Raw genomic sequence first — 71,553 nt, 5'->3', positions numbered from 1 at the left:
TGGATGCGTATGGCCAAAGGTCTTTTTAGTAAATTGATGTCAGTTTTCTGTCCCCCATCAGTAAATAAGAAGGTCTATTTCTCCACAAAAGTGGCCACTTTGAGTTATTTCATTTACGAAGAAACAGAAGTTTGCTTCTTCGATAAGTAGGAAATGATCATTTATAAAGCTTTGATTATTGATGAAGCTGACCCTTTTTTCTAAAGGTTGGTCTTTTGCACTTCCTTTAATATAAACTATGTGTTCCTGTCCTTTGCTGATTTATCATTTTGTTTTTCTTGTCAAACTATATGAACTCGTAGAGGATAATAATAGCCTTGTGTCTCTCACATTTTGTTGCAAATATTTCTCCCAGCTTGATGTTTGCCTTTTAATTAGACTCTGTTATTCTCCAAAGTAAAGGCATTTAACAATTTATATAGTCAAATCTCTAGTCCTTTCATGAGGTTTTTTTTTATTGTTGTTTTTAGTCTAGATATTAGGTATATCCATTTATATTTTCTTCTAGAAATTTGTGTGGTTTTCTTTTATTGTTTTTTACATGTAACTCTTTAAACCATATGGAGTTTATTTGGAAATAATGTGTAATGAGTTTATAAATTAATTACTTGCTCAAATCTCTAATATGTCTCAGCTCTATTTGCTGAATAAAATTCTTCATTTCTCAATGATTTGTGGTGTCTTGAGTCTTACATATAAAGAAAAAAACATTTTTCTTAAAAATGACCTTATTTGTGTCATTTAATTGTTCATCAAGTACATATTTAATATCTCTTCCAGGATTAAAATTATAAATATAAAGACACTTCTGTTTATTATTAGATCATTGGAGGTAATTGACATACTTTGCTTCAGTGTTGATTTTTATATATGTGTCTTACATTAATCTATTTTACTGAAACTTAATTTTATTCATCCCCTTTCCAAGAATTTTATCTCTCACTGCTATATCATGTCTTATGACATTGGAAGAAAACTGCAAATGGTTGTTACATAATAAAACTATATAGTGGAGAAACCAAGATGGCGGCATAGGTTAAACACCTAACCTGCAGCCGGGCACAACAATTTCAAAAATACAACTGGAGGTCAGAACGGACATCGTCCAGAACCACAGGAAAGTTGGTGGACTGAAATGCCCACAGCTGGGGGGAAGGAGAAGGCCACGGGGACAGTCGGGGAAGCCGTAAAAGCCTGAGGTATGGAGAAACGGGCGGAGACACGAGCACACGCGCCTGCGGGGAGGATGGAACCGGAGAGGAGGGGGCGGCTGATGACCTGGCCGGAGTTCACTGGCAGGAAGGAGATAAAGGCTCCGGAGTGCGCTGAGCGCCGGCTCCGATTGCACTGAACCCCATTCCGGGCGAAACCCTGGGAAACTCACTCACTTTCGCAACTCCGCCGCCCCCGCAGGCAGCCCGGCCCGGGATGCTGGGGACGCCGCCGCAGCGGCGGCGCCCGGAGCCCGGCGGCCTCCCAGCACCCGTCCCCGCCGCGCAGCCCCCGCGCGCCTGGTCCCGCGGGCAGCGCGCCCCACACACCGGACGGAGGCCCGGGCGCCCTCTCCGTGCACCTCCCGGCGGCGCTAGACTTCAGTAGAGTTGACTGAATTCAAGGGATTAAAAAGTATAAATTGGGGGGACGCCGCGGCGGCGACGTCCGGAACACGGTGATGGCGGTGCCTGGAGCTCGGCGGCCGCCCAGCGCCCGTCCCAGCCGCGCAGCCCTCGCGCGCCTGGTTCCGCGGGACGCGCGCAACGCGCACCGGACGGAGGCCCGGGCGCCCTTTCCGTGCACCTCCCGGCGGCGCTAGACTTCAGTAGAGTTGACTGAATTCAAGGGATTAAAAAGTATAAATTGGGGGGACGCCGCGGCGGCGACGTCCGGAGCACGGTGATGGCGGTGCCTGGAGCTCGGCGGCCGCCCAGCGCCCGTCCCAGCCGCGCAGCCCTCGCGCACCTGGTTCCGCGGGACGCGCGCACCGCGCACCGGACGGAGGCCCGGGCGCCCTTTCCGTGCACCTCCCGGCGGCGCTAGACTTCAGTAGAGTTGACTGAAATGAAGGGATTAAGAAGTACAAATTGAGAAGTTTGAAAAAGATGGCGGCGGAGGTTAAAGGCTGTTCTGTTGCCTCGCACCCAGCGAAATCGGAGGGGATGAGGTGTGGAGGTGCGTGGGTCTGGCTGGTGGCGGGGGAAAGGGGCTTTTGTTCCAAACCTAAGGGAGATTAGCTCTCCATCACCCTGAAACCCATCTTCTGGCGAACCCCGGGAGACCCAGATGCCTGCGGGGAGAGGCGGGACTCTTGCAGAGGTGCGCCCAGCAATCAGTGTTTGCTGCGCTGGAGTGCGGAACGAGGGGACTTAGATACATGGAAGGCAGAAGGACCAGACTCACAGCCATCAAGGCTCGCCGCACCATGGCCTGTTGGCGCCCTGAGACCCCGCCCCGCCCTAGGACCCGCCCCGCATGTTTTGAAGACCTGCCCCGCAAGTCTTGCAGGCACACCTGCGCCCCAAGCAACGGCTTATGCATGTGGGTGGCCTGCCCTCTGGCAGCGGACCAGATGATCTGCTGTTCTAGTCGGACTGCTCCAGGGCCACTCAGACAGGAGGAAGAAACTACAGTTTTTGCTGTAATCCTTGCTGAGTGCCTAAGGCAGTAGCTGATCTACACCCCATTGGAGACCCAGAAACGAGGGCATCTAGTGGTCTGTGGGAGATGACACCAGATTTCAACCACGTGCATAAGGGACACATTCAACGGGAATATTCAGTGAGCGCCAAAGCTTTGCTGCACCAAGACCCGGCCCATAAACGTGTCTCCTACACAGCAACTCTTCCTTTATAGACAAAGAGAGCCCCCCCAATGACAACAACAACAATCAAGACTTAACTATACAAAGGAGGACCAAGATGGAGGCATAGGGCGGAAGCCTGATTGTTGCCTACCACAACAACTTTGAGACTACGACAAGAGAGCAGAGCAGACACCATCCAAGACCACCATAGGGCTGGCTGAGTAGATGCTCTACAACTAGAATAAAAGAGGGATATGTGGGATGATGCTGATGCCGGCGACCCAAAGACCACACTTTAAGAACTACAGCTCAGGCGACACAAAAGAACTATGGCTCAGGCGATACAACAGCGGCCTGGAACGTGCTCGGCGCTGTTCCCCCGGCGGTCTCCGGCTGAGGGGACGGCTCCACTGGCAGCCAAGCACGGACAGACGAGCCCGTATGAGACATGGGGTGGGAGACTCCGCGCTTGCTGACCTCTGAGTCCGTCAAGAATCTCAACGCCCCGGAAGCGGCCAGGTGCGCATGCTCGGCGACTGGCCACCGATGCAGACCCAAGGGCCGACGCAGCGACGCCAGTCTGGCCCACCGCCATGCACCGGGTGCACCGGAGCTTCACCGAGCCGCCGCCCGACGAGTTCTGCAGCAGCCATACTGGAGCTCTGGAAGGATGGCCAGGGGAATTGCTGAGGGGGGATTGACCGGCAGGAATTGGGATCGGGAAGACGGGGGCCCCGCTGAGACCCGGGTGCGGGCGGGGTTGCGCGCCTCTGGACTCGGGTGTGGTCACACGCCTCTGGGTATAAGTGAGGCCTCACGTCCCTGGGTCTAGGTGAGGCCACATGCCCCTGGGTCCAGGTGAGGCCGGACTCCGGGTCCGGGTGAGGCCAAGCGCCCCTGGGTCTGGGAGAGCCCACACACCCCTGGGTCCAGGCGAGACCATGTGTCCCTGGATCCGGGTGAGGCTGCGTGCACATAGGCCCGGGTGAGCCCAAGTGGCCCTGGGTCTGGGAGAGGCCAAGCGTCCCTGGGTCCGGGTGAGACCATGTGTCCCTGGATCCGGGTGATGCCTTGTGCACCTAGGCCCGGGTGAGCCCAAGTGGCCCTGGGTCTGGGAGAGGCCAAGCGTCCCTGGGTCCGGGTGAGACCATGCGTCCCTGGATCCGGATGAGGCCTCGTGCACCTAGGCCCGGGTGAGCCCAAGTGGCCCTGGGTCTGGGAGAGGCCAAGCGTCCCTGGGTCCGGGTGAGACCATGTGTCCCAGGATCTGGGCGAGGCCTCGTGCACCTAGGCCCGGGTGAGCCCAAGTGGCCCTGGGTCTGGGAGAGGCCAAGTGTCCCTGGGTCCGGGCGAGACCATGTGTCCCTGGATCCGGGTGAGGCCTCGTGCACCTAGGCCGGGGTGAGCCCAAGTGGCCCTGGGTCTGGGAGAGGCCAAGCATCCCTGGGTCTGGGTGAGACCATGTGTCCCAGGATCCGGGTGAGCCCTCGTGCACCTAGGCCCGGGTGAGCCCAAGTGGCCCTGGGTCTGGGAGAGGCCAAGCATCCCTGGGTCCGGGTGAGACCATGTGTCCCTGGATCCGGGTGAGGCATCGTGCACCTAGGCCCGGGTGAGCCCAAGTGGCCCTGGGTCGGGGAGAGGCCAAGCGTCCCTGGGTCCGGGTGAGACCATGTGTCCCTGGATCCGGGTGAGGCCTCGTGCACCTAGGCCCGGGTGAGCCCAAGTGGCCCTGGGTCTGGGAGAGGCCAAGCATCCCTGGGTCCGGGTGAGACCATGTGTCCCAGGATCCGGGTGAGCCCTCGTGCACCTAGGCCCGGGTGAGCCCAAGTGGCCCTGGGTCTGGGAGAGGCCAAGCATCCCTGGGTCCGGGTGAGACCATGTGTCCCTGGATCCGGGTGAGGCATCGTGCACCTAGGCCCGGGTGAGCCCAAGTGGCCCTGGGTCGGGGAGAGGCCAAGCGTCCCTGGGTCCGGGTGAGACCATGTGTCCCTGGATCCGGGTGAGGCCTCGTTCACCTAGGCCCGGGTGAGCCCAAGTGGCCCTGGGTCTGGGAGAGGCCAAGCATCCCTGGGTCCGGGTGAGACCATGTGTCCCAGGATCCGGGTGAGGCCTCGTGCACCTAGGCCCGGGTGAGCCCAAGTGGCCCTGGGTCTGGGAGTGGCCAAACGTTCCTGGGTCTGGGTGAGACTATGTGTCCCTGGATCCGGGTGAGGCCTCGTGCACCTAGGCCCGGGTGAGCCCAAGTGGCCCTGGGTCTGGGAGAGGCCAAGCGTCCCTGGGTCCGGGTGAGACCATGTGTCCCTGGATCCGGGTGAGGCCTCGCGCACCTAGGCCCGGGTGAGCCCAAGTGGCCCTGGGTCTGGGAGAGGCCAAGCCTCCCTGGGTCCGGGTGAGACCATGCGTCCCTGGATCTGGGTGAGGCCTCGTGCACCTAGGCCCGGGTGAGCCCAAGTGGCCCTGGGTCTGGGAGTGGCCAAACGTTCCTGGGTCTGGGTGAGACCATGTGTCCCTGGATCCGGGTGAGGCCTCGTGCACCTAGGCCCGGGTGAGCCCAAGTGGCCCTGGGTCTGGGAGAGGCCAAGCGTCCCTGGGTCCGGGTGAGACCATGTGTCCCTGGATCCGGGTGAGGCCTCGTGCACCTAGGCCCGGGTGAGCCCAAGTGGCCCTGGGTCTGGGAGAGGCCAAGCGTCCCTGGGTCCGGGTGAGACCATGTGTCCCTGGATCCGGGTGAGGCCTCGTGCACCTAGGCCCGGGTGAGCCCAAGTGGCCCTGGGTCTGGGAGAGGCCAAGCGTCCCTGGGTCCGGGTGAGACCATGCGTCCCTGGATCTGGGTGAGGCCTCGTGCACCTAGGCCCGGGTGAGCCCACGTGGCCCTGGGTCTGGGAGTGGCCAAACGTTCCTGGGTCCGGGTTAGACCATGTGTCCCTGGATCCGGGTGAGGCCTCGTGCACCTAGGCCCGGGTGAGCCCAAGTGGCCCTGGGTCTGGGAGAGGCCAAGCGTCCCTGGGTCCAGGTGAGACCATGTGTCCCTGGATCCGGGTGAGGCCTCGTGCACCTAGGCCCGGGTGAGCCCAAGTGGCCCTGGGTCTGGGAGAGGCCAAGCATCCCTGGGTCCGGGAGAGACCATGCGTCCCTGGATCCGGGTGAGGCCTCGTGCCCCTAGGCCCGGGTGAGCCCAAGTGGCCCTGGGTCTGGGAGTGGCCAAACGTTCCTGGGTCTGGGTGAGACCATGTGTCCCTGGATCCGGGTGAGGCCTCGTGCACCTAGGCCCGGGTGAGCCCAAGTGGCCCTGGGTCTGGGAGAGGCCAAGCGTCCCTGGGTCCGGGTGAGACCATGTGTCCCTGGATCCGGGTGAGGCCTCGTGCACCTAGGCCCGGGTGAGCCCAAGTGGCCCTGGGTCTGGGAGTGGCCAAGCGTCCCTGGGTCCGGGTGAGACCATGCGTCCCTGGATCTGGGTGAGGCCTCGTGCACCTAGGCCCGGGTGAGCCCAAGTGGCCCTGGGTCTGGGAGTGGCCAAACGTTCCTGGGTCCGGGTGAGACCATGTGTCCCTGGATCCGGGTGAGGCCTCGTGCACCTAGGCCCGGGTGAGCCCAAGTGGCCCTGGGTCTGGGAGAGGCCAAGCGTCCCTGGGTCCAGGTGAGACCATGTGTCCCTGGATCCGGGTGAGGCCTCGTGCACCTAGGCCCGGGTGAGCCCAAGTGGCCCTGGGTCTGGGAGAGGCCAAGCATCCCTGGGTCCGGGAGAGACCATGCGTCCCTGGATCCGGGTGAGGCCTCGTGCCCCTAGGCCCGGGTGAGCCCAAGTGGCCCTGGGTCTGGGAGTGGCCAAACGTACCTGGGTCTGGGTGAGACCATGTGTCCCTGGATCCGGGTGAGGCCTCGTGCACCTAGGCCCGGGTGAGCCCAAGTGGCCCTGGGTCTGGGAGAGGCCAAGCGTCCCTGGGTCCGGGTGAGACCATGTGTCCCTGGATCCGGGTGAGGCCTCGTGCACCTAGGCCTGGGTGAGCCCAAGTGGCCCTGGGTCTGGGAGAGGCCAAGCGTCCCTGGGTCCGGGTGAGACCATGCGTCCCTGGATCTGGGTGAGGCCTCGTGCACCTAGGCCCGGGTGAGCCCAAGTGGCCCTGGGTCTGGGAGTGGCCAAACGTTCCTGGGTCTGGGTGAGACCATGTGTCCCTGGATCCGGGTGAGGCCTCGTGCACCTAGGCCCGGGTGAGCCCAAGTGGCCCTGGGTCTGGGAGAGGCCAAGCGTCCCTGGGTCCGGGTGAGACCATGTGTCCCTGGATCCGGGTGAGGCCTCGTGCACCTAGGCCCGGGTGAGCCCAAGTGGCCCTGGGTCTGGGAGAGGCCAAGCGTCCCTGGGTCCGGGTGAGACCATGTGTCCCAGGATCCGGGTGAGGCCTCGTGCACCTAGGCCCGGGTGAGCCCAAGTGGCCCTGGGTCTGGGAGAGGCCAAGCGTCCCTGGGTCCGGGTGAGACCATGCGTCCTTGGATCCGGATGAGGCCTCGTGCACCTAGGCCCGGGTGAGCCCAAGTGGCCCTGGGTCTGGGAGTGGCCAAACGTTCCTGGGTCTGGGTGAGACCAGGTGTCCCTGGATCCGAGTGAGGCCTCGTGAACCCAGGCCCGGGTGAGGCCACGTGCCCCTGGGTCTGGGAGAGGCCAAGCGTCCCTGGGTCCAGGTGAGACCATGCGTCCCTGGATCCGGATGAGGCCTCGTGCACCTAGGCCCGGGTGAGCCCAAGTGGCCCTGGGTCTGGGAGAGGCCAAGCGTCCCTGGGTCCGGGAGAGACCATGTGTCCCTGGATCCAGGTGAGGCCTTGTGCAACTAAGCCCGGGTGAGGCCACGTGCCCCTGGGTCTGGGAGAGGCCAAGCGTCCTTGGGTACGGGTGAAGCCAGATCCTGGGTCCGGGTGAGGCCGTGCGCCCCTGGATCCATCCGGGTGAGGCTGGGTCCCAGGCCCGGGTGAGACCACGCGCCCCTTGGGTATGGGTGAGGCCACGTGCCCCTTAGTCCAGGTGACGCCGTGCCCCTGGGATCGGCCGAGACCAAACCAGAGGGAGTCAGACCTCCATTACCACCATTTGTCCACCATCCAGAGCTGAGGGGTCAGTGCTGACATGTACACATAAGGAACTACTGGACATCGAAATTGGGTCTCAAAAGAACTGTTGGTCCAGGGGGAAGCTCGCTACAGATTGATTCATTTGCCTGTCAGCATAAATATTATTGCTCGTCTCACATTCAGTTCTTATTAGTATATATCTAGTGACATTTGATCTCGTTCATCTAGAGGAAATGAGGAACAACATAGACTGAGGAACAAGAACAGAACCAGAAGCAAGGAGGCATCGATCGGACTATCGGGCCTCAGAGGGAGGATAGGGGAGGGTAGGGGGAGGGTGGGGGGAAGGGGAGAGTTCAACCAAAGGACCTGTATGCATGCATATAAGCCTATCCAACGGTTAAGTTCAACAGGGGATTGGGGCATGCGTGGGGAGAGGGGTGGGATGGGAATGGGGGGATGAGGACAAATATGTGACACCTTAATCAATAAAGAAATTAAAAAAAAATAAATAAATAAAAATAAAAATAAAAAGGAAAAAAAAAAAAAAAAAAAAAAAACTATATAGTAAAAGTAATAGCTGATGTTCTTATTTTATCTCTACTTTTAATAAGAATCCCTCTAATGTTATGCCATTAAGAATAGCCATGGCTTTTGATATAAGATAAAAAGCATTTTTGTGTTAAAAAAAAAAAGTAAACACCTCTTCTTATTTTCTAAGAGGTTTTTTTTAAAAGAAAAATCAGGAATAATTAATTAATTTTATTAAATGTATTTGCATTATTTATAAGTTTCCCGTTGTGAAGTACAAGTACATCTGCTTAGTAGAATTGCATGAAGTGGAATGAGGGTGAAAACACACACGCCCCACCACATTACATTATACTCTTGGCCCGGGGCACGGATTCGTGCACATTGAAAGGAAAGTAATTAGAAGGTGGCTGGGGAGGGGGGGGGGGCGGGACTGGGCAAGACGGGATGGACACGCCCTGGGGCCAGCCTCCCTCGGGCCCTCTCTGACCCGCAGCACCTGGGGCGGCATCATGGTTTGAAGGGCATCTGTGGAGTGATCAGGGTCCCTCCAGCAAATGGGGTCCCTTGGTTTCGCTTGCAGGGATCGGACTGAAACCGGCTCTTCCACATCCTTCGAAGGGTCCTAGAGTGCGAGAGGGCACTCTGCAAAGTTGTTGTCAGACAGAGTGTGGACCGCAAACGTAAGTGTGAAGTAAACTAGATTTGGGGCCGACAGTGCCCCAGCAACAACATAACCCACAGCCAAAGGTGGAATCACGCTCCCTCCTCTCTGGTTCCGGGATGCATCACCCGAGAACCACAGCTGCCAAGTCACCGTAGCTCGGCAGCTCCTGCGTTGAGCGTCTGCCCCCGGTGGTCAGTGTGTGTCATACCTACCAGCTGGTCAGATGGTCGGATATTCACTTAGGCTTTTATATAATGGTATATAGATGGTGCTTTTGTAATCAGCAGTTCTGAAATTGAACTATGTGTTAGTCTTGATTGCACATGCCTATTAATTTTTAAAAATCTGAGGGCATTGTAAAACACAACAAATTAAAATGTTTAAAAATAGACATTCTTATCTTTTTCCCTTACCCCAATAAATCAGCTTGCACATACCCTACTTTGGAGACCAGTCAACTAGACGGTGATTGGGTACATTCTACCCTGGAACATCTGTATACTCATTTCCATCATTCATGAAGGACCATAATAATGCATTTGAATTTGAATATGCACAATTTAAATTGCCCTCTGAAGCTTAAAGAATAATTTTTAACCTAGTGGGATAACGCTCAATAATGGGAAAAGTACACACACACACACACACATACGCACACATACACACACACACACACACACATATACACACACATACAAATGATGAGGGAAAAGCAAGTTATTCAACTTTGCCTGACCTTGGGCAAGTTATGTAGCCTCTTTGGGATACAGTTTCTTCATTTCTAAAATGACAGGGTTGTGCTAGATGACCTCCGAGCCCTTTCATGAACCGACATTTTGTAACAGTGATGACCCTGGGGGGGTTTCGGGTTAGGTGAGAAGCATATTTGCACGTCAGTCAGCAGGACAGCTCTGTCATTAGGAAATCAAGCAGAATGCAGCTCCAGGGCTGAGGCCCAGCAGCGCAGCGTGCACTACAATCAATCCTGGCCGTCCCCAGGGGCCGCGCTGGCACCAGTCAGAGCAATGGGACATGAAGGATTTGGAAATCTTTAGGCGGGATCAGAGAAAGAACACATAAGGATTAAAGCTTTGGAAAAATGGGTCCTCTGAGACGACGTTAAAGACGTGCAACTCCTCAGGCTAGAGAAGGACATATTAAGATGGATCTAGCCTCGGGTCCCTGGCGTTTGAGCAACTGTTTGTAGAGATTGCGGCAGTCTCAGATGAAGGTCTCTTTGTTGCAAAGAACAGAGACCTGCTCAAGCCAGCTCACAGAATCCACAGCCAGAACCGTACGCGTAACGAGGGTTCATGGGAACGAACAAGCTGTGAGGAGCTCAAACATCTCTCTAGCGGCCTTGTGTTCTGCATGTTCTCCTGCTCTCTCAACCTCTGCTCTCCACTTCCTACTCCTACTTCCACTTCACCGTAAGGTCAGCTTGCAGACGGACATCATGGTCCCCACTCTATAGCTACATTTTAAACTACATTATCCATTGCCAATTGGCCTAGCCCAGTGGTCGGCAAACTCATTAGTCAACAGAGCCAAATATCAACGGTACAACGATTGAAATTTCTTTGAGAGCCAAATTTTTTAAACTTAAACTTCTTCTAATGCCGCTTCTTCAAAATAGACTCGCCCAGGCCGTGGTATTTTGTGGAAGAGCCACACTCAAGGGGCCAAAGAGCCGCATGTGGCTCGCGAGCCACAGTTTGCCAACCACGGGCCTAGCCTGTCCATTTTCAATCCTAGGATCCCCTGGCAGGATTTATTTACCCTACTTCATCTTTTAGAGCTAGGCCACCCCAATCATTGGTCATCATTGGTGGGTCAACCCGGGGTCAGGTGCCCACCCCTGGTCATTGGAGGAGAGGACATGGGGCATGTGCTCTGGAGCATGGCTATTTCGGGCTCTGGTTCATGAGTCCATTGTAAGAGGGCTTCTCAGGACACCCTGGGAAATAATGTGAGGCATGCTGACAGAGGGCTGCCTGGAGGCGGTGGCCTGGCCTGCAGGGCCTCTGAGAGTCACCTCTTGGCCTGTGGACCTAGGAGAATATAAAGTCACATCCCCTGCTGGAGCCTAATTTTGCTGCCAATAATGTCTGGTCTTTGCTGATGGGAGCTCAGCCATTTGAGGACGTTACAAAGCACCAAATGTGATTAACCACAGACAGAATTTCACTGCTTCACCAGAAGATGCCCAAAACAAACCGAGGACCTCAGCCCTCCTAGGATGGCTTGGCCTGATGATCCAGTTTCTACCGGCTTCCCTGAACCAACGCACAACCCAAAACCTTTGAGTCCCTGTCCTCTGGCTCTTTGATGCTACATGTGGCTCTTCTGCGTAGCATCCTGCCCAGGAAGCCTCATCGTCTCCCAGGACACAGAAGAGGAGACATCAATGAACAAGTGGGTGGATCGTTATTCACGATCTTTTTCCGATGCTGGGTTTAATCACATGACCAGCCTCACCTACAGGCAAGCGAAAAACCCAGTTACCTTAAATGCAAGGGCCTAGAGAACATAGATTTCAAATTATAGTGAGGTTTCATCTACCCAAAACACAGCTTCCCAGACACCTCACTTTCTAAAATCAGACCAGAACCTGGAGATGAGCCAAGTGACGTCCAAGCAGCCAAAATTATCTGTGGAGGCTCATGTTGGTTTATTTAAAGTAGCATATAACTCAAAGCAGCTGTCCCAGAGGGCTAGATGAACTATTGCCCTCTAAGGAAGGCTGGAGGAGTCCTGCAGGGATAGGAGAGGGTAAGTTCCTCACTCACCATCTATCTACTTCTGGTTTGCACAGAATGGTAACCAGTTTGTCTATCTGGTTTCTCAACTCAGAACAGACTTAAAAGAAAAGCTGGGCCATGAGGTTACTACAGGTGAAGTGATATGCTCTCTGATAATAAATAAATAAATAAATAAAGTAGACCTAGAAACCCCCAAATGCATAGTGACATGAAGTGACTTGGACTAGAGACCATGGCCACGCATATCTCAACAGTTTGGGCACTTCTGCAATAATACACTGAGTTCATAAAAAATGACCCTGAGCAGAACAAAAATGCCAAATTAAGATGGATCCGATCTTAAAGCCTGGGAAGTATTTGACTCCCTTTTAGAAAGGCTTCCATCCCAAATAACTAAAGTTTTGCCCTGGCCGGTGTGGCTCAGTGGGTAGAGTGCCGGCCCTTTCGCCGAAAGGTCACAGGTTCGATTCCCAGTCAAAGGCACATACCTGGATCGCAGGTTCAATCCCAGGCCTCGGTCTGGGCGCCTGTGGGAAGCAACCAATCAATGTGTCTCTCTCACATCAATGTTTCTGTCTCTCTCTTCCTCTCTCCCTCCTTTCCACTCTCTCTGAAAAGCAATGGGAAAAAAAAAATCCTTGGGTGAGGATTAACCAAAAAAACAAACAAAATAATTAAAACTTTTAATGTGATTTTTCAAAGGGCAAGTCTTTGGCTGGAAAGCTCCACTATCCAGAGTGACGGGTCTCTTTCTGGATAAATGCCGTTGTACTATAGCTCCCTTTGAACTCTCTAGACTTTTCCCTAAAGGAAAATAGGGCACGTAGTCCAGCCAGGGAAGTGCTGTTGCTTTGACGTATATGCCTTGTGGAATAAACCAATAGGGGCTTACGGAGGTTTTACTGTATTTGGTTTGCAGGCTTCACTTGGCACCATCCCTTTAAAAGGCTGCCTGCCTTTGAACTAATCCTCTATTTATAATCCAGCTGGAGAAAGGCCTCAGCAATGTATACAAATTCCTAGGATTTGCAGAGTGCTGCTCACGGAGCCCTGAGCCCCCCCATGCAGAGCCCCTGGCTCCGCCCGCACTTCTCCGGCGAGCACCCTGCATCATGGTCCTGGTGCTGTGGCACCCGGGCCGCCGGCCATGACCAGGAATGCACCCACCTTCTTGGTGGGGAGCACAGGGCCCGTCTGGGGCCGGGGGCATGAGCCGCATTCGGCTGAGTAAACACCATCGCTCACTCTTGACAGCCTGCTCTGTGCAGACGCCCTCTCCGAAGGTCCAAAGACGGAGGCTTCGCACCGCTCTCCCGTATCAGGCCATTCTTTTCTTATAAGTCATTCCCTCCCCGAAGCGACGCCAACTTCACATTTTCCCTTTCCCCCCTCGCACAAATTATTGCAAGTCATGGCAGTCTAAATATAGCCCCAGTCTGCTTTCCAGATGCCGAGGCCCCGACATTTTCCTGATGCCGTTCCAGCTGCCTCTCTGCTCTCGCTTTCCCTTCTTCTTTCTCACCTTTTTTTCCCTTTCCCCGATGCTCCTGCTCTCCGCCTCTCCGGCTCCTCTTGTCTTTCCTGCTTTCCCAGGCCCTGGGAAAGTTCTAGAAGCCAGCCCTGACGCTAGGACAGCCCTCTCCCTAGCTCTCCAACAGCGCTGGTTGGGAAGTGGGGAAATCATCTCAGGAAGAGGCACGGGGCACAGAGTCGGCTCAGACCCTCAGCCGTAGGCTCCCACGTGTCCTTGCCATTCCTTCCCCTGTTTGCTCCGGCCAGAAAGCATTGCTCCTCCACCCGCCTCGGCAGTCCTGGGCTCCACAGGGTATATGTAGCTGGTCACTCGTCCATGTAGCAATCTCCTGTGTTCCTGAAAATCGCGGCTAGGACACACCGCAGCCGTCACGTCCTTGAGGTTCAGGGATATCAGTTCTCTGCCTTTCTTCACCAGGCCCAGGTGTCCGGAGCTTTGAGCATTCTTATGGCCAACATCTCCACGTTGGCCATACCCTGAGTCCACGGCCCTAAAAGGGTTTGACTCCTGCTGTGTGCGTGTATTGAAGGAATTCACTAGATACTTCTCAAGCGCAGGCCCCTGTCTAATTGAAAAAGTGCCACAGTGATATGTGCTCATGCCTAACTCGAGACCCCCCTCCAGTGATGCAATGTCAGTCCTCTTCTGCACTGACAGCAAGTTTTGGTTCACTACGCGTCTGATGCCATCCTTTGCAATAGGCTTGCTCACCATCACAGCGTTCTTAAGTTCTACCTGGGCGGTGTCAAAGTGACCCGTGCTACAGGTAGAGCGTATATAAAACTATTAGCCTATTCACTTATTCACCAAAAAAAAAACAAAAAGAAACTGTTATTGGATACCTCCTGAGGCCAAGCGCTAAAAATATGAGAGTTCACCCCAAAAGGCCCACATTCCAGTGCGGAGTGTCTCAGCCGTGGCACTGTTGACACTGGGGGCTGGGTGATTTGCTGCGGGCTGTCTTGGGCATTATAGGATGTCTAGCAGCATCCCGGGCCTCTGCCCTCTAGATGCAGGAGACCCTTCCCCGAAGCTGTGACAACCAAATTTGTCTCCAGACATGGCCCAATGTCCCCTGGGAGGAAAATCTCCCGGGGTTGAGAACCACTGGTCTGGTGGGCGGGACAGTATGTGAGTGATGTTTACAATTCAAGGAAGCCCTACAATAGAGACATGAAGGGGTGGGGGGGCGGGTTATGGAGTTCGAGGGCATTTGAGCTGTGTTCTGAAGGATGGACACAGGGTTTCTGGGTGGAGACAACGTTAGAGGGAGGGTAGTTTACTTTAGGCAGAGGGGACTGTGCAAAGGCATGGGGGCAACATAGAACAGTCCGATGTGCCTGGGATGGCAGGGAGCAACAATAGGTGATGAGGACAGACTGGGGCTGGCCCCAGGTTATAAAGGGCCTGTGTCACTAAGATGCTTGCACTCTATCCTGGGGATAAGAAATCAAGTTTTTAAGCAGGGAGCATGATGAACAGATGCTTTTTGGCATGACAGGATGGTGAGCGGGAACAGCTATGGTGGCCGTTCAGGAGATGTGTGAGCTTAAATTAAGGCGGTGGTGCTTGGGAAGGGGGCGGGGGGAGGGGCAGGGTTTGAGAGTTCTTTCTGAGACGGGACACGCGGGACTCAGCTTAGTGGGTGGGGGACGAAGAGAGAGAGAATGCAGTTGGAGATGACCCCGGTGCTCCGGAGTGGACGGGATCCTGCATCAGTCCTGGGGTTTCTCTGTCTGGAAATCACTCGGGAATTTGGGCTGTGTCCACCTCACATGGGAAGATGAGATTTTGGGGTTATGTTTACATTGGGGAGTGTTTTTGTTAATCTTTCCTTGCCTGCCTTTAGACCAGGTTCATGGGAGGCATCTGATGGAAAGAATAAAAGAAAGGAAGAAAGAATGGAAGGAAGGAAGGAAGGAAGGAAGGAAGGAAGGAAGGAAGGAAGGAAGGAAGGAAGGAAGGAAAGGGAAGGGAGGGAGGGAGGGAGGGAGGGAAGAATGGAAGGAAGGGAGGGAGGGAGGACCCAACCATTAGGAATTGGGTTAAGGAACTGAGCTTTCATTTTGTCCCCACCAGTGACTGGCACTCAGGTGGCTCTGAGCCTCAGTTTGTCCATTTGTGGTCGGAGGAGACCGCCCCCGCCTGGCCAGGATGTGGTGAGTGTGAATAGGGCGGCTTCTGTGGGTGGTTCGGACCCCCGTGGGTACTTGGCACCGAACACCTGCAGTTGGCCTGGACTGTGAGTGGCTGTAACCAGGCCTGATGGAAAGGCCCCCTGACTCCACCGCGGCCTTGAGCGGCTGCCAGCTCATAGCCGTGCTGCTCTGAGACTCGCCTGCAAATTCTTTTTTCCAGGGTGTCTGGTGTCTGCACATAGTCTTCCCAAAACCTTCTCGAGTTCCAAGAAGCCCCTTTGGCTGCGCATCCAACTGTCCTTCCTGGTCCCCAGCTCAGTATGAAACTTTGAGACAAGCCCACTCCTTTTGGTTTCATGCAAACCCTCCCTCCCAGCTCCCCTCCTGCCTTTCCAGTTAAGTTGGAGGGAAAGGAACGAGTAGGAGGAGTAGGAGGCGGGGGGGGGGGGGGGAGGGGCGGGGGAGGTGTAGAGGCGACTTAGAGAGCAGCTAGCCAGGCTGGCCTGTCACGGTGGCCGATGGTCGATGGTCGATGGCCGATGGCCTTGGGCTTGCGATGGAGCACGTGTCCCCAGTGTTTCCTCCGAGTGGGCAAGGGGGGGTGGATGGCGCCAGGAGGCAATGGTGGGTGTGAGTATGTGGGCGTGTGGGCGTGGATGAGAGTGTGTGTGTGTGTGTGTGTGTGTGTGTGTGTGTGTGTGAGCTCACCACCCGCACTCCCAGGAGCCCCATTGCTGATGGTGATCTCTCTCAACGCAGGAACAAGGCTGCATTGTTAGGCTGCCTATCTCCTGGTTTCTGATTCACCCCAGGCCACTGCAGCCTGAGCAGGTTCGCAGCTGCTCAGGGATATACTTTCCAGCACATTTAGGACTTGGAACAGCCCCAGGTTTCAGGAACACATGGTGAGGGGGGGAAGGAGGGGCTCAAATAGACGGAGAAGGGGGGAGCGAGCTACTTCTTTCTTACTTCAAGACGAATCTCCATTTTCATCATCTGATAGCAGGAACAGCATCTGAGGACGGCGGATGAATTGCAAACCTGTGCAGGTCGGGGGAGAGGGCAGGGGACTGGGGGGAGATGGGCAGATTTATTTCATCCTGGCTGAGGTCTTCTTGTGCAGCCCGTCCCCTCTGACACGCAGCTCCCGCTCCAGTTACACAGTCTCCTCCCAGCCCGGGGCCTGCTGGGGAGCCCTCCCCGGAAGTCCACCCCTGCAGGGAGCCTCGGCTTCCAACAGCCAGGGCCAAGGGGCCAGAGAGGAGGTGGAGCCCGTCCCTAAGACCCGGGAGCAGCAAGCGTTCCCGTGGGCCTGGTTTCACACATTGGTCGTGTCTCGTCTCTCTGTCCCGGTGCCTGAGAAGGAGGGGATAGAGCTGGCACCTCCCCAGGCTCCGGCAGACAGAAGCCAGGCGACACTGCTGTCCATGCACTCACCCACTTGCAAGCCCAGCTGTTCGTCCTCCATCTAACACTGTTGAGGGCCTTCTTAGTGCCAGGCGTGGTCCAGGCACTGGCTTTTAGCAAGGAACAGAGCAAGGCCCCTGCCTTCGGAAGCCCCGGTCAGCAGAGAGCCCACTTTACAGCACAGAGTGGAAGGGGTTCAGGCAGGATAACCCAGGTCTGAGCTCCTCCGTTCCTCTGAGAATCCCGGTGACCTGCTCATCTGGCTTCAGCAGCACCCTCCTCTGGGACTTCGCTTGGTCTCCGGGGCAAATACCCCCATGTGTCTTGGCCATCTCAATCCACTGAGGAGGAGGAGCATGGGGGCCTCGTCTACCTCTGAGGACGGCTGTGAGACCCAGTAACCCTGTGCACACGATCCCTTGGCAACGTCTAGGACCTGTGTCTGATCCTAATCATTTTCCTCTCCCCCTTTCCCAACAGGATGACTGAGGATGACGGTCCATCACTCATGAGCCGGTAGAAGAACAGGCAGGCTGATGCGTGACGTTGGGGCTGCTGCCTCCTCCCGCCTGACCTCCCCGGGCGGTGCTCACAGGGCTGGCCTCTGTGTGGGGCTCTGAGCAGCTCCCAGACTCCCAGACAGAGCCCCTTTCTCCTGTGCTCAAGTGCAAGCTCGCTCACAGGTTCCTATTCAGTGAGCTGGGTGCAGGCAGGCAGAGTGACCTTGGGCCTGCCTCAGTGGGTGAGGGAGTTAGACCCCAGGCCCCCTGGCCCTGAAGGGACCAGCTGGGCCCTAATTCTGCACAGACACCGCAAAGAAGGTGCAGTGGCAGGGAGACAGGTGAATTCCTGGAGCACCTGGCCCTCTGCTCTGCGTCCTCCATTCATTCCCAGAGGAGGGGAACCATCCCACCCTTTCCTTGGGGCCAGAGTGCAGGGGAGAAGGTACAGGTGAGTGGAGGGCAGGTGAGTGTGTAACTGAATACAGTGGTTTAAACAGCGCGGCTGATCGCATAGTCAGCACAGTCCAGGCACGGCGCCGTCTCACAGAGCCTTCTGCGAAGGTGGGAAGTTCCGCATCTTCGCTGTCCACGCAACAGCCGCTCCGCACAGGTGGCCACTGAGACTGAGAGGCAGCTAGTGTGACTGAGGAACTGAGCCCTTTGTTTAACTTAATTAATTAAGTCACCTGTGGATGCCGCCTGTGGCTAGTGGTGTCCTTATTGGACAGTGCTGGTCTAGGAGGGCGGAGACCCTGAGGCTTTGATGCTGCTCAGACCCAGGTTCATGTCCTGACTATAACTCACACTCACCACAGTGTGGATAGTCTGTGTTGCTCGAAGCCTCAGACCTGAGCTGGGTGGGGGCCAAGCACCGGAGCAGAGGTGAGCAGGTAGCTGCCCCGGCCAGGTGCAGCCCCTTCCCCGCTCCCAACAGGGGTGTGACTAGGGCTTCAGGCCTCCGAGTTTAGGAGGAGGAGACAGATCCAGCCTTTGCCTTCCTAGGCCTGCATTTCTCCACCGACGGAGGCCTATGCACCTCTCCGTGGTGCGTAGGAGATTTCACAGGGCAGGTCTGGGTGCCTGGGGACAGGCCAGCAGGCGTGGGCCTTCTGACCAACGTCGCTGGGTTCTGTGGTGAGACCCCTGGACCCAGGCTGGATGGCGCCGTGGCTGAGAGGACGTCTCCTGCCCTGGTCTTCAGCTGCCAGCTGCTTTCCTCCTAATTTGTGCCCATGTGCCCACTTTTCTTCTTCCTAGACCCGAGTCAAAACTTATCTGTCCCATGTCCCATCCTGGCAAGAGTCTGCTCATGATTTTCCTACGTGACAACTGCCTCGCCAAGGTCCCAGATACTGACGTCCCCCAGAGATCTGCCCCTGCCCTTTCCAAGAAGCCCCTGGCCCCTGCCGGACACCGTGAGAAGGAATGTCAGGACTGTGGGGGATGGAGGGAGGTTCTGGGCCAGGCAGGCAGGTGCGATGGGGGGACAAGCCCTCTCTGAGGGCAGCCACATCCTCTGAGCCAGTCTCCTGGGAAGCCGGGTGCTACCAGAGCGTGTCGGCAGGGGCTGCCAGCCGAGAATCCGGGGCCCAGGACACTCAGCCCCCGCTGTCCTCATAGTGCCTGGCACCAGGGGTTCATCTAGGTGACGATGGCCAGGCAGAAGAGCGGGCAAGTGCCAGGGAGCCAACAGACACCAAGTCAAAAGACCCCCTTCGTGTGCCAAGGATGGCAAAACCTGCTTCCCCGTCCCCTTCCTCTCAGGGGCACTAAGTGTGTTTGTTCAGCGCCGCTTCGCCATCCTAATCCCTCTACAAAGAGGAGGGCAAAGAGAGCCCAGCTCCACCTGCAGAGGCAAAGGTGGAGGTTTAGAAAGTCACCTAGAGACTCAGCATTGCTTTCTCCCTCCTTCATCCTGTCAGCTCATCAGCACCCTCATCGTACCATTTGTTAGGTATTTATTACATGCTAGGATTTGTTGTAGCATTCCATCTTCACTATAACTCTGTGACGTAAGAAATCATACCCATTCCACAGATGGAGAAACTGAGGATAAGAGTAGGGAATGAGGTGGCAGAGAAGATGTGAAGCCCAGGCTGTCGCTGTCTGCAAAAGTGCACAACCATCAGGAGAGAAGAGCAATGGAGTGGAGAGCTGGAGGGGTGGTCTCTCCTCCATCACTTGCCTCAGAGGCCGGAACAAAGAGTCTGCTGCAGGCGCAGGCAGAGGTGGCCGTGCTGCCTGGGGTGAGGGCGGAGAGCGGGAGCCCGCAGGAAAAACACTGCGCAGAACCCGGGGCAGAAGCATGCCGATCTCCTTTCCCTCCACCCTCCGTGCAGCCTTTTCCTCCGGGCCAGCCTGTTCCACTGGAAAAACAATCTCCCCTGCCTGGGGACTTGGGGCCGGCTGGGCCACCTTCTGGTCTGTCTTCATTCAGATCCCATTTCTCTCCACTCTGGGAGGTGGGGGAGGGAGTCACCCTGGAGGAGGAGAGGGTGAGGCTGAAGTCTTCATCTGTCCCCCTTTCAAGCCAAGCAAAGAAAAATAGCTCTTTGCCAAGATCTTTCATCTCAGTCATTTACTCTCGCAGATGTTTTCTGCAATATAAACAAGAAGCAAAGAATGTTGGGGAGGAGAGGAGGGCAGGAGGCGGGCAGGAGGAGAGGGAAGAGTGAATCGCCAGCTTTGAAATCTGGGCCTGCGGAGGGCAAGAAGCAGGGCCTCGGCAGGGTCCCTGCTGCCCTGCGAGCGTGGGCAACCGCAGGTCACTGCCCTGGGCCAAGCCGAGGGTCACTTCCCAGGGTGTCTTTGAAAGGAGGTTCTAGAGAAGCCGCCCAGCCTTTGAGTGGGTGGTCTCCCCCAACAGCCTCCCTCTGCCTGGGACTGACACATGGGGAGCAGCTGCTGAGGCCCTCGGGGCTCAACCTGGAGCCGCGCCTGCTGGGCCACACACCTGCCCACCTAGTGCTCCCCGCAAGCTGGCCGGGGTCCTGGGCCAGCAGAGCCGTCAGCAAGGCCGATGGGAGCTGTGGGCACCCACAGTGGGAATTAGGATTTGTGGCGAAGGGAGAACGAATCTTGGGCTGGGCTGGGCTGGGCTGGGTTAGAGGAACACATCCCACAGTGGGTCGGGGAAGGAACCCAGGAAGTTGGGTGTCTCTCTAAGTTCTGAATGTCATAGGATTTTTATTGATGTCCGTAGTTCTTGAACTGAACTCTTAAACTTAACTCAATGCCTATTGGGCTGGCAGCCCCACGAAATGAAGCGAGGTGGGGACTGTCATGACCTGAAGAAGGCAGACCCATCTGAAGGGGGCAGCCACAACTCCCTTCAACTGAATGATGAAGAAAACCCAGGCGTTCGGAGTTTTGTATAAAATTTAAAAGTATTTTCGATAATTTAAAACAAGAGACATTGTCAGGCCCGCGAGGCCTGCCTCTGGGCAAGTTTTAACGGGTGTGAGGCATTTGCAGAATGTCGGATGAGTGAACGAACGAATGCTAAGATGCTGTTTACTCCTCCTGCTCTCAACTAAGGGATTTGTGAGAGGAAGGCTGGGAAAGAATCAGACAGCAAGCTTTTATGGGGGACCCACTGTCTCCCTCTCCCCCAAATGAAGCTAAACAATATGATGGATTCAGAAAATCAAAAGACCTGGTCCCAGCCCTGGAGGGCTGCACTGTGGTTGGGGAGACAGAGGGACGCAGGGAATGAGATTCACCCTCGACAGTGCTTGGTGGTGAGACAAGGGATGTTCAGAGGATGGAGAGACATCAGGCCATGCTTCCCAGAGGAGGCGGCGTTTATCCGGCTGGTCATGAATCCTGGAAGTGGAAGGCTTCCCACCCCACCCAGGACATTGAGAACTCCGCGGGGTCTGGACCCAGGACCACAGAAACCAGGGGCGTGAGAAGGGCTTCCTGCTAAGAAGGCGTGGCTACCAGTGGCCTCTCTCCCTTTGCCCTCCATGTTCCCACTCCAAGGCAGACCTCACCATGCCTTGTTAGTTTCCTTTAACTTTACTCAGACCTGTAAGTAATCCTCTCTCTAAATTCTTCTCAATTACCCTATTACATCTCTCTTGCCGTGATGCTGACCGATGCACCCATATTTTGAATCATGTTGCCGTAGACCAGTGGTCGGCAAACTCATTAGTCAACAGAGCCAAATATCAACAGTACGACGATTGAAATTTCTTTTGAGAGCCAAATTTTTTAAACGTAAACTTCTAACGCCACTTCTTCAAAATAGACTCGCCCAGGCCGTGGTATTTTGTGGAAGAGCCACACTCAAGGGGCCAAAGAGCCGAACGTGGCCCGCGAGCCGCGGTTTGCCGACCACTGCCTTAGGGGACGTAGGCATTGGTGAGAATAGCATAATGGTTAAGTACACAGAATTTGTGGGCTAACCGACCAGAGTTGAATTCTGTCTCTATCATTTTCAAGTTTTGTGGCCTCGCATTTATCATCAAACAAATTATAAGCACTCAGTAGATGAGAGTATTCCAGCTTATTATTATGAGAAAATCTAACCGTTGAGGGTGTCGCTTTGGTGCTAGGATAAGCTAGCATTACCACTGCAAGGTTTTACTATGTATGGCTACCAAGGAATTTGGGCCTCAGGTAATCTGCCCACATACTACAGGAGAAAGAAAACATTAAGCATTATCATTGCTGCTGTTTTAGTAGCTAGAGAAGCTTTCGATTCTATTATTTTCAAGAGAAATTTTTAGCAAAGCAATGTTCTAGGGAGCTGTTTAATTTATTGTGGTGACATTGGTTAATAAAATTATATAGGTTTCATATGTACAATTCTATAATCCATCATCTGGATATTGCGTTGTGTGTTTACCACCCAAAGTCAAATTTCCTTCCATCACCATATATTTGATCCTCTTTACCCTTTACTGCCCTACCCCCTTTCCCTCTGGTAACCACCAGACTATTATCTGTGTCCATGAGCTTTTGCTTGCTTGTTTGTTTGTCTTATTTGTTCATTTGTTGCTTTCAGTTTTATATGCCACATATGAGTGAAATCATATGGTTCTTGGCTTTTTCTGTCTGACTTCTTTCACTTGGTATGATATTCTCAAGAGCCACCCATGTTGTCACAAATGGCCGTATTTCATCTTTTCTTATGGCTGAGGAGGAAGCTGTTTTTTCACATTCTCTCTGACACCCTTTTCCTATCCTTTCTTGGCATGTTCTTAAACTCTCCCAACCACAGAGTACAATCCCCACATGTTGAAGGTATAGAAATGTGGTGCCCTTTTAGCCTGCCCTTACAGATCTTCTTCCCTCCCCCACACCTCCCCCAAATGATGCTCTTGCCAAAATTAGGCTCAGAAAAGAGTCTCTTAACTCAGTCCAAAAGCTAGACCTGAAGGATGTCAAAGGTCCTCTGGTCAGTCACGGTTCACTCAGCTATTTTTAGCTGATGTAGGACAAAACAAGGTTCCCAAAGATCTGGGTCCTGTGAAAGTTGGAAATTCTGCCAAGGTGGAGGGGTTCAGCTCTCCCCGCTGGAAGACAGAGAACAATTCCCTTCTTCATTGCCCCAGGATATCTGTTTGCTGCCAACAAGTCTTCCACCTGCTCTGCCTCGCTTGTGTCAGAGCACATTGGGTTGGTCTACTTATTTGCCATTCCAAACCCAGCCTTTGCGGCTGAGCCTTTCTTGTTGAACTATCAATGTGTCAACTCCTCCTGTGGGCCACCTTGTGCCATGTTATGCTCTAGCTCCTGAGTTGGAAGCTTAGTCATTTTCTAGCCTCATCGAAATTCATGATGAAGGGTCCTGGATTCTCAACCTAGACCCACTTCTTTTCTCTGCCAATGCTACTCACTACTGATTTCCCTCTCCTAAGACCCCCGCAAGCTCTGCCATGCTCCATTCTTCCCTGTTCACACAGACGCACCAAGGGCAAGCACCTTCCTGCACAGGGATAGCTGCGCTTCCACCTACCCCATGTGACCTTCCGCTCTGACATCCATTGCTAGAGTCCCTTGAGTTAGAAAACCAGAGATGTTTTCATGACTTTGTAAGGCTTACATTGGCAAGACAGCAAGGAGAAGGGGGTGTGGGACCAAGCTCAGAGTTTCTGTCTGACCCCAGATTGCTGCCGAGGGGGATGCCATGGGAAGGTGACCTCCCCACAGGCCTGGGGGCCGTCCCAATGGGATGACACCATTGAACACTCAGTGTCGGCTCTTCTGTTGCTGTGCTCCTCAGGCAGGACACCGGGAAGACAGAAACTGAGTTTGAAGTTGAGGATGTGGATAAGAGCTTGATTCGGTGATTTATGGTCTGGGCCACGGTTTCCAAAACTGTATAAAGAGCTATTCCTGGCCAAGTTCCTTATTAGTCATATGTGTAAAATGGAAACATCGCTTTGTCAGAAATATACACCCCCTACCTCCTCCCCAACTCTGTCTAAAATCAGGTTCTGGAAATAGAGCTGGGTATTGGGAAAGGGACTTAAGAACACTTTACTAATAGCACTTGCATCACCCTGGCAGTGGCCCTTGTACCAAGCACTTAGGGACACGGATGTTGGGGCCATCAAAAAAGGTTGAACCAGCTTCACACTGGCACTGCCCCCCGACGTGATTTCCATAAATAAGTATATTATGAGTGTTTAAGCTTTCTCATTTGTCACTTTAAGTATTCAGAATTCATCCACTCTTCTCTGGTACCCAGGCCTGACTATCTTCTTGGAGAATCCCACCCTGTCCTCTGTTCTCAATCCATGAGATTCCAGTGCAGCCCATCCCATCCCCAACTCAGGAGGAAGCACATGACCCACACCTAAGTCCATTCTTCTGACTGGGCACCCGATTAATCAGAGCCAATAACATGCCTTGAGGTTTCCCCTAGGACTTTTGAGAATTAGACTTACTCTTTTCCCAAGAACCTCAAATCTGAGAGATATAGGACCTGAAACTGCTCTCATTTTTCTGTTACATGGAACCTACACCTGAAGCCAACATAGGAGAGAGCAGAGCAGAGAGATGAAAAGTAACCAAGCCCTCAGAACGTCTTATGGTAGCCCTGAACCCAGTTGTGTCTGACGCCAGCCCTAATTCTGGATCTTTCCGTTGCACAAACCATTCGCTAGCTCTCCCCTTTGCTAAAGCAGTTTGGAACAGATTTTTCTGTCCCTGACAACCAAAGAGCCCTAGTTGACAGTTGTTTAAAATGACATATAAATGGAACAAGAGAAAGGAGGCAGGACTAGCAGTAGGGCTATAATTTGCGAGCACCGTCTGGGGCTCAGATGCACAGACAGAGGTTTATCTCACTCGGATGTGACGAGAGCAGCACAAGCATGTACCCAGACAGGAAGAGGAGGGGCCCAGACAGGAAGTTCCCCCAGCAAACGCCACCAAGTTAGAATTGAAGTTACTACAAGACCACACCGCTTCTATTGAGTTTAGCCTGTTGTACCCCACTTTGTATTTAATGTAATAGTAAATCCTACTGCTGTAGGGAAACCCCTTCATTTATACCACCACAACTTGTAGCTCACTATAATTTGCTCCCTTTCCCTATGAATTAATAGAAGTGTCTATTAATCGTGAATGTATTTAATTTAATCTGCTTTCCCCTGGTTATAGTAATTAAACAGAGTTCTCTAGAAAGATAAAACTAATAGGAGATATATACATATTACATATATATATATATATATATATATATATATATATATATATAGGCTTAGCAGGCAGGCTGGATTCAGGTAAGAGTTGATATTCCAGTTACAGTCCTGGGTCCCAAGGCTGGACGCTCAGACAGAATTTCTCTGTTGCATTTTGGAGGCAGAATTCATTCTTCTTCAGGAAACCTCAGCCTTTGCTCTGAAAGTCTTCAACTGGTTGGACGGGGCCCTCTCACATTATGGAAGGACATCTGCCTTACTTAAAATCAACTGATTGTAATTGTTAATCACATCTAAAAAAAACTCCTTTACAGAAACATCTAATCTAGTGTTTGACCAAATAGCCAGGCACTATAGTCAAGTTGACACATAAAATTAACCATCACACCCAGTGTGAATATTAGTGAGGGTTCAGTTTTGGATTCTCAATACCAAGGTGGACACTACAAGTAACATCCCCTTGACAATACTCCATTAGTTCCTAGAACGTAAGAAAATCCATGACCCCTCAGTTCAAGCTGGACGGAAAGCTTTCTTATGTATGTTGCTGTTTCTTATGCATGTAAATCAGTTCTCACTTACTAAGTCTCCCTTGGTTTATATTTCATGGTTTGCAGAATTCCCCTCCCAGCCACCATTCCAGAAAAGCACTTGCGCCCTCCCCGTGGCCCCTGGTAGCTGAGGATGTATCCACTGTGTCCTGATTGAAGGCAGACCAGCATTGGGGTGGTGGGATGAGGCCCCTTCAGCAGGAGAAGGCATTTGGCCCATGTGTGCTGCCTGTGGGAGAGCCTTATCTACAGCGACATGAAGAAGACAACTCAGCAGGCCTGGGTTTGCTAAAGAACCTGACTGTGGCCCCCAAGAGAACAACTTATTACCATTCCCATGATGTCAACTAAGGGCCTCATCCTGCCTTTTGGTGGTCCAGAATACATCTACCTACACTGATAACTTAGGTACTTATTTTCATTCTCTCCAGTTACCTGCTATAGGCTTCATCGTGCATCCAGCCCAGGGTTACTCTCCAGGACACCTCCTTGAAGAGTGGCATGTGGGCATCCTAGGAGGGAATGGTGGGGGGACAATCAACAGGCCCTGCCGGTGCACAGTGTCACTCTGCATATAACCTCGTGAGAGGGTTTTCTGAAGATGTCCTTTAGGCTTCAGTGTCTATACCTGATGATGCCTATTCACCAAAAATCCTACATTTCCTAGCCTCCCTCGCAGTTAGGTCAAGGTCATATGACTGGATTCTGGCCAACAAGATGTGGACAAAACTGATGTCATTCACTTACAGAGCTGTCCCTTACAAACATCTCAGTGACTGTCTAGTTCTGTCTTCTCTGTCCAAAGCAATTTTGATGTCACAAGTTTCAAATGGGCTAACAACTGAGATGTGGGGGGGTGTTTGTTACTGCAGCATAGCCTTCCCCATTCTGACTAATGCAGAGCATAAAAGGGGAGTATTCCTCGGATCCGTGGTTCTCCTCAGCCCAGGAGCTATCTCACAGATGAGGGCTGTTCTTCCCTAGGATGGCTGATAATCCTTGACCTCGCTCCCAACCTCTGATGAAATGACCTGGAACATTTGTCATGCTGATGGTGACAGTTCAGAAGCAGTACCTCGTGTATAAAACTGTCCAGGATCCTCCATATGCCCAAATCCCTAAGGAAAGGCTAAAACTGGTGAAGTAATTAAACCAAGGTGGGGTTCCCTGAAAAGACTTTCACAGTTTTGAGCTCATTTAGAAGAAAGGAAGAGAGAATTTCAAGCCCTAAACAAGGCTAAAACCCTTCCGTTTTAGTTGAAGATATCCTTGCTGGGGTCCAAAAACAGAGTCTTATCTGTTGAGAATTCCTGCAACTTAAGGTTCCTTCATTACAGAAAGCCTACCAGGCCTGCCCCGCTGTGTGACCCATGAATGTGGGTGGGACTGCTTGGTATTTTCATACTGTTGGAAACAGTGGCCTTGTTGATCTCAGAGAGTCCAGATTAAGCTGATTTCGCTATTTTTAATCTCTCCGGAAATAAGCAAAGAAGAGAGGCCTAATTGCAAACAGACTGAACTTTACATAGGAAATATGTAAGTCCCCAGAGGCACCTAGAAAGTGTCTGAAATCCAAACAGCCTCCCGGCCTCCCCCCTCTCGGCCTCCCCTCTCAGGATCACGTAGGCCTGCACCCAGGGAGGCCTGGGGCAGGAGGAGGGATTGCAATCAGGAATTCAGCCATGGCCTTGGACCGGCCAAACCAGCCCAGCCAGCCCCCTGGGCCTGGAGGCAGGGGCTTTGCATGAGAAACCGGAAGACAGTTTGCCCACAGCTTGAGCCACGGCTTCAGCTTCGGGAAGGCTCTTTGTTCTCTCATCCCCATGATTTTGGGTTTTCTGGTCCTTCTCTATTCTGTGCTTGTCAAATTCCAGGCATAGGGAGGATTTCAAACACCATCATCAAGTTTGCCAGACACACACACACACACACACACACACACACACACACACACACACCACCCCCATTGCAATTTCATTTGCCACACAGCTCTGGGATTTGTGGCCAAGCATGACCCAGTAGGAGCGTTATAACAGTTCACATGTCCCCCAGCTTTACCCACAAGCTCCAGTGTCAAAGTCCCAGCCAGAACCCTGGGCCTTGCTGGCAGCTGAGCCCATTGGGTCCCTGCAGGAGGCGAGACAAGGCCCTGTAGCCTGCTGTGCCTCAGTTTCCCTGCCTGTCAGTTTGGACAACCATGACCACAGCTAATTCTGAAGGGTCTGCCTGTTTGATGGGACCAGGCACTGGAGGGGGCTCATATTTATGGCATGAAGTCCAAGAATGAGTCAAAGAAGACAGACTGGAATAGATCGGGAGCCCAGAGCCCAGAAGGGCGGCCAGAGAAGATTAGACACGCTGCCGGGAGAACCATCCCGATGACTTTATTGAGGGCTCTTGCTCACAAACCGCCAGTGTGTTATTTTAACTTCCACGGGACCGGCCAACCCTTGCCTGTGATGGGAAGCTTGGGAGCGGAGCCTTCCGCGGGCCCTGCTGTTGCCGAGGTCGCCCCGGGAGCTGGGGCTCTCTTCCAAAGGAAACCAGCATGGGGCTCCCGGGCTTGGCGGCATGGCTGGACAGACGGACAGTCGTGGAGTGGGAAAGTCATGGCTATGAGGCAGGGAGGAGTGGCAGTGGCCCCCCTGCTGCCTCTTGCTGGTGGGAGTAAGGCTTTGTTTAGGGGCCGTTTCTGCTGAGCAGTCCTTCTTCCCTCCCTTGTGCTTCTTGGTCTCATGAATCAGGCAGAGGGCAGCAGGCCAGGAGACCAGACATGGAAAGGGCCCAGGAACTGCGGCCATAGTTCCCATCCCTAGGAGCTCCCGGTCCCCAGCAACCCCTAGCAATGGCTCCCCTCTTACCCCTGGGATCCTCTGTCTCATGACATGGTCCACCCTGCCTTCCTGTCATTTGCTCCTTTTAATCCTTCCTTCCCCATGAAGAGCAGCCCTGGCAGGTCCGGTCCACCCTCCCCTCCACCGGAGTGCCGCAGGCAACAGTGTAACTTGGTTCCAGTTTGCCAGAAGCCTTCTCTAAGGCCAGCTCTCACCCATTGGGAGGGACGGAGGGGCTCGTTTCAGCACCCAAGACCCTTCCTCCCCTCTCACTGTCTGCTCTCAAGCTGCCTTCCGTTTCCCGCTCATCTCTGCCGGAAATGAGCCAAAGCCAGCCAAACCAAGCAGGTGTCTGTGGGCTCACGCGCCCTCCAAGGACGAGGGTCTCGGCAGTGGCTGCCAGATTGCACCCCGATGCCAGCCAGCTCCTGGCATCTGCCACTGCCCTCCCCCCTTCACCAAGATGGCAGCCTGTGGAGACACAGCCAAAGCCTTGATCCCACCTCTTCCCAGTCCAGCTCTGTCGACAAAAATGAAACTCCCTGCCAAGGAAAAGCCAGCCTGGACTGCCCATAAGGCACCCCTGATAACTGGGCAAACCACCCATCCTGGGTGGGTTGGTGCCTGGGGGCTTAGTGAGCCAGCCTGAGGAAGAAGGCAGGAGGAAGAGGTCCCGGGCAAATGTCTGATTTGGGGACAGCCATTGCTAGTAACATGTCTTTATCTGGACACACACACACACACACACACACACACACACACACACACACACAGGAACTGACAGTGGAGAAGAGACTTTTAAAGCTGTCCACGATGTAGCCCTATGCTACCCCTGCCCCAGTGTGCTCTGCCATTCCTTCTCCCCCGTGAATTCCACCTTGGCCACACCTGCAAACCCACCCTGTCTCCCGCTCCGTCCCTGCTCCTTCCACTCCCTTTGCTCACAATGTCTATCTAGATTTTGCCCATCTTCCGAGGTCCAGCTCCAATACTGCCCTCCCCCAACTTTCTGGGGGACCTGGAGCCTGTATCCCTCTTTTTCTTCACTCACGGCACCTTTGGTCTACTCCACACAGTTTGCTTCTTTATCGAGGACCTCCCGTGTGGTCTCTCTTTCAGATGTTGGACTTTGTCTCCCTGAGTCTGTGTGTCCCCAACCTTGTGCCAGAATTCTTGCCCCAAGGATGCCCCCACCTCAGTGCTCTGAATACTGTAGGGCCTTAGGCAGTAAGTGATTGGTTATACAAAAGAGAGAAAAAAAAAAAAAGAAGAATGCCAGTGATCAGAAAGATGCTTCACCTAGAACTATAGAAATGTTCAGTAAAACTAAATGTGGGCCCAGGTGGGCCCTTTGGGGGGCAGTGGTTAACGGCTTTCCTTTCCAGGCCGCCCCTCACAGGCCTAGAATCCCAGAGGCCCCTGCAAGGGGGTGGTTGAGTGAACAGAGTCCTGCCATCAAGCAAGACCATAAATGTAAAGCCGGGGAGCTAAACAATGTTGGTTTTACAACTCCAGGTGATGAGAACGGTATTTATAGACTCGGTGACATGTTTGAAGCAGCGAGGCCCGGAGGCTAATATTTTAAGCTGGACATCCTGAGACCCTGACATTCTGTTTTTATTCTCCGCCCCACCCTTCCCACCCGCACCCGCTGGAACTTTCCACGCAATCCAGACAAGAGCATGAAACCTCTATTGTTTCTCAGTCCCTCCTAGTGCTGAGGAAGATTTAAAACTGCTCTGGAGAAGGATGACTGGTGATGAGTGGAAAACACTCAGAGGCCTCGAGGTGACACTGGCCATTACACCGAGACTTCCATCCGAGAATTTCCAAACCCCAGGCAGAGGGGAGAGCCTTCAGAGAGCCCAGGGGCTCCGGGCCGGGGGTAGGAATAGCGAGTGCTTGTGTTCAGACAGACCCGCCTGGGCCCAGAGGGTCGGAGAGTCCATGTAAGACCTTTCTTTCTCTGGAGCTCAGTTTTATACTGGATAAAAGTTCCTAAGGCAAATCCACAACCAGAGGGTGGGAACTGAAAACTCTGCTGTTTAAACGGCCCAGAACATAAATGCGGAAATCAGTGTTTTCCCTCAGAGCACTCTAGGAAGTATCAGCCAAAGAACAAATTACAAATCACCACCAAGCATCAGGGAAGCACCAGAGATCACAGGGGATGGAAAGTAACCGGATCATCGCTCCGTCTCTCAGGGGCCGCACGGCCAGGATGCAGCTCACAGTCCCCCCTCGGAGGGGTCTCACCTTTCTCTGGAGTGTGCTGTGAGCAGCGTTCTGGATTCATCTCCCAGACACCCCCACCCCCACCCCAACACTTAACACACACAGACACACAGACAGGCAGCGCCCACAGACCAGAGCTCCTCATGCATGGAAATGAAGTCCAGAGCATTCCCTACCGTGGGGTTTTTCACTCTTTGTAAACAGCTCTAGATGCTCATCAATAGTCCCCCGGCCATGCTGACCAGTTCTACGGATAAGCCCGATCTGGCCAAACTGAAACAGCAAAGCCTGTAGTCACTTCAGGGTCTAAGTTCAACTTTCAAAAGCTATCAAATGGGCCAAAAAAAAAAACAAAAACAAGAGTTGCACCTGGCCCTCGCCGGTTGGGCTCAGTGGATAGAGCGTTTGCCTGAGGACGGAAGCGTCCCAGGTTCAATTCCGGTCAAGGGCACATACCTGGGTTTCAGGCTCCTCCCAGGCCCGGGTCCTGGTCAGGGTGCGTGCAGGAGGCAACCCATCGATGTGTTTCTCTCACATCGATATTTCTCTCTGTCTTTCCCTCTTTCTTCCACTCTCTCTAAAAATCAATGGAAAAATATCCTCAGATGAGGATTTAAAAAAAAAAAAAGCCCTAACCAGTTTGGCTCAGTGGATAGAGCATCAGCCTGTGGATTCAAGGGTCCCAGGTTTGATTCTGATCAAGAGCATGTACCTTGGTTGCGGGCACATCCCCAGTAGGGGGTGTGCAGGAGGCAGCTGATTGATGTTTCTCTCTCATCAATGTTTCTAACTCTCTCTCCCTCTCCCTTCCTCTCTGTAAAAAATCAATAAAATATATATGTTTTTTAAAAGTTGCACCTGTTTTCATGCTGAGAAAAGCAGATCATCTGTAACCAGGAAAACTAACAAAAATAATGGTCTGAAATTAACTTGAAAATTTTTATTTTTAAAGTGAAAGAGAAACATGCAGTCTTAGTTTTCCAAATTGCAAAAATAATAAGTGCTCAATACAAAGAACTTGGAAAATACAGAAGAGCACAACACGAAGACTATTGGTAGTATTTTGTTGTACTGCTTTCCAGTGTGTCACTATAGTCACCTATATACTTGTGTATAGTACTAGCATGTTGTGCATAACATGATATGTATTATGCAATGTATTATATACTATATAATTTTATAAAGAGGTATACAAAATTTCTACATATAAAATATTCATTTTTATGTTTTTATGTATTTACTAGTGGCCCGGTGCACAAAATTCGTGCATGGGGGAAGGAGTCCCTCAGCCCAGCCTGCACCCTCTCCAATCTGGGACCCCTCTTGCAATCTGGAACCGCTGGCTCCTAACCACTCACCTGCCTGCCTGCCTGATCACCCCTAACCACTCTGCCTGCTGGCCTGATTGCCCCCAACTGCCACCCCTGCCAACCTGCTCATCCCCAACTTCCGCCCCCCACTGGTATGCTCGCCCCCAACAGCCCTCCCCTGCTGGCCATCTTGTGACAACATGGAAGTGTCCATCTTGTGATGATGTGGGGTGGCCATCTTGTGACGATGTGGGGGTGGTCATCTTGTGGTGGCCATCTTGTGACGACATGGAGATGGCTATCTTGTGATGACGTGGGGCGGCCATCTTGTGATGACATGGGGGCGGCCACATTGTGATGACGCAAAGGCATGAAGGTCAATTTGCATATTACCTCTTTATTATATAGGATTTATGAAATCTGTAATTACATATCTATACTAATAAAAGCCTAGCTGGCCCTCACACGCAACGTCGTCACAAGAGGGCCGCCACAAGATGGCCACGTGCACAGCGGAGGCGGGGCCCAGCAGCTGCTCCGCGCAGTGAGACCTGGCGTGGAGGAGGCCAGTCCTGGCGTCTCCACTGCTTCGCGCAGAGGAGTCGGGTCCTGGTGGAGGAGGCGAATTGTGGCAAGGGAGGGCAGTTGTGGGCAATCAGGCCAGTAGGGGAGGGCAGTTGGGGGTGATTGGGCCAGCAGGGGAGGCCAGTTGGGGGCAATCAGGCCTGCAAGGAAGCGGTTAGGGGGCGATCAGGCTGGCAGACAGAAGCGGTTAGGAGCCAGAGGTCCCGGATTGTGAGAGGGATATCCCAAATTGGAGAGGGTACAGGCCAGGCTGAGGGACGCCCTCCCCCCAGCCCGTGCACAAATTTCATGCACCAGGCCACTAGTTTCATATAAAATGTCACATAAAGTGTAAAAATTGTCAATTTTGTCTTTTGATTTTTACCCTAAGGTAACACATGTTGATTACAGGAAATCAGAAAACATGCTTGAACCAAATGAAAGAGGTGAAAATTATGTTTATTCCCACCATTGAGGAAAGACCACTTTATTTGTGGTGTGCTCTTCCCATTTATTTTAAATAGACACACATGAGGATAAAATGATATGTCAAATTATACAGAAATAGCACCATGATCTATGCTTCATTTCACAAGTACTCCAGGGAAATACAATGAACCTCTTTCAAACCACTGTGTTTCCTTTCCTTGGGGGTCATCTCATGCTGCGGCTTCTTCTGGTGAAGGGGCAATGGGCTACTGCTCAGCCTCGAGGGGCTGCACTGACTGTCTTGAGTTGCTGGGGGCTCTGTGAAAAAAAAAGACCTAAATTTAATAATCTTCCTTCTAGGTAACAAGAGCAAAGCCAGGAAGTCTGGGGACAGGACTTTACTGTAAGACCGAGGGCAGGAAAGACAGTAGGTAGCCCAAGTGGGAAGGGAGAGTTGAAGGCTCTTTCAGGCCCAGAGGAGAAGCAGAGGCAAGAGAGAAAGGAGGCAGTGGTTAGATAAGCTAGGCCTTTCCTGCCCCCTTCCTTGAGATCATATCTTGAGAATCGGGGTGTTATTAACATCTAGAGAGAGTTTGGGGGATATAAAAATATCTGGTTGATGCTCTGAGATAGAGTTTGAGGAGATTTCAAGTCTATTGGTTTTGCCTGGCACAGATCCAGCACAGGGCCATGGAGTCGGTTAGAAATGATGGAGGGGAGGTGTGTGGACTAGGAAAATGGGCCTGAGATGGTACTCCTATCTCACAACTTGCTCAGGTGTCTAGGCCAGTGGTCGGCAAACTCATTAGTCAACAGAGCCAAATATCAACAGTACAACGAATGAAATTTCTTTTGAGAGCCAAATTTTTTGAACTTAAACTTCTTCTAACACCACTTCTTCAAAATAGACTCGCCCAGGCCATGGTATTTTGGCTGAGGGACACCCCCGCCCCCCCCCCCATGCATGAATTTTGTGCACTGGGCCTCTAGTATATGTAATATCCTGTGAGGTAAGTCTGACTATAATTTCTCCTTCTAGAGATGAGAAAACATAGACACAGAGAGGTTAAAGGGACTGACCCAGGGTCACACAGCTAGTAAATGGAAGCTAGAACCCCATCCTGGCAGGCTGGCTCTAGACCCTCACAATAGGTAACAGTTGAGGACACTAGGACGAGGGGCATGCAGGCTGGCCCAGAGAGGTCCCAGAGAATCTAAAGCCATCCTTAATTGCTTTCTGGGGACTTCCCAGTAGGCAGGAGGGTTTAATGTCTGTGGCTTCTACTTTGCCACTCTGGAAACAGACTCATGGAGATTACAGCTAGGTGGCACTCCACGGGCCACAGTTGCTGAGGTCACCGTAAAAGAGTGGAATTTGCACCTGCATCACACACTATCAGGGTAGAGCCAGCGTCCAGGAAGGTATACATGTCTACACCTGCACAAGTGCTTCTGGGTGAGGCAGGTGGGGCGAGCCCCCCGCTGAGGAATGTGGCGAGGAAGGCACCCTTTGTCTCGCTCCAGTGACTTTCAAGCAAAGAGCCCAGGGTGCTTTGCGGCCATCATTCATGCGCTTAGGGCTTGAGCCGCACTGACTGGCTGACAAGCTCCTCCGCCCAGCATCTAGGGATTGTGTCTCCACTTGCAGGCGGGCCAGCCGGAGGTCAGAGTCAACCAGGGACGCTCCGCTCTTGTCCGGGCCCCACTAGCCAGAGATGGGGAGGGGTTGCTGAAGTGAGTGATCTGCAGACCCAAATGCAGGCCAGAGACACGCCTATGAGATTGACCCCGCACTTTCAATACTTTCTCTCGCTCAGCTTTGGCAGTGACTTGGGGAAGGAGCTAGGCAAGGTCCTGTGTCACAGATTAGGAAACTGAGGCTCAAAGTGGGAGTTGGAAAATGAAATTTTGGGAACCTCAAACTAAATCTCCCATCCCTGTTCCAGACCTATCTTCACATTTATCATACTGTCCTGAGCTCCCACAGCATTTAAAATACCAAGGAGAATGGGGATCTTTGGGCCTAAATCAGGCTGGCTCTGGGGAATCAGTTCAGGGGACAGACTGTCCACCTAGTGACTGATGTATCTGGCTGCATATGGGTGGTGAGGTTGGGACTGTTTTAGGGGAAAGAGGGGCAAGAGGCTGGGCCTCCTCATTTCTGCCAGTGGTAATGTGTATGGATTCTCACCAAATACCAGTGAGTGAAGGAGCTCTTCACAGAATCTGCATCCAGGCTAGCCCTCTTCTAGCTCTCCTCCTCTCTCCTCCTTGCCACTGTCCCCATCTCCTAAGTTGGTTAGCCTAAAACCATGCAGAGTAATTTCATCTAATCCTAAAAATATATAATTATAAAAGTAAATATGATAACCAAAGTCTTACATTACACTAGAGGCCCGGTGCATAAAAATTCATGCACTAGAGGGGGGGTCCCTCAACCGGCCTGCCCCCTCTAACAGTCCGGGAGCCCTCAAGGATGGGAGGCAACCCGGCGATCAGGGGGAGGTGATGCCCCCATCACACCTCTGCTGCTGCCACTGCCAGCAGCGCAAGCCTCAGCCGGCCCTGGTTACCTGAGCCTTGGGCGGTCCTGGGCAGCTGGGCAGCTGACATCCAAGGCTTGCCTGCACCTCGGGCTGGCCCTGGGCGGCTGGGGGGCTGAGGGGACTGGGGGACTCAGGAGGCAGGCACCCCGGCGGGGCTGAGGGGACTGGGGCGCCGCCATCTTTGAGGGCATGGCAGTCAATTAGCATATTCCCTCCTTATTGGCTGTGGGTGTCGCCATCTTTGTGAGGGTGTGATGGTCAATTTGCATATTCCTCTTTATTAGATAGGATTTCAAAATCAAATGTAAATAATTATAAGACATCATGCTGAAAGGGAGAAGGAAATGAACATTTATTGGTGGCCTCCTAAGTTCCAGGACCTATTATCAATGAAAAACATATCTCAGATGAGGGTTTTTAAAAAAAACACCTTTAGAACTTTAAGGCAATGAATATATGTTATTAATCTGCACCTTGAATTTGGAAGCCCTTATTGTTTTTTCAACTATCTAACCTTGTTATCCAGCAGTACATTTCAATTTAGCATATCTAGTTTATTTGCTACATTCCTGATCTGATGGACTAGTCTTTGGCTGCTGAGTCTAAATGGTGTCACCAGTGTCGCTTTCTTCCCAGCAATTAATATCTCCTCTTCCATAGCTGTTGCTTACATATGCTAGTTGTAAGTATTCTACAATGGTCTTCCTTCTAAGACCCTAAGAGAGTAGTCCACATATACTATTTTCCAGTAGTGTGGTGGTAAATGTTTAACAATTGACTTTCCAAATGTAGAACTGACATGACTGTTGGTGGATAATTTCATTTACAATAATATGTGAGATAAAAATGGAACAACAAGAATGTATTTCAGACTTCATTCATTTGTCAATGACAGGAATGACTTCTTTGCTGAACTGGATAATCATTTTCGAACACTGGAAGAATATCACATCAATTCACAATGTCATTGCTACAGATACAACACACATTTATGTTTAATCTACATATTATCATTTTCTCTATTACTTTCTTAAGTCTAGGCAATCAGCGAAACAAGCCCTGATTTGCAGAGTTTGCCCATTACTGTGCTGTGAATATTCTCACCAAGACTAATTTCCAGCCAGCCAATGTGCTGTTACTGAATGTGGAATTGGGAAGAGATGCACAGTATGTAGTATTCCCATCATATTGCTATAACTCAAGAGCACGGATACTAGTAAATTGTAGCACAATAATTAGGAGGTGATCTGTTTTTAGTATTTATTACCTTTGTTTTTAATATAACTTAATTGTAAGTTTATATAATTTAATTTTTCATAATGGCTGTGCTTAACAATCAGCTCGAAAAATTCCTGAAAATTTAGCCATCAGCCAATGCAAGCCAGCTCCCACACACCACGGTCCCTCCCCCTGTTCCTATTAGCCCCCATGGGCCTCAGGCCACCTGATGGCCACACCCTTTGTTAAATAGCTTCAGCTAGTCCTGGTCCGCATGAATCAAGAGAACATTATTCAGTGCTCAGCTTCTCCAAATAAGCAACGTCGACGGCTTCAGCCCAGTGGAGTGACTTAATGATCTGTTTCCTTCAATAAACTGTGATTTCTGAACTTAATTCAGGTACCTGAGCGTTGCTGTAAGCTGAGAGTGAGGACTGAAGGCGTTCATGATGTAATAGACTAGGTTTAAACTTGGCAAGCGGATGACATTGTGAGAAATGGATTTTCTTAGGCCGATTTTAGGAGCTTGGGGTGTTTTTTTAAGAGTTAAGCCAAGGCAAAAAATAACCCTTGCAACACATCACTTCACAGCTGGTCAGCCTGGGAGAAGCTATTCTGGGATATCCAAGCTGAGGTGCCTCTTTAGACTTCAGGCAAACTGGAATCAGGATGTGGGGTTTCTATTCCTGTCTGTGTCAAGGGCTTGCTGTGTAAGCCCTCACCAGTTAGTTGCCTGGCTGGTGCCTCAGTTTACCCACTGGCAAAATCAAGTCAACTGCCTTTGCCGGAGACATTAGATTTAAGCAATAGGGAGTTTCTAGGGCAGTGATGGCGAACCTATGACACGCGTGTCAGCACTGACACGCGTAGCCATTTCTGATGACACGCGGCCGCATGCCGAGGATGAAACATTTGCTGCTCCTGAGGATGAAACATTTGCGACTAGAGTCTTGGAGTTAGTTTTTTCCTCAAAGTGACACACTACCCGAGTTATGCTCAGTTTTTTGGCGAAGTTTGACACACCAAGCTCAAAAGGTTGCCCATTCACTGTTCTAGGGTTTACTAGAGAGTTTGGAGTGTCCACTTGGGGTGTTCTTAGTCAGTGGAGACTTTAGGTGAAATCTCATAGGAAATGATACATGAACAAGGTTTAACAGAGAGGAGCAGAAAGAAAAATAGAAGGAAGGTGAATGAGGAGGGGGCCTCCAAGAAATGCCCAGTGAAAATGTTGTGTCAGCGGCTAGAGTAGAAACTGTGACCAGTGTTCACTTTTCTAGGACAAAATGTATGCAAACATGAGTTAGTTACAGAAAAACAGACAGGAGAAATGGGTTTGGGGTGCCTTTTGTTTGAGTTTGAGTGTCCTGAGTAGGAAAAGAATGTGATCGCCCTGGCCTGGTAGCTCAGTTGGTTAGAGCCTCGTTCTGATATGCTCAAGGTCGCAGGTTTGGTCCCCCATCAAGGCACATATAGGAGGCAACGAATGAGTGCATGAATGGGTGGAGCAACAAATCGATGTTCCTCTCTCTCTCTCTCTCTCTCTCTCTCTCTCTCTCTCTCCCTCAAAATTAAACTTTAAAAAGTTTTTAAAAAATAAAAAGAATGTGATCAAAGATATGATTTGGAGACCTGGGTGGAAAATGGCTGAGGAGCAGGCAAACTTGGAGGCAATACCAACCTCAGAAACACCCCTGGAATCTTACGTCCTGGGCTGCTGTAGAAATAACCTCTCTTCTGGTGCATCAGATGGCATCGTGGTTCTCAGGGAACAAGCCTTTCTCCTCTGTCCAAAGCTGGAGTGGCCCCTTAGATGAACAAGCATTAGAAGTGATGGCTGGCCGAGGCCGGTTTGGCTCAGTGGATGGAGCGTCGGCCTGCGGACTGAGGGGTCCCAGGTTCAATTCCGGTCAAGGGCATGTACATTGGTTGCGGGCACATCCCCGGTGGGGAGTGTGCAGGAGGCAGCTGGTCGATGTTTCTCTCTCATCGATGTTTCTGGCTCTCTATCCCTCTCCCTTCCTCTCTATAAAAAATCAATTAAAATATTAAAAAAAAAAAAAGAAGTGATGGCTGCACACATTACAGTTCCCTCCCCTGCCTTGGACCTCTAGCATCTCACTCTTCTTGACAACAACCTAGAAGGAGAGCATGCTATCCTAATTTTAACCTCAGAACAACAGAGACCTACGGATGTCCAATGACTCGCTCTAGTTCACAACTGAGGCTCAAACCGTCACTTGGCCACAAAGCTTGTACCACATTTATATCAATCTGTCTCTGTCACACCGAACTAGCTGGTCGATTTTTCCCATCCACAGGCCAGATACCTTTTGAAATAAAAAGCTTATTGATCTCTAAAACACACACACACACACACACACACACACACACACACACACACCCCGAAAGGCCAGTTATAAGTTACAGTTGTCAAACGCAGATAACTGGAGAGAGTCTCTTCCAGAAGTTCTATGAGAAGCCCAAGGGTTCTGAATTTCAGAGCCAGCCACGTGTGGCGTTCCTCTCTAAAGAGACAGCCCCTCCCTGTTTAGAACATACCCTTCCTCATTAAGCTAGTTCCATGTTTTGTAAAAACTTTTGCTTACAACACAAAATTGTCACAGATTATGGAAACACACAGGCCTTGGAAAAAAAGCGGTCCCGAGGCCCCTGGAAGTCATTATTCCTTCCTTTAGCGATTGCTGAGTTAAGCACCGAAAATATGGTTCCCATCTTGCTCCCTTCCCCCATCCCTACCCCACCCCCAACGTACACACGCGGGTCTGCTGGACATATGTTCCGAAGAAAGCCGGGATGTGGGGGTGGAGAAGAAGATTCACATGTCACGAGTCAAGAGCTTGTGCGTTTGAAAAGAAAACGTGGGAGAGGGCGCGGAGTTTGCAGCCCTGGAAATGGAATATCCAAAGGATTTATTGCCTTTGAGTATCTCACAAGGCATTTTTTTTCTAAATAAAAAAATCTGTAGCTTATGGCATTTTTTTTTTTTTTTTTTTTTTTTTTTTTGCATGGGGCAGTAAACAAGCGCTCTGAAAGGGGAAGGAAGCCAGGAGAAAGCAGCTCCATTAGTCACGCAGCTGCATATCCTGTCACAAAGGCCCCCAGTTGAGTAATCGCCCAAAATATGCCTGTTATTTTTTTTCTGTCAGAAAAAAATGGGGCCTGCCAAAATGTACTGTAAGAAAAAAAAAAAAAATCTGGTCTCTCAGCCCCAGAGGGGGAAAGGAAAAGAAAGAAGGAACTTCTCAGCACTCTTCTAACCCTCTTCCCAACTTATCTTTAAAAGAAAAGGCCTTCAGACTCTTCCTAGTGATGGAGTCTGGATTGACAAAAGCTGGTCCATGAGATGTGCCAGGCCTCAGAGTCCTTGCAGGTCCACCAGAGAGGAGGGAGGGTAGGAGAGGGGGTGAGGAGGACAGCCCCAAGGGGAAAGGGAAAACGAACAGAAAGGGCCTGGTGTTCGGCAGTCCTTTGATGGACGGTAAGTGGGTGGGCTGATGGTCCCATAGGGAACCTGTGGCAGCCCACGCCAGTTCTGCAAGCCTTGCCTGAGCCCCGCCAGTGGCCAAGCAGGCTTCCTAAGCGTTTCTGATGGCCTCAGCAGAGCCACCGTGTCTCGGGCTTCCTCCATGCCCCAGGCTGTTGGAGCCACAGAGTGAACAGTCAGAATGTGTGTGGAAGGACGTCTGACGCGGGGCTGGGAAGGACCAGAGCTGCATACAACCTCAGGTGTGTTCCCGGTTTCCTTGGGGGAAACTGAGGCACAGCAAACAAAGATGTCCTAAAGCCCCATTCGGTCACTGCCTCTGTCTCCCGCTCTCAGGACCAGAGCACAGAGGATGGTCAGTCCAAGCACAGAGCACTCTTGGGCAGTCACACTTTCCCTCCTGCTCACACGGACTGGTCAAAGCTGTCCGTGGGGAAGGGAGCTTTCTGAACTCTGCCGGCCGAAAACGAGCAAGAAGCCTTCTCTTTAGGAAAGAGAACAGAGAGGGCCAAGGCAGATGCCCGGTGGGTCCCGCTTGCTCTGGGCTCTCTGGAGCCTGTCCAGGAGGAGAGAGCCCCCTCAGCTCCGCTGGCCAGGCCGGGAGAAGACCCTTTCCAGAAGCACCGCTGGCCACCTGGGTCCTAACCTTTGGCTGCGTGGCGATTCTGGGCCAAGGGAGATCCAGTCCCAAAGACCACGCCAATCTCCCTACCGATGGCTGCAGGATTTTACCCAGATCCGGGCCCTTCCGGCTCGCCCAGGCCTTTGAGCACCCCCCCTCCCCCAATCCTGTCTGAGGAACTGCGCTTCCCCTGGGAGAGCCCATTGACACCTACAGCCATGCAGAGGACACTGACAAAGGGGCAGAGGTGCTTCCTCACAGGACCCGCCTGCCTGGGAGGTGGCGGGGCGGGAGGGGGGGATGGAGGGGGCAGAGTCTCCCAGTTCCCTGTTGATTTGCTGTGGAACCTCTGACAACTCAAGGGAACTACCCTCTTGACTACTTTTTCCTCCCTTCAAGAAGCATGAACTGTTTTTGCTGTTGTTAATCTGCACCCAAGGATATTTTCCCATTGATTTTTAGAAAGAGCAGAAGGAAAGGGTAGAGACGCACACAGAGAGAACCATGGATGTGAGGAAGACAAGGGAATCGAACCTGGGACCCTTCAGTCTGCAGGCTGACACTATCCACTGAGCCATACCAGCTAGGGCCAAGATGTACCAACTAACCAGAGCAGTGATATGCCTGCAACATGCCAGGGACTGGCCTCGCTGTGATGATCAGCTCAGAGACACCCCTTTCTTCTTGTGAAACCGGGGCGACCTTTCCTGTCAGCTCTGCAGCACGTGATTTTCTGAAACCAGCTCCCTGTGTGGGTGAGTCTGGGGGTTGAAGGATGGGAAAGGAACAAACACAACAAAAAAATAAACACACACCACCATTAAAAAAACAAAAACAAAGCAACCAGATACTAATCCTAGCATTGCCAAGTGCTCAGGTAGAGGGCGGTCCCTTAGCAACCTGATTATAATGAGAATTCCACCCGGGCATCTGGAATTTGCCCTGTTAGGCATTCCAGCTCGCTGGGAAACGGAAAGGACCAGGACCACCTTGGGACTCACGACCTGTATTAACCTGAATGCCCATCACTGAACTCATGTCAAACCCCAGTGACTGGACTGCCCGTGGGAACTCCTTTCTCAGCTCGGCTTCCGTGGCAGGAAGTTCCTGTGGGCCGTTGTCTCCCTGGGGCCTCAGTTCCTTCTTGAGGCCGGAGCCCGTAGGTGAACCACGAGTCTAAATCAGAAATGTCAACACGGGCTGGTTGACTAATGTTCCTGGGCTGACAGGCCCGGCGCCTCAACGCAGGACCGATGCTATCGTCCCCGGAATCGCAGGTGAATGAGGCCTCTGGAGGCGCCCACCCCACGCGGATTTCCCTTTGTGGTAGCGGTGACATCTGAGTCACCGAGCCTGGGGCCACCAGTGAGCTTCACCCCTCCCCTTCCTGTGTCCCAGCGGTGAGCTGGCGACAGGTCCTCACAGCAGAAGACTCCACTTCCTCCTAGCTCCACACAAGGTTTCTCAGCCATCAGGCCTTGCAAGCCTGCACTGGATAGGCACCCGGGTGCTGAGTCTCTCTCAGCCCTCGTTCCTCTCTCATTGGCCTTCGATGGTTCTAAGCTGATGAGGTCAGCATCTCCCAGGCTGTGGGGAGCATGCCTGCAAGGTACCATTCCAGACAGCTGGCTGGAGGGCAAAAGGGTGGCTGAAATGACTCACTAGCTCTGCCCCTATCAGCAAAAGGCCTTCAGCAGAAGGGTGCAGGTGGAGAGCCGAGAGGACGACAACAAACCACACCTCAGACCCGGGGAGAGATCAGTGCACTGTCACCTACCGGGCCCAGGGTCCTGCGGGCCAGGCTCTGCTTAGGGATCGCTCACGCTGGAGAGTTTGGAGCTTAAGCGGAGGTCTCTCGAGGCCCGCGATCCACTCCCAGCCTGTTCCTCCCGTGCCCTCAGCTCTGAAGCTGGGAGGTGATGCAACAAGAGGCTTCTAGTGCGTGGAGAGCCGGTGCCGGACAGAGCACTTACTGACCAAGGCAAATTAACTTCAGGTGCAGCAGGAGAGGTCTGGGAGCAAGAATGTCTGGGGTTTGGAGACGCTGGAAAAGATTGCCTAATCATGTCATGGGCTCGCTTCCCTGGAAATATCTGAAAATAGGACCAGAACTCTCCAATCTTGGATGGGGCAAGAGGTGAGGGTGAGGGGGTGGTTACACTGACCCACGGAGAGAGCTTGCCAGGAACTTTGAGTCTGTGAGATGGTACGTTTTCATAAGAAGAAAGAATAGTGGTTAAAAATATATAACAAAAAATCAAATTTGCTACTTTAACCACTTTTAAGTGTACAGTTCAGTGGCATCGCACGCATTTGGTTATTGTGCAACTTTTTCGTTTTCCTAAACTGTACCCATTAAATACTAACTCCCCATCCCCTCTCTCCCCAGCCCCTGGCAACCACCATTCTACTTTCTGTCTCTATGAATTTGACCGTTCTAGGTACCTCATGTTAGTTAAATCACATGGCATTTGTCTTTTCACTCAGGATATCTCCACGGTCCATCCATGTTGCAGAATTTCATTCCTTTTTAAGGCTGGCTAACATTCCATTGTGTGGCTATCGCTCATTGTATCTGTCCAGCTGTGATGGACACTTAGGCTGTTGACCACTACCACGCGTGAACATGGGTGTATAAATAAATGTTCAAGCCCCCTGGAATGGCACAAGAAAGGCGCTAAGAGACAGAAGCTTGTGCCCCAGGAGAAGCGATGTCAGTGTGCTCACATCATGATCCTGTATGGAGGACAGACATTTGTAAAAATCGAGCTACAACCAGGCTTAGGTAAGCGTGGAAGGGGGAGCCCGTGGGTTTCTCCATCCATCATGGAAGACTTCACAGAGGACATGAATTTTGAGTTGGATTCTGACAGATGACTAGGAGTTTGATTTAAAAAAAGAAAAAGGAGAAGGGCAGGAAAAGAAATAACCCTGAAGAAAAGAACAGACAAAATGTCTGTCCAAGAGGCCCACTGCAGCAGTGTTTGCAACACCTGCAAACCAGGAGCATCCCCGTGCCCATCACGAGGACCTGGTTAAACTGCGGTACAGCCCTGCTAAGAATTGGTGTGCAGCCCTTAAAGAGAACAAAGCAGTCTCCCAGTGCTGACGTGGTGAGAATCTCAGACTTATCCCTAATGAAAAAGAAGATGCCGGTACACACTCAACTTCTTTCCCTGTTTGCCACCATTTCCTCTGGGAGGAGCGACTGTGGTTACAGGGGAGAGAAACTCCTTTCTATGCTTCTTCTCTTCTCTTCTTCTTCTTCTTTTTTTTTTTTTTTTTAGCTGTGCGCATTAAAAGAAAGAAATGCTAACAGGACTCTCAGGGTGATAAAACTATGGACCATTTCATATTCTTTATGCGTTCTTTATTGAAAAGATTTTTAAAGAGGAAAGCAGCTATTTTTCTGGAATGGTTTCTAGGAGTCCCACTGGCTCCTAAAGGCAAAAGGATGGAGTAGATGCTTAAAGGGCCAGGCTTCTAGGAGTTGCTCCCTGAACTTTGCAAGAATTCCTTTCAAGACAGAATGATGCCCCCATATTCTGAGGAGAGACACTGAGGGGCAGAGAGATAAGAGGAATAGGCCACAAAAGTTTAGGGCAAGGGAAGCATGGAGTCAGGGGAGCTCCCAGGCCACCTGCCCAGCTACCTAGGCGACCTAGGGGACCTCCGCCTCTTCTGCAGGTTCTGCACGCCTCGTGGGTCGCCACGTCTCCAGGACAGAGACCCAGCCACACAGGGTTAATCCCTGCGCTTTGCTTCACTGAGCATGTGGAGGAGGAGAGCTGGGTGGGGGGAGGGGGGGCGCGCTGGCGAAGCAGAGGGGCCCAGCCCAGCCCGGCTCCAGGCAGCATTAATAAAATGCAGGTGTTTTCACAGTTGCATTGCAGAGCAGGGGAGAGAGTCTGAACTGCAGCAAGCATACAGAAATACGGAAAGGAGAGCCGAGTGTGGTGGGGGAAATGTGCCTGCGAATAATGAGAAAGCATTTTGGAAAGAGGGCTGGCTTTGGGGTTAGGAGGAATGCAGCAGTTTCTGCCACAGGCCTGCCTTATGGCTGTGTGTGTGTGTGTGTGTGTGTGCGTGTGTGTGTGTGTGTGTGTGTGAGTGTGTGTGCGTGTGTGTGTACACAGGCTCCTGCTCTCATGCACACACAAAGGCCTGTGTGTACACACACCACCACCACAGATATCTTCCTAGCAACACCTCAGACAGCACAAATTTGGCCTTCACTTGCCTTGACCCTGGGTTGGTTCTGACATCCCCTCGGCCACTGTGGTGCCGCCGTGGTCTGCCAGCCTTTTCTCCCCTGCCTTCCTCCCCCGCCCCCGACCTTTCCCATCCGTGGCCTTTCTTTCCTGCAGCCTTTGGCGGGCTGTCTGGCCTGCCCCCATTTCTTAAGCCCCCTTGGCTCTGCTTCCGAGCCTGACTCCAGACCCCCTTCCCAAGCCCAACCTTCCCAGCCGTGAGAAGGGGGCGGACATGGCGCCTTCGCCCTGGACTTCCAGAAGGCCATGGGGCTGGGGTGTCGTTGCTCAGCTCCTGCTGCTTGAACTCGGGTGAAACGCTCTGGAGTTGTGACGTGTGATTTATTTCATCTGGAGACTGAAGGTGAGAGAGGGGGATAAAGCGGGCACAGGGGAGCTCCCACCTCCGGGCCCCCCCTAGGGCAGGACCGGGCCTGGAGGTGGGAGCAGCTCTAGAGAGCTGGGCCTGCCCTGGGCCCCTGTCCCTCCTCTCTCACCGCGCCCCCCCCCCCGGGGGCGGAAGGTGGCACACTTTGCCTTCACCCGTGCCTTCCAGCAGCTCTCAGCTAGTCCTGAGTTGAAAAGCTTGAAGGTGTTGTTTCTGTGGTTTGTTTAGTTGACTCCTTGTCGGAGACCTGCTGCGGCCTGCAATCCTAAGCATGGGGCTCTGATGGGAAAAGGCTGCGGGAGGTCCCAGTGGACCCCTGAGGCCCTGCTGGACCCGAGGTGAGCCGGGATCTAAGTGGGAGGTGAGACTGAGGTGACCCTTTCCAAATGGATGGGGGCTCCTGATTCCTGAGACGGGGGTGGTGTTGGGGGCTTAGGAAAAGGGCCGGTCCCTGGCTGCTAAGCTCACCCTGGTGTCTGTGCATGTGAACCCTGAGAGCCCCCTGAACCAGGACCTGTGTGGCAAAAGGCCAGCCCAGCTGCATGGTCGATGTGTTCCCCAGAATTCAGCACCCCAAGGTCAGAGGGGGTGGGGTGGGGTGGGGGCCAAGAGCTTATCAGCCGTCCTCCGCCCTGGCCTGTGTGCAATGGCAGGACCAATCCCTAGAGGGTCAGGGTTTTATTTCCTCAGCTCCCATCGTCCGTGCCCAACTGCCTGAAAAATGAAACAGAGCACACCGACAGAGACGAGCAGGGTGGGCCGCGGCCACTCCGGAGGCAGGACTAGCCATCAGCTGTGGGCGCTGCATGCAAAAGCCCTGAGGGTCCGGCCACAAAGTAAAGTTATGACGCTGCTTGTCCCAGGCCTCAAACTGGGGCATTTGCCTGATGAGTCCAAGACCTGGACGTTCACTTGCAGGGACAGCAGTGGGAACCATCCTGAAATGCAGGTGCAGGTCACTCACCAACTGGCCTTGGGGCCTCCATGTCTCCACCCCCAGCCTGGCCGCCCTCTGGGAGTGGGATGTGGGGAGCCCCACCCCTGTGTGAAAATCGCCTGGAGCCCTCAGGCATTACTCCTCCCCCAGGCCTGTGAGGAGTGCCTCCAGGAACAGATGTTTCTAATGAGGGTCTAGACCCGCCCCCCTCCCCCCGTCTCCCCCCTCCCTCCACCCCGGAGGTACAGGCAGCCCCGTGCCCTGGCTCCCATGGAGGCCTGCCGTCCCTGGCCTCTGAGAGCAGGAGCTCCCCAGTGAATGGCACACACTCACTTGGATTCTCAGCTCCTTTCAGGAAATTGCCAAGTTGGCCCTTGGCTTTCTCCTTCCCAGGGCCCCACTTGGTTTCCATAGCAACCGCCTCCCCATCCTTGGGAGCCTCTCCCCAGTTCTGCCTGCCCCTCCTCTCCACCGCCCTTCCCGTCTCATCTGTCTGGGTGGGAAGCGGGATTAGAGTTCCTCGGGGCCGGGCCTGCTTTTCCCAGGGCCGCCGGGCCTTGGTGATCCCTTTGCGCCCTTACCCCAGGCTTTTCAAGTGCCCAGACTTAATGACCGGCCTGGGTTTCCTCCTCTTCCCTTTCTCTGCCTCCAATAAAGCCGGAGAATTAACCCAGGTTTTAAGGGCCTCGTTTCCAAGCTGCATATCAAAGGGGGCTTCCCCAAGCTGCTTCTGCATTTCAAAGGGGCTGATTTACCGCTTTCACTTAAATTGGCACATTTTAGGGGAAGAGTTTTACTCAGAGGTCAAACCCTGGGAAAACAAGTGGATCCTGATTTACCCCCTCCTGGAGTGCTGTGGGCGGTTAGTATATAAACTGCGGGTAAGGGGCTGGGAGGGGGGTCGGGGCCGGGGGCGGACAGGTGAAGAACCTGGCTGTTGGCACTCAGCATTTGGGGCTGGTCCTTCAGGGCACTAGCCTGGGCCCCAAATCCCTCCTGTTCCCTGTGTCATAAGGAAAGAGGGAAGCACTGAACCATTCCTGGCACTGGCCAAGTCCTAATGTCTCCTTCCTAATGTCTACTTCCTGCTCACCTCCCCCCGCCCCCCCTCTCTCTCTTCTGGCCCCTAATCTGTGCCCTAACCCGACCTTGGGGCTGGGTTAGCCATTCCAAGCCAAGGGCTCTCCCCATCCAGGGACTCTGCCCTCCAATATGACCCAGCTCCTGTGCTTCCCTGATTCATTTCCTTTCCCCCACTCTCACTTTGAACCTGTGCAGGCACTTACTCTTCAGCCGCTGTTCAGCTGGGCCACTGAGTCACCCGCACTCCCGTTCCCTCCTAACCTCAGCCACTCCACACCCACCCACACACATCCACTCACTCTCTCCCCACCCCTGCCACCATCCCCCTGCTCCCTCCTACCCACCTCAGCTCCATAAATCGCCCTTATTATTTCCTGTGTGCCCCCCCAAAGGAATCATCCCCGAACGCTGGGCCCTTTCCTTCCTGTCTGTCCCTGCTGCCCTGAGCAGACTTCCCAGCCTCCTTGCAGAGTGTAGGGCCCTTCCCCTAATTCCACCCAGACCTGATTCCAGGCTCTCTGGGTCACTAACTCCCACCCAATGTGCAAGTCCCTCATTGGACTGAGCGGGAAAGCCACCAGCAAACAGCCAGGAAGAAACCCTAGGAGGAGGCCGGGCAGGTGGCACAGCATCTTGATGAACCTCTGACTGAGCCCGAGGCACGAGGAGGGGAAGCAGAGCCCAAAAGCAACCTCTGGAGAGGACAGCCCGAGGGGGGTTCTCAGGGGCAGGTTTCCCCTCACAGGGCACGTCTCTGATTCCTGTCCTCATTTGTTCACTCATTCACTCACATGACCGTTTATTGAGTGGCTACTGCATGCCGGATGCAGCAGGAACTCCTGAGGGGTGTCACTCTGGAGCAGAGAAATTAGACAGGAAGGCCAACAATTCATTACAATGCATTTAGATTAACCCTTCCTCCCATAAAGAGGCTGGCAATGCATGCTGAGATTGCCTAACTCTCTCTCTCTCTCTCTCTCTCTCTCTCTCTCTCTCTCTCTCTCTCTCTCAGATCCAGGAAGTCTCAGACAGAGGATCTGATTTGAGTTTGTAAGATGAATGGGAGCCTATCAGAGAAACAAGCATGTTCTAGGCAGAGGGAACAGCAGGTGCAAAGGCACAGAGGCACCCAGGCCCCATCGCAGGTTCTGGTGTTAGGCAGACCAGCCTGGCCAGCACATGAGAAAGTGGAGGGAGGTTGGCAGCTGAGCCTGGGAGGGCAGATGAATGAGGCTGCGAACACCACGCTAAGGCACCTGGAGGCTGTGGCTGAGCTTCAGAGCGCATGAAACATAGAGGGAGGGACTGAGGAAGCTGGGGGATGATATAGGAAAGAAGAGCGAGAGGACTGCCGTGTTCTAGCCCACAGCCTCCTGTTCAGCCCACCACTGGCTTCTTTGGCCACACAGGCTCGGGCCTGCCTTTGTTTACCCGGCTCCACTGGGGAGTGAGACAGGCTGTTCTCTTGGAGACCCTGGCCCAGAAAGGGCTCATCACTCCATTCCCCTGGACGATCTGGGAGCGTCCATAGAACACATGAGTGAAAACTCCCCTCTCCTTGGAAAGAGGTGAGGGAGACAGAGAAAGTTTGGAGCAAACCACAGGGCCTGGCAAGGTGTGCAGACGAGGGGGTGGGAGGAAGCAGGGGCAACGTGAGTGAAAATGCTGCCTATGCCCCTCACCAGCTCCAGCGCAGCCTTTGGCATTTTACAGAAGCAACAGGGTCCCTGGAGGGGTGGACTAGGGTGTCGCTTCCAGGGCCACATTTTGTGATGCCAGGGGTGGTGCCCCAAAGCAGGGAAGCCCACCCAGTGAGTATTTTAGTTTCTTAGTGTAAAGACAGTCAACGTCCCAGCCCCAGGCCCAGCCCTGGCCAAGCACACCGTGTGCAGCAGGACTCCCATTTCTGCAGCCCATGTCATCTGGCCGGAGCCCAGGCTCTCTGCAGACCACAGTGTCCTGGCCACGGGCCTTCCAACGCCACAGCAGAGATGGGGAGCAAAACAAAGCAGGGCAGGGTCTCTGAGCCCTCATCTTTATGATGTTCCTCAAGACCAGGAAGTGAATGGCCTGCCATTTGTACATTTCACATGAAAACAGACTTCATGCAATAGGTATGTTCCCCAAAGCTGTCTGGGGGTTAAAATGGTGCAATTGAAGTATTGGGGGAAGAAACCAAGATTGCGGCATAGGTAAACACCTAAACTGCTGCCTCGCACAACAATTTCAAAACTACAACTAAAAGACAAAACGGACATCATCCAGAACCACAGGAAAGCTGGCTGAGTGGAAATTCTACAAATAGAAGGAAAGAGAAAAGCACGCTGAGACTCAGAGGAGCTGCAGGAGGCAGAGGTACTGAGACACGCGCGGAGAGGACTGGCAACTGAGGGCGCGGCTGGCTTTCTCAAGCGGGTGGGAGACAAAAGCTCCCAACTGCACTGAACTCCAGTTCCAGGTGAGACTCTGGGGACCCAGACTCATATGGGGTGAAACTGGACTGTCAGGAAAGAGAAAAGCACACTGGGACTAGAGGAACTGCAGAAGGCAGAGGTACCAAGGCATGCACGCAGAGAGGGCCGCAACTGAGTACGCGGCTGGCTTTTTCAAGCAGGAGGGAGACAAAAGCTCCCAACTGCACTGAACTCCAGTTCCTGGTGAGACTCTGGGGACCAAGACTCATTTGGGGAGAAACTGGACTGTCTGGCAGTGGGCAGAACTTGAGGGCAGCTTTCTCTCAGAGGTGCTTGCAGCGATTACGACGGGACACTGAGACACAGGGGCCTATTAGGGCAGGGCTGACAGGAAACCAATGCTGTCTGCTCCACCCTGAGACTCCACCCCATCCATGCTGAGCACAGAGGCTTTTGCAAGTCTTGACTCATAAGGGTGTCTCCAGCACAGAAGTTCTTGCAGCGTAGACACAGCTGATCCTCACAGCCAATTGGCCTGGAGGTCAATTCCTCCCAGTGATACCAAAAACAATCAAGGCTTAACTATAACAAGACTGTGTACACAGCCCACAAAGGGGTGCACCAAGAGTGTCTACCTCAGGTAACTGGGGAGGCTGAGCCACTGGGCCCTGTAGGACACCTAGCACACAAAGCCACTCTATCAACTCAGGGAAGCAGCCAAAATGCAGAGACAAAGAAACAGATCACAAATGAAAGAAATGGAGGAAGCAAATGACTGGATATAGAATTCAAAACCACAGTTATAAGGTTTTTTAAGAATTTTCTAGAAAAGGCCAATAAATTTAGCGAGACCCTCGAGGATATGAAAAAGGACCAACTAGAAAATAAGCATACACTGACTGAAATAAAAAATATTATACAGAGATCTAACAGCAGACTAGAAGATCACAAGAATCAAGTCAAAGACTTGAAATACAAAGAGGCAAAAAACACTCAACCGGAAAAGCAAAAAGAAAAAGGAATCCAAAAATATGAAGATAGTGTAAGGAGCCTCTAGGACAACTTCAAGCGTACCAACATCAGAATTATGAGGGTGCCAGAAGAAGAGAGAGAGCAAGATACTGAAAACCTATTTGAAGAAATAATGATGGAAAACTTCCCCCACCTGGTGAAAGAAATAGACTTACAAGTCCAGGAAGCACAAAGAACCCCAAACAAAAGGAATCCAAAGAGGACCACACCAAGACACATCATAATTAAAATGCCAAGAGCAAAAGACAAAGAGAGACTATTAAAAGCAGCAAGAGAAAAACAGTTAGTTACCTACAAGGGAGTACCCATATGACTGTCAGCTGATTTCTCAACAGAAACTATGCAGGCCAGACGAGAGGGGCAAGAAATATTCAAAGTGATGAATAGCAAGAACCTACAACCAAGATTACTCTACCCAGCAAAGCTATCATTCAGAATTGAAGAGCAGATAAAGAGCTTCACAGATAAGGAAAAGCTAAAGGAGTTCATCACCACCAAACCAGTATTATATGAAATGCTAAAAGGTAGTCTTTAAAAAGAGGAAGAAGAAGAAAAAGGTAAAGATAAAAATTATGAACAACAAATGCATATCTATCAACAAGTGAATCTAAAAATCAAGTGAATAAAAAAATCTGATGAACAGAATAAACTGGTGAATATAATAGAATCAGGGGCATAGAAAGGGAGTGGACTGACAATTCTCGGGGGGGAAAGGGATATGGGGGGGTGCGGGAAGAGACTGGACAAAAATCGTACACCTATGGATGAGGACAGTGGGGGGGGGGCGGTAAGGGAGAGGGTGGGGTGGGAACCGAGTGGAGGGGAGCTATGGGGGCCAGGGAGAAAGAGGAACAATTGTAATAATCTGAACAACAAAGATTTATTAAATTAAAAAAATAAATAAATGAAGTATTGGGGGAAAACATTTTCCTTCTATCCTTCTAGGACAGTGATGGGCAACCTTTTGAGCTTGGTGTGTCAAACTTCGCCAAAAAACTGAGCATAACTCGGGTAGTGTGTCACTTTGAGGAAAAAACATTATTTCGCAAATGTTTCATCCTCAGGAGCAGCAAATGTTTCATCCTCAGCATGCGGCCGCCTTAGCGGCTGCGTGTCATCAGAAATGGCTACGCGTGTCAGTGCTGACACGCGTGTCATAGGTTCGCCATCACTGTTCTAGGATCTTTGGCTGGTATAATAATGAAATTGACACGAGACAGATTAACAGGAGGAAAAACAAATTGAATTCGTACGTATGGGAATCCCATAAAAATGTAAGTCCCAAAGGCAATCGGGCAGTTGAGGCTCATATGCCCTCCTGAGTGAAAGACTAGGATGGCGGCCTGAGGCTTCAAGGAGGGGAGGGCACTTCCCAGGAGGCTAAGAAGAGCAGGTGTCTGGTAAGTCTTTGCTGTGCAGCTAAGTCTTTTTGGTACTAGCTCTCCCTCTGGGCCAGGCCCCCTTTCTAAGTTCCTTAGACAGTTAAGGGAGAGGTGAAAGTGTTCCCTCAGTCAGCCGGGTCTTGATTACCTTCACTTAAGAATAATCCAGCCGAAACCGGTTTGGCTCAGTGGATAGAGCGTCTGCCTGCGGACTCAAAGGTCCCGGGTTCGATTCCGGTCAAGGGCATGTACCTTGGTTGTGGGCGCATCCCCAGTAGGGGGTGTGCAAGAGGCAGCTGATCGATGTTTCTGGCTCTCTAGCCCTCTCTCTTTCTCTCTGTAAAAAAATCAATAAAAATATATTTAAAAAAAAAAAAGAATAATCCACATTCCAAAGCGGTACATGTTGAGGTGGCATATTCTGCTCCCCTTCCCAAGCAACATCTCAGGTGTCTCAGGAGGGCCAATCTCTGCACAGTGTGTTCCTACAATCTGGATAATGGGATGACTGTCGTCTGTCTTGGGTTTGCCTAAAGCTGGCACCATCCCTAACCATAACAAGCGCACTGACTGCGTGTGGCCGGACGCCTCCCACTTGGACCTGCACAGATTGTCAAATGTCCCTCTTAAGTCTGGGCCTCCCGACGCGGCTTTGCTGGCATCTCCGGCCCCTGGTGACTGCCCCAGAATCACCCTCCAGCGTCTTCCTCCACACCCTCTTTTGGGCTTTTTCTCCTTGATGAGCTTGTGCTGACTCTGTCCAACTCTGGGGAGGCACTGAGGGTGTGGAGCAAGGGAGGAAGGGAGGGAGGGAGGGAGAAGGGAAGACTCCACCCTGCCCTCAGGGGGCTTCCCCCCCCCCACCATCAAGGGTCTTCCTGCTTTGCTTCCTAAGGGTATTGTACCCCGTATCCCTCAGGCTATGGGGAGTCGGCTTGCTATTTGCCCAACAGCCCCACTCAGTTGGAGCTCGGTCACCAGCTCTGGGCTCCACCTGGCCAGGTCTTACTCAAGTCATTTTAAGGCCGCTGCAGCGTGGGCACCAAGCCCCAGCCTTTCCAAGAGCTGTCTTGATCCAGCGGCTCTTCCTAGTTTGGCTTCTCTGTCCACCTCATGAGAGGAGGGGTAGAGAGGGAGCGGCAAGAGAAATCACATCTTGCTCAACAATCATATTTTGCATCTTTTCCCTCTGAGCTTTCTTGGCTTCAACCAAAACACTGTACTCTCTTCTCTCTACGGGCTCAATCTCTATGCCCCTTACTGGACTAGCCCCGCCACCTCCACCCCCAGCCTCCCCCCCCACCCCCACCACCACCTCCCCAGCCCATCTGTGAAACCTTGAGTCCAGTACATCATGTCTTCAACAGTGTCTCTCACTGGTCTGGGGCTCTTCACCGCCAACCAGAGCCCACATCTCTGATTCAGTGATGGAGGCAGGTGTTTAGGGGAGTCGGAGTTAGGTCTCCTGAAAGCCAAAGGAAATAACATTGCTCTGATTCGAGGCCTTCAGAGTGAGTCACCCCCCAGCCCATCACTGTTACACAATATCACGCCCGCATTATTCATAAGTGGTTGTCTTTGGTTTACTAGACAGCAGAGCCTGACCAGGACTTTGGGAGCCTGAGCATGACTTATTGGTCTGCTGTGGGCCCAACATCAAGTGCACGCCTTACCTCGGTCCAACAAATGGAGTGCAAGAGCGCTGAGTCAGGGAAGCTCATCCCTGGAGCATTTTCCCAGGGCCTCTGGTCACCCTTGAGCAGTCAGGCCTGCATGTCACACCTGAGACACATGTCCCGTGAGAATGCAATGACTAGGAAGCGTCCCGGGGAGAGGTGGGGGCTGGCTGGCCAGTGTGTGCAGCATCCTGGCCTGCCCTCCTTTGCCCACAGCCCTGGGCTGGCACCTCCGGCTGCAGCCTGCGTTCTACGAGATAGACCAGTGTTATCTTTGTGTTTCACTCCCTCTATGGCAAGTCAAGTTAAGGAACTGCCAAGCTGGAGTTGGAAGTGGATGGTGGCTTTCTTTCACTGTCACCACCATTCTCCTTTGGCCAAAGCAGTTTTGCATCAGGAATTTTCTCTTATTTATTTCTGCTCCTCAGCACCACACACACAATAAGGCGCAGTAGATGGTGGTTGAATTAAACGTCAGAGGGCGAGGAGCCGCAGAGAGAAGGAGCAGTGTGTGCACAGGCCCTGTGGCCGGGAGGTGAAGAGCACATTTGAAGAAAATGTTGTACAAAAAAATACAAGTATCAGCCCCAGAGGCCAAACCGACGCCCCAACCCATCGCCCTGCCCTGCGATTTGCAGCTCCAGACCACTGAAGCCTGAGGCCTGGGGCTGAGGCCTGGCGGCCCCTCAGGGCCTCTGCTCGGCTCCCCTGCTAGGAAACTCCCCACAGGACAGAAACTCGGCAGGTGACCTGAACCCCCAAGGACCCCAGGGAGTGGAAATAACCCGGGAAAGGATGCTGAGGCCTTTTGTGTATGGTTACCATCAAGAAATAATCCCCCGAACCTGTCTGGGCAATTTGTCCTGGGAATTGAATAACTAGGAGGTGGGGGAAGGCGCTGGGAAGGAAGCCCAGGCAGGGGCTGTGGTTGCCAGGTGGGCGGGGGGACTTGGCATACTAACCCCCAATGATGGGGGCAGGTGGGGGTTCTGCGGTCCACATGCCCACGATGCAGGGGCACAGCCCAGTGCAGCCAACCACCCCCACCTTCTCCAACCTCTTAGAAACTGTCTTCCCTCCCAAACCCTCCCTCTTCCTCATTCTGCTAGAGCCTTCCTCACCCTCTCAGGGGCGCCTTCATTTAATAAAAACAAGCGTCCCTCTTGACAAAGGAAGCATTCATCAATAACACTTCCCTTCGAGGCTCAAAAACCACCAGGAGCAAGTTTGTGCCCGAGCTCCCCGGGGCCCTCCGGGTGGGACGGGCTCGGAGGAGGCAGAACGCCAGTTAGGACCAGGCCCAAGGTGGGCTCCCAAACCCATTGCCCTGTTTTGCATACAGGTTTTTGCATAGACATGGTGTTCGTTTCTCTTGGTAAATGCTTGCCAAGAGCCGGACTCCTGGGTCATATGATAAGTGCAGGCTGACTTTACACTTCAGCTCCAAACTGTCTTTCCAAAGTGGCTACACCGCTTTGCATTCCCACCAGCAAGGACTATCCTTTCTCCCTTGAATTCCATTGGCACTTTGTCAAAACTTAACCAGCCCTGCATGTGTGGGTATCTTTCCACACGCTCTATTGTGGTCCATGGTTAGGAAGGTACATCCTTCATCCGTTCTGCCTGGATTACTCTAGCTTCATAGTAATTCTGAAACCAGGGGTGTGAGTCCACCTAGACGCACTGGTTTTCTACAAGGCCCTCTCTTTCCTGTGGTCTTTCAGGCCAGGAGGCAAAGGTGGGGTAAAGCTCCAGGGCCCTGGTGTGGCCCGCAAACCTCTCCGGCTCATTCCCATCGCACTGACTCTAGGAATGTGGGCACGCTGACGTTCTCTGCTTTTACCGCGCAGAGTCAGGCCTCCCAGCATTTGCCTACACTGCAACCTCCGTCAAGAAGGCCCTGCCTCTGCCCCACCCCGCCCCGCCCCTTTTCCTTCTGGTTAACCGGGATCATCCTTCAAGACCCAGCTAAGCAGGCTCACCTCCAGGACACCTTCCCTGCCCTCCTGGGTTGGCTGAGGGCCAGGCTCTCTGCTTTCAGACTCCCGCCCCATGCATTCCCCCTATCTCAGCACCCACCACATTTAGTCAACAGACGCATGAAGCCACTGTCTCTTCCCCTACCACCAACACCCTGGGGCACATACTGTGTCTATTTAAGTGGGCCCCTCCCGGTGCCCGGCCTGGGGCCTGGCACAAAGCTGGTGCTAACACATGACTCCTGAAGGAACAGACTCAATGGCAGAATTTCCTCAGGGCCCCACAACAGTGACCGTGGGAAGAGGCCATGCTCACAGCCCAGCCTGGAGAGGCGATAAGCTATCCACCATTTTCTCCTCCTCGGCCCTGGCGTTCATAGTCAGAGAGCCTCGGCTAGCGGAGAAGGATGCTCAGAAACCTCTGGCTCCTAAAGAGAGCAGGAATTTCTCCTGGGTCAGGGGTGTGCAGGAGGCAACCAATCGATGTGTTTCTCTCACATCAATGTTTCTCTCTATCTTTCCCTCTCTCTGCCACCCTCCCTGAAAATCAGTGGAAAAATGTCTTCGGATGAGGATTAACAACAAACAAGAATAGGGATCTCACGAGAGATGTCCAGGGAGCCTCTTAGGTGGGGAGACGTCCAAGGCTCCCCACCTAAGCAATTCAGCACAGTGGCCAGACTGTGGACTGCAGCCAGCTGCCCAGATCTGCATTCAGAATACCTGAACCTACGGCTGCCCTGTGACTAGGGCAAGCAACTTCCCTTCTCTGCACCTCAGTTTCCTCATCTGTAAAATGGGAATAATCCAAGTCCCTTTTCTTTGGGTTGCTGTAGGGACTAAATGAGTTGATATGTGTATAAATTCATACACGTGCATACTTAAATATATACTTACTATACGTAAATAGAATACATATCCACTAAACTTGGATTGTTATCATCCTTTGGGGTTGAGATACCCTTGATGTCCACTGCTGTCAAGAAGACACACGCTCCACTCAGGTGAGGATCAAGGCCATGAGCTGCTCATTGTAGCGCTACTGCTCCCAGGAGCCTCGGTGTCCCTGCGTACCACTCAGGTGCCCCGCAACGGGGGGAGCTCTGCCTGATGAGACCTGGACGCCCAGAGCGATGTGTCGGTGACACTTCAAGGCCAGAGCAACTAGGCCCTCTGCTGCGCAGGGAGGAAGCCCACACCCAGCATGCAAGGGGACCCTGGCAAGCAGAGCCCTGTTTGCCCAGGAGATTAGGTCCCCCTGAGGAGGGCGTCAAGAGAGTACCCAGAACACTGATTTTATTCCTGGGCAGAGCAAAGGAAACCATCTGAACAGGAGAGGTAGAGGGAAGATCATGGAGGGCATGGAGGCAGGACAGGATTCAGGCCCCAGCTCCCCTTAAAGGGGAGCGCACCTCCCTGCCCGGCGCCTGCTGCTGTGAGAGCAAAGGGGAGAGCAGGAGAGACCCAAGCTCCTTCCTTCCTTCCTGGCGGTGGGCCACGCCCGGGCTGCATGCTCTACCGGCATTCCTGGGAGCCCAGTCAGTGCCAAGGGCCCTCTAGGAAATAAGAACCAGGAAGAGGGAAACAACCCTGGTTCCTGGAGAGCCTGCTCACCCCCTGCAGCCCTCACACCTGGGCCATGGAGATGGCCTGACGCACAGCCCTGCCAGGGAAACAACTCCCTCCTTCCTGCCGCATTGGTCCTGGCTGGACTTCCTGGTGCCGTGGGCCCCTCTCTTCCCAGCCCCACCCCCCTGAGGAGTTGGGGGGGTGGGGGGGAAGGGGGGTAGGCTGCTGCCAGGCTGGGCGCCTCACACTGCAAGGCAGGGAGGAGTGGGTGGACAGCGCCTTGGCCGGAGCCTGGGGAGGAGGACAGAGCATTCTTTTGAGTCCATTCAGCTGCTCAGCTATTTCCTGCCCTGCTCCAGCACCCGCATGCTCGCTCCACCTGCTCTTACTTAACCGTTTCCTGTTTACTGCCTGCTCCTGCAGCCTCCAAGCTCCAGCCCCAGCCAGCAGCCCAGCCCGAGCTCCCCGGAAGGATGCCTGGACAGATGAGGGGCTCTCTTGGGTGGAAAGGCCCACCCTGGGCCTTCCTTTCAGGCAGTGTCATCGGCCCCAGGCCAGGAGCCCAGGCCGGCCTCCCAGGGTGAGGGCAGGGGCCTGGGAGGAAGAAGAGGACCCTTCCGGGCCCAGGCTGAGTCAGGGTAGCATTAGTCACCCTCTCTCGAGAACCAGCCGTGTCCTGTAGTAGCCTCTTCCTTCCTTCCTTTTTTCCTTCTTCCCTCCCTCCCTTCTTCCCTCCCTCCCTTCTTCCTCCCTTCTTCCCTCCCTCCCTTCCTTCCTTCCTTCCTTCCTTCCTTCCTTTTTTCCTTCTTCCCTCCCTCCCTTCTTCCTCCCTTCCTCCCTTCCTTCCTTTCTCCCTTCCTCCCTCCCTCCCTCCCTCCCTTCTTCCTCCCTTCCTCCCTTCCTTCCTTTCTCCCTTCCTCCCTCCCTCCCTTCCGAGGGCACTTACCCTGAAGCTTCTCTCCCAGTCACCCCACCCAGACGGCCACAATTAAGGCAGACTCGAGAGTCCACGTGGTCCTTTTCACTTAAAACATTCTCCTATGACACTGACTTCCTGCAGGGGAAACCTTCAAGGGTCTCTTAGTTACAGATTTGGGGCCCAGACTTGGTCCCAATCTCAGCACCACCCTTTATGCCTGTGTGACTTGGGCAGTCTGGATCCCAGCTGGGTTGTTTTCAAGGAATAATCATATACCAACCTCATAGGATTGTTGTGACAATGATATATTATGTATGTGAAAGTTCTGGTGCAAAATGAGCAATCAGTGCTTGGTACTGAGCACTATTATCATCCTGTACAGGGATAAAAGAACGAGCACTATTTTACAGAGCGAGTCTATATGGGCTTCCTTGCCCCTCTCAAAAGATGGGCTGATCTGGAGCAAAATAAAAAAAGATGCAAGGTTTTCTCAGCATCTACATCCCCTGGCTGTAGGAATTGCCCCCCCCCCCCCCCGCCCCGCCATGGTGGAGGTGGAGGTGTGGGTGGACAGTGAGGAGCAGGGCCGGTGCAGGGAGAACTGTGGCTCCATGTGAGGACCCCCAAAAGGGCAGAGAAGCCTGCGCATGTGCTCTGAGAACAGGTCATCCAGACACATGGCAGCCACTTGAGGCCCCATCGCAGCTGGCCCAGCAGCATCTGCTCTCTAAAGCAGGGTTTCTTAGCTGAGGCACTGTTGACACTTCGGGCCAAATAATCCTTTGTTATGGGGACTGTCCTGTGCACTGTCAGGTGTTTAGTAGCATCGCCAAACTCTACACATGGAATGCCAGCAGCACCCCTCCCCTGCCAGCGACGACCAGAAATGTCTCTGGCTATTGACAAATGCCCGGGGTGGGGCGGGGGGCGGGGACATCACCCCTGCCTCTGCCAAGAACAGCTGACCTAAAGAAAGGCTATGGGACCCTAACCGGTTTGGCTCAGTGGATAGAATGTTGGCCTGCGGACTCAAGGGTTCCCAGGTTCGATTCCAGTCAAGGGCATGTACCTTGGTTGCGGGCACATCCCCAGTAGGGGGTGTGCAGAAGGCAGCTGATCGATGTTTCTGGCTCTCTATCCCTCTCCCTTCCTCTCTGTAAAAAAAAATCAATAAAATATATTTTTTAAAATAAAGAAAGAAAGGCTATGGGCAGTAGAGGAGGCCCCTTGGTGTCGTCGTCCTCTCCCCTTTCCCCACCCCCTCCCGAGTCCATTTCCTATCTCCCAACATTCTCCTGGGCCTTCCTCCCCATTGGCCCCACCTCCATTCATTGAAGAAAGCAATGCCAATTTCCCAGCAAAGGGGCCGCCCAAAGCCGGCCGCCAAGCGCAGGCAGCCCACTGCATCTCAAGAAGCAGCCTGGCCCAGCTGGTGGCAATTAGCAGATTGGCTGACTCGGCAAGAAATGCCAGCGCTGGGCCAGGGTGCAGTGAGCGGAGGAGTCTGGGGGATAAAGGAGGAATCCAGTGCCTCAAAGATGAGCCGAAAAAGGTGGGCATGAGGCTGAAGCCAGGCCACAGGTGGTGTGCGTGGGCACCGACCTGGGCACTTTCTGCCTGCTGAGCAGCCCACCCCTGCGGAGGCCACCCAGAGCTGAAAGGGAGCTCAGAGCCCCAAATGTTAGGCACTGCCTCCCAGGGGCCCTGCAAGTCCAGTCAGGCTAGACCCCAAACATTCAGCGGACCCAGGCTGGGTATGGGAAGTTGTAGGGACCAATTTTGGAGCCTTACACAGGGCTGGGAGCTGGGGTCACAAAGCTTCCAGTAAAGCCCGCCGGTGTGACGCAGTGTTTGAGCATCGACCTATGAACCAGGAGGTCACGGCTCGATTCCTGGTCAGGGCACATGCCCGAGTTGCGGGCTCGATCCCCAGTGTTGGGCATGTGGGGGGCAGCCAGTCAATGATTCTCTTTCATCATTGATGTTTCTATCTCTCTCTCCCTCTCCCTTCCTCTCTGAAAACAATTTTTAAAATGTTATAAAAAACACACACACACACACACACACACACACACACACACACACACAGCTTCCAGTTCAACGAGTTTTATTAGTGCTCTGTCTCCAGCAAAGGAATAGAAAAGAGCCCTAAAAAGGAGGCATAGAAGGAGGCACCCAGCAGGCTTCACAGGGAGGGGACTGTGGAGCAGGTTTTGTCAGATGAGGAGGAGCTCACCAGGCTGAGAGGCCAATGGAGGAAGGGCATTCGGGGAAAGGGTGTGCCATCCATGCATAGACCAGGGCTGCCCAGAGAACAGGGAGAGTCCACAGGTCTGGTGTAGGGGCCCTGGTGGCCAGCACGGGTTAGCTCTTGGGCAATGGGGTGTGAGCTGGAGTGAGTCTTTCCCGTGGCAAAGTGGCTGGTGGCCATGAGGATGAATGGGCAGTTTGCCTCTTCCCCCCTTGATATTCAGGTCACCTTGTTGTCAAGGTTAAGCTAGCCATTGTTCCTACAAGAGAACTAAACCCAAGTACACTTGGCCTTGGTTAGTTCCATGGGGAAGACATTGAGACACTCCTCCACCCCCCACCCCACCCCAGCCCTGCCCAGCAGGAGGAAGAGGTGCTAGTCACCTGGCCCTAGGGGCAGGAGTCAAGAGGAAATGGTGTGGAGATAGGCCCTGAGCACCTTGCTTTCACTGAGTGCCGATTACCCACTAGGAGGTTAACTGTTTTCCCTCCTCACCATGCACTGGCCCCCTGGGGCCCGCACCTTTCCTCCGGGCCATTCTGGAAAGTCACCCTTTCCTAAGCCCAGCCCTCGATCATCCCAGGGCAAGGGAAGGATCTGATAGAGCCAGTGCACCAGGGCTCAGCCTGCTGGACCAGCCTCCTCCCACCTGCCCTGCCCCTGTGGGTCTGCCATGGTCCCACCCAGTCCCAGGAAAGGGCTAGAACAGTTTCCATTTCCAACATGTCTGGACCTCTTCTTTCTTGTCCAGATAGCTCTTCTGGGAAAACCTAGAACAGCTGACGGGCTATTCAGGACTGGCAGCCTCGTGTGTTGCTGACGTTCTTTTCTTTAGAGAACCTCGAAAACTTTGACAAGAAATAGGGGTTGCCCCAGCTGGGGAAGTAACCAGAGAAGAAGGGTCACACAAGCAGCTGACGACTCTGTTGGTGGGATGGATGCTCCAAAAGATTGGCTCCAAGGGAAGCAAAACAACAGAATCCAAAGGCTAAAATTGCATCCCTAATAAATATTATTTGATGTTATAGCAGGAGTGCACTTTCTATGGAAATCTATGCAAGCCAATAAACACCTAGTGTGTGTGTGTGTGTGTGTGTGTGTGTGTGTGTGTGTGTGTTGCGAAGAGGGGGGTGGAATAGAACAAGATGTAGCACTCATTCTCCCTTCCTCTACCTGCCTTCCTACCGTGACAGACTTCCTCCTCTTTACCCAGCAGGGCCCAGATCAGCCACTTTAGACCATCTATCCCCTTGGTGGACACTTGGATAGCCTATCTGAAAGATGAGGCCATTGCTTTGGAATGCCCTTCTGGTCATTCTTCCTTTCCCACAGGGCCTCACCACCTCATGCTTAGCTCCCCACCCCATTCACCATTCCCACCCATCTTACATGCCATCATCACCAAATTAACCTTACTAAAATACTACTTCAATTGGCCACCATTCTTGTCCAAAGGATGTTGTCCAAAATCCCTAGCAGAGGATGTTCAAGACCCTCCAGAGACTGATCTTCTAGCTCTGGTCCCACCCCCCGCCCCCCCCCGCCAACATGAAGTCTCCTCTAAACATTGCATTGTCTACTCGCTGTCCCAGCACATGCCTGAGCCTTCCTCCCTGTCTGCCCTTCCTGATCTTCCCACCTGTCCTTATGAACCAGCTCTGCCAGGAAGTGTTTCCATCACAAGGCCCCTGCCATTGAGTCTGTTACCTAGGACAGTGGTCGGCAAACTCATTAGTCAACAGAGCCAAATATCAACAGTACAACGATTGAAATTTTTTTTTGAGAGCCGAAAACCGACTTCTGCGCATGGGCCACGAAGTTTCAATCGCACTGTACGTGCACACCCGCACGTGGTATTTTGTGGAAGAGCCACACTCAAGGGGCCAAAGAGCCACATGTGGCTCACGAGGCGCAGTTTGCCGACCACTGACCTAGGAGATTGGGTTCCCTCCATGGGTTTAAGTCCAGAACTGTCCCTTCTCCAAAGGCCTCATTATCTGTACTTCTCACTTGGTCCTTATTAACACATTACCTGGGTTGTGAGCTGTCTTCCCCAAAGAAATTGAGTTGCCAAATTTAGCGAATAAAAATGAAAGACTCACAGTTAAATCTGAATTTCAAATAAATGACAACAACATTTTTAGTATAAGTATATCCCGTGTGATATTTGGAACATACTTATACTAAAAATTTAGTTGTTGTTTATCTAAAAGTCACTTTTAACTGATCATCGCAACAAAGAAAACCTAAGCCTGAGTCTGGTGCTTTCCATTTCCCTTGGGGTCTGACACCCAGGGAAGTTCCTAAGGACCTGCCTTGTTGATTAATTCCTTTTTTTATTCAGTAGAGAACCACCAGCTTTCCTCTGCTGTTGCCCCCAAGACCCAGGGCCCATTTAATCGCCTCTGGTTCAGTCTGAATATCTGAAACAAGCCCATAGCAGGCCACCTGGGAGAATACCTCTTCCTTTCATTTCCTAATTTCTCTTTAAACATTTGTCCTCAAGACTGCACTGGAAGCGGGCGGGTTTCAGTTCATAGAGCTGAGTGCTCCTTGCTAACCAAAGGGGGCAGGAGCTCTGGAGCCACCTGCCTGGTTTCAAAGATCAGGTCGACCACATAGTGGTCGTCAGGCCTCCAGCAACGATTTAGCATCTCTAGGTCTCAGTTTCCCCATCTGTAAATCCGGGATGATAATCAGACCTACCCCAGAGGGTCATAGTGAGATATAAATGAGGCAGTACAGGAAAATCGGTGAGGCCACTGATTGTACGTAGAAAGCACTCAACAAATGTGACTGATGTTGTCCGTGTGTAAGGCCGTCCGTGGCTGTTGGCCTCAACTCAATCTCCTTTCAAGGGCTGTCAGGGAAAAGCCCAAAATGTTGGTCATCTGTGAATTTGCATAAGCAACAGAGCCCTGGCCACGTCACAGAGGAGGGCATCCAAGGGAGAAAGCAGGTTTTCAGTGGGGAAGTTCCGCCTTAGGTGAGGGGGCTAAAGATGGACAGCGGCTTCCTCTATGAGTGCAGACTGTCCCCACTTCTCCAATTACATTACAAACCATCACCCTCCTTTTGAAGCTCCCGAAAGAATGGGTCTCACATTTTATTAAAGAATGGTAAGAGCTACTCTACTTCTATGCGATGAAATGGCTTGTCGGCCTCTCACCACACTGGATGCAGACAGAGGAAGAGCTGCTTTGGCCTCCTTAGACCTCTGAGGGTGAGCACCAGGGCCTGGTGAGAGACACACCCCACACCCCAGGTCCTCGTGCAGCCTGCCAAACCATCCTCAGTCACCCAGACTTCCAACTGCTCCTGAACCTCAGTATGGCTGGGGCCCCTGGGGCTTTTTGAGGAGACCCTAGGTCAAGCCAACAAATATTGAATCCCCAAAGAATAAACCTGATGAATGACAACCATTTGAATTCACCAAATTCACAAAAACTGCTTGAATATTCTCAATGAATGTTGTCTTAACAGCAATTTAAGAAAGATTTAATTTGTCAAAAGTTCAGAGACCTAGAATGACTTAGTTTTCTTATAAATATATTCTTCTTATGAATATATTTTTCTTTTAAATATGATATTTAATGAAAATATTTTATTTTCTTATAAATATATTTGTAAGAAATATATTCATGAAGAATATATTGAGTCCAATAAGAATATATTTTAAAGTATAGTTACTAACATATTCATGGAATATGTTCATTGAATATATTTCAGAAGATTTTTGTTTAAAACAAGTTTGGTACATTTTGTAAATTCAAAGAATTGATTAATTAATCCCTGAGTACCTGGGCTTTCAGGGAACCGTCTCATTTCTCGTGAGAGAAAATCAGTTTCTCCCTCTCATTTGTAATTTGATTCTGAGAACTTCCAGAACAGTGGTTCTCAAACATGAACGTGCATTAGAGTCACGTCAAAGCTTGGCTGAACTGCTGATTTCTAGATGAGAGCCCCAGGGGATTCTGGTCGTGGGTGGGGCAGGGCCCAGGAATCAGCATTTTTAATGTGATCCCAAGGTCATTCAGATGCTGGTAGATCCCACACCTTACTTTGAAAATCAGTTTTAAGGTCATAAGGGAAATGACAACTCATGGAGAGTTACTATGATATTCTAAGCTAGGGTATTTTGTTTCTTGTAAAGTGCTTTAAAATTACATGTAACTTTAACACTAATTTTGTAAAATAATAAAATCAACTGCATCCCACCATTCTAACACAATTATCTTTTTTTCCCCCCATCTCCCCCCCCCCGCCCCCCGCCCCGCCACCCCCGGCACTCCAATTATCTTTTTGCAAACAGCCTTGAACATGACTGCATACTTTATAAATTAACAAAATGTGCACATTTATATTCTACATTTTCTATTTACTACCATATAAGAAACATTTTCAACATTCTGCAAAGGCATTATTATTATTATCACTTCTAAAGGTTGTATGATACACAGATTTGCTATAATTTGTTTAACTACTCCTCTAATATTTTATGTCCTCTATGTGCTAAGTTGTTTCCAGCTTTAGCAGCAATGAGCATCTTTAAACACGCAGTTTTTGCTTCTGCTCAATCATTTCCAGGACTAGAAATAGTGGTGTGGTGGGAATCTACAGTGGTTCCCTACAGTAAGAACAGAATAGAATAATTCCTGGATACATGAAACATGAATATTGTAATCCTCCATTAAGTCACTCTCTTGGAGCCCTGAGAATAAGGGACACATTTTTACAGATCAATTTAAGGTCAGGTTACTGAATAAGTTGGGAAAGCAGGAGTTCTGAGCTTCTTACAGAATCATGATCTTAGTATAACATGTGTCGGGAAGACCTGAGACACTGTAGGTAAGTAATAAGTTCCAGTATTCGATGCATAATAAAGATACAGCACTTAGTTCATTAACAGTCTGGCGTAATTGAATTGCATCATTAACACTCGTTGCCACACCACCCAACATGTCTAGGTAATATCCAGAGGTGTCTCACTGAGTCCTAAGACTATGAGAAGGGTGAACCAACTCCCCCAGTTCCCATCCTGCCCTCACTCCAGTGACCCCACCAGCAGAAGATGCAAATGGAGGTCTGGATATAATGAAGACCATCAGCCAAGTCTCACTTCCTAGTTAGAGCTGATGTTGTAACTGTGCTGAGGAACCAGGGAAAACCCAGGAGGAACAATCTGGTTGCTCTCCAGATGTGCAAAATAAGGAGGCTATTCTGCTTTCACTTCCATAAAGACATGATCTTTGTCTTATTGGCACCATCGTGGGTGCTCAACAAATAGTTGTTGAGTAAACGAATGGATGGATGGCTTTTGCCTAGCCTCCTAAACCCCTCAAGCTCCCTGTCCCCCAGGCTGCCTCTCCCCTCCTTCCTCCACCCCATGTTCTCCATAGCGGGTGCTCTCACTAAGGCCTCCGCTGCAGCCAACACCTGAGATGCAGGCAGCTGTGTGTCTCCATCCAGGGCAGTGCTGACCTCGGCTTTCTTTATCTCCTGGATCTGACCTCTTGGAAGCTGTCAGCATGCTCATTCTCACAGGTTTCCTGAGCCTGACAAAAGGCGGCCTGGTGGGTGCCGGGAAGCACACACTAAGTGCAGCACGTTCATTAGCGGGTTGACCACTCCAGCAGGTAGAGTCCCCCTTTCGTGAGGCACCAAGGGAGCATCTTCTGCTGGAAACCGGAGCCCTGGTTCCCCTTCCTCGGCTGCCCTCTCCATCTCTCTCAGCCTGCGCGCGAGGCTCATGCCTGGCTGCCCGAGCAGTGTCTCTCTGCAGGGCTCCCCCTCCTCTTCTGTGATCCTGCCACCCCAGCGAGGAAGTCAGCTTAGAAAGTCAAAAAAAAGAACACCCTTCCTTCCCCTCTTCTCTGCTTAGAAAGTCAAAAAAAAGAACACCCTTCCTTCCCCTCTTCCCCTCGGATCAATCTGAGCCTCAGATGGGACCCTGAAGCCCCCCCCCCCCCCCCGCCGACCCCGCTCTTATTTGACCACCATCAGGAATCTGTGCCATAGACTGATTCCTGCAGAGCTCTGGCCCCACTGACTGCAGACCCAACAGTCAGGTGGGGATGGCAGTGGGGGAGCCACCTGCATCTCCCCATCCACTTCCACCTGCATCTCCCCATCCACTTCCACCTGCATCTCCCCATCCACTTCCACCTGCATCTCCCCATCCACTTCCCCTGTATCTCCCCATCCACTTCCACCTGCATCTCCCCATGCACTTCCCCTGCATCTCCCCATCCACTTCCCCTGCTTGGGAGTCTAAATCTCAGGTACAAAGGGAGAGGAGTGTGTCCCGCCTGCCCGGCTGTCAGGAGCTCCTCGGCTGGCCCAGGCTGAGGCCCAGACAGACACCGCCTAGTTCCCACGCCCAGGCAGCCGTCCTGCACAGAACTGGTTTCACAATCTCATCTCAGCCGGTGCTTTTTGCATAATGACCTGCCTTTTGGTTCCCACATCACAATCATGGTATTTATCTATGCAAAACAGCATCTCACTCACACACACACACACACAAAAAAAAAAAAAAAGAAAGAAAGAAAAGAAAAGAAAGAAAGAAACATACACACACACCACCATTGGCCCAACCCCTCATTAGAGTATGATGCACAGGCCTTGGGCACACCCAGGGTGGAACCTGCACCGGGCTGCTCAGGTTTTAGGCTTCTAGGCCTCCTCGGTGCTCCTCGGTGCTCCTCGTCCTGGCCCTGGCCCCACCCTCACCTCATTCCTCCTGAGGGAGAGAACAGAGGAGCCCTTTGGGAGCAGGAGATGGGTCCACTTGGGGATCCCCACCTCCAAGAGGCCCTCTCCCTCCTGTTATCGCCAAGCCCCTTCCTGTTGTCTTCCGCCTCATTTGTACAACATTTGCTGGCTCCTGACCTATTGGTACTTTTGTTTCTCATTAGAACCAAAGCTTCATGAGCACAGGAACCAGTTACCTTTTTTAGGACCTACACCAGCGCCTGGCACACAGTAAGCCCTCATTAAATATTTGTGGAATGCCTGGTTTCATTTTTCATTTCATAATTAATGCTCCGCTCGCCTTCTAACAGCACACCGCTTCCTTTCAATCCTCAATGGCCCCGGTCTTGACAATAATAAGTAAAATGCCTTCCTTTTGAACAATAATCTTAAGCTTTTTGCACTGTCCAAGTGATTTTAACTTAGTATGCAATAATTAAGATATAGAGAAAGGAAATAAAAATATAGCACCCATGTGCTAAACAAACAAACAAACAAACAAAAAAAAACACAAAGCAAAAACAAAAACCCAGGACATTATTAGAATTGAAGCCCCCCAGACTATCCTGACACCATCACCCCTCCCCCTCCCTCCCCTTCAGAAGAACCTATATCCCAGATTTGGTGATGGTCTGAATTTTTTACAACCTGCAGGATAAAAGGCCTTCCTCAGAAACTCCCCTGCGCCCCGCCCCTCCCGCTGTTTCATTCCAAGGAGAAGGTGGGTAGGAGAGGACACACTATGTCCTGTAAGCTGGGGTCAGACCTGTGTTCTCAGCCTGGCCCCACCCGTGTGCCGCACCTGCTCTGTGCCCCAGTTTCTCGGTGTGCAAAACGGCAGTAATAATACCTGTCCCTTCCCCACGTCTCGGAGCGTGCAGATGAACGAGGTCAATGTCAAGTGTTTGGAGCGTCAAGGAAGAGAGGCACCAGACAGCCCCAAGGGGGCAGGGAATGCACGAGGAGTCGGCAGGCACCCAACGCAGAGGGCTCACGCCCGAGAAGGTGCGCTAGGAGTACTCACCTCCCAGGGCCCCGTCTCCCTTCCTGCCTTTCTGTCAACCAGAACTGTCACCAACGGCCCCCCCCTTCCCCCCCCCCCGCCCCCACTACATGGGCATGGGCACTTGGCGGAACCGGAAGGCCTCCGAGGTAGTATGTCCCTGGGGTGGGAGACAGTGGCAAGCTTGGTAGGTAAACGAGTTTATAACTCAGATGTTATCAATGGTGAAGAAGAAGTCACTGTCATCGGAAAATATTCCCACATGTGCTAAGTGCTTTCGGCACTCAAGCGAGAGAAGTGAATCTGAAGGTGGATGTTTCAGACAAAAGCAAGAGTGTGGGCAGCTTGAGCCTTCCATCCCTGAAGCTCCAAGATTCGCCGCAATTCCAGGCTCCCATCCTGCGGCTAGCATTCAAGACCGCCCTCCAGGCAGAGGATACTCCTAGAGAAACCCCCCATGGCACACCCGGAAGCTTGGCTCCAACATTCAGGATGTCAGGAGTTGCTACAGATGGGAACTGAGAGGGTGGGGACTGGAAGCTAAACCATTATTGGGACCCTTCCTGGGGGAGGGGGAAGAATCCTGGGCTGGCAGTGGCTGAGAGAGCTGAGTTCTGGACCTCGTTCAACCCTTCCTACCTGTGTGACCTTGGGGGAGTCGTTTCACCTCTCTGGGCCTCGGTTTCCCCATTTGTAACACAAGGGGATGGGGCAGGATTACCTCCAAGGTCTCATCCTATTAACAGCCGAAGGACAGTATCCAAAGGCAGGGATGAGGCCACCCCTGGGATGTTCCTAAGTGTAATTCTCAGAGCCACCTGAGCAGAACAGAGCACAGAGTGAGAACCCGAATCTGGGAAGTACCAGAACAAGCTGGAAGGCTGACCTCCACCAGCCAGCCCTGCTTCCCACAGTCCCACGGCATCCTGACCTCATCGCCCGGCTGGTCAAGGTATGAGCCAATGGACTCGGCGTTGGGCAACCCGACTCTGGGCCCGGCACTTCTGCCGGCTGTGTGACTTCAGGCTAGGCAGTTATCTCTTGGCCGGGCCTGTTTCCTCATCTCTAATCATCTTTGCCTCCTCCTTGGCCCACGAGGAAGCTGTGAGAATTTACTGAGTAATGTGCACAAAGCACTTAGCTTGCACGGGGAGAAGAGTCCCACATAAACAGAGGACGATGATTGTTGTGACAGCTGCTTGGTTCCCTGAGTGCCTCCCCAGCCCTTCGTTCGCTGCCACCAGGAACTAGCCTGTCATCCGTCACCACGGACTTGTTCTCAGGGTCGGTGCAGAGAATTCCCCCTGAGCATCATGTTCACGTCTAGCCTCGTGGCCAAATGACAAGACATCAGAGAACCAGGCTGAGAAAACATGATGCCACGACTTCCCCAACACCTGATCCCACGTGGCTCTTACCTACTAGACTGTGCATTTCCTAAGGGCAGGGCCACCTGGGCCACCATGTTGCCTAAGTGTAGGGGGCACCACCCACCAGCACTTAGTTGGTGCTCAATAAACATTTGTTGAATAAATGAATGAATGGCACAAACTGCCCAGGTGCTATTTGGGCGAAAAGAAGGAAACTATTTTTATAGCGCCCTCTCTATGCCAAGAGCATTTTATATTCTTTTTTATTTATTCCTCTGTGGAATCAAAATTATTCTCCCATTTTATGGTTGGGCAGACCAAGGCTCAATCAAGCCTTAAGCAGCCCACCAAGGAATCACACTAAGTTGTAGATGTAGAATTTGGATCTCCAGGACTGGGTGGCTGGGTTCCAGACACAGTGCCTTGAATGGAGATGGGAAGTCAACTCCCTTGAACCAAGACAAGCTGAGACATTTCTTCAACAAGTGTTTTAACTGGACCAGCCAAGCAAACAAGTACATATGGCCCGTACAGGCCTGGACTACCCTCAAACTAATAGGATGTGGCGTGGTTTGTCACGGAGCAACAGGGCTGCCCGTGAGCAGGAGGAAGGCCTTATCAACGCAGGCTGTTAGGCAGCACATGCTGGTTGAGAAAGAGCTCAAGTTTCAGGAGGTTCGCAAACCTTTCGGGGAGCCGAAACTGGTTTGGCTCAGTGGATAGAGTGTCGGTCTGCAGACTGAGGGGTCCCAGGTTCGATTCCGGTCAAGGGCATGTACCTTGGTTGCGGGCACATCCCTGGTGGCGGGAGGGGGGGTGTGCAGGACGCAGCTGGTCGATGTTTCTGGCTCTCTATCCCTCTCCCTTCCTCTCTGTAAAAAAAACAATAAAATATATATTTTTTAAAAAAACCTTTCGGGGAAGCCAATAGAGCTTGGACTATCCCTTCTTCCTTTCTTTCTACCTAATTTTACCCCACCTTCCTCCATCACATACGTACACCCCAAATCCCTACCACAAGGTCTCCACCCAAATACACACACACACACACACACACACACACACACACACACTGCCTATTCTCCTTTCCTAGTCGAACTCCTCCTTGCTTCCTAGAAGAGTCCCAACTGCCAACCAAGAATGTGGACAATTTGAATTACATCGAGAACACTGAGCGTTTCTTTGCCTTGGCATGGCTGAAACTCAAGAGCACAGGAAGTTAGCCTTTCGCTTCCACTCCCTGGGGTGTGTGTGTGTAGACATTTTCCTCGTGTGTATGGAACTGGCACGGCTCCCCAGCCTCGTTATTGACCCAGGCTCGGCCCCTCCATTCCTCAGCTTTGTTGAACTTCATTTATCCTTTGATGGAGGAACAATAATCTCTGATCTGCTATCAGAAGGAACTTGGGCTTGTTTGAGGGAGCAGTCTTTAGAAAAGCCCGTGGAGAGAAGTACATATTTACTCAGGCCTATGGCACTTGTAAAGAAATTATTGGCGGTTGAGAGGCACTTCCAGCTGAATGTCACTCCCAAAGTGTGGTGACCCCTCCCCTCACCTGAGGCTCGATAACTGCCAGGTGCCTCTCAGAGGGCCAACTGCTCAGGGCTTCCCTAACTACCACCCAGTAGGGGGATGGGACTGGGTGAGCTCGTAGAATTCCTCTTGTTCTTT

This window comes from Eptesicus fuscus, chromosome 5 (genome assembly GCF_027574615.1).
Source record: "Eptesicus fuscus isolate TK198812 chromosome 5, DD_ASM_mEF_20220401, whole genome shotgun sequence".
NCBI lineage: Eukaryota > Metazoa > Chordata > Mammalia > Chiroptera > Vespertilionidae > Eptesicus > Eptesicus fuscus.
The sequence above is the reverse complement of the archived record's forward strand: the minus strand, read 5'-3'. Positions refer to the sequence as shown.